We start from the raw sequence: 66,949 nt of genomic DNA on the forward strand, positions 1-66,949 counted from the left end.
CCCAGTCCTTGTAACTGTTGGTTTTCAGCTTTAGAAACTTTATTTGTTTTTATTTTTTATGGTATTTTTGAGACAAGGTCTTTCTGTGTGGCCCTGGCAATTCTAGAACTCACTACAGAGACCAGACTGTCCTCAAACTCACAGAGATTTCCAGCTCCTTAGGAAGTTTAACACCATGTACATCACTATACTCTTATCCTTCACAAGCCTTGAATAATTAACTAAGGCCTTCATAACTTGCATAAGCTTTCTAGTTTTCTTTTCCATTCTAGAAACATCCATCTTAATCTTCATACATAAATCTTTCTTTACTAAAATGGCTTCCATATTTATGTCCTTCTAAAATTTTCTTTAACCAGTTCCCTTCCATAACACCATGCACACAATATCAGCACGTTAATTTTTCATCTATTGTGAGAATGTTCTCCCTGGCCAGGGTGGAGTGGACAAAGCAATGTTTACCCTCTGCTCAGTAAGGTCCCAATGACAAACCAAAGTTCAGTGTCATCCAAGTTCACCCTGAGACACCAATGGGTTCATCTGGCACACTTAGTGAGCATGAGGAAGGGCTCACTCACGGGAATGTGGGTACCAGAAGCGGCCTCACTGGAAAGTCCTCCCCCGGTGTGTGCTGCCTGAGCAGAGCCTTGCCACGCCCTAGTTTCTCCTGGTCAATATGCTCTAGCTCTTCTCTAAAATTACAAGGCCACATGTGATTAGGGCAGGGTTGGACACAACCAGCTGGGAAGGGGCTGGGTGCTCAGGTGAGGGTCCAGTGACCCTCCATATCTGCTCCTTCTCTGAGGGAGTATCAACAAACCTGGTCACTTTATGTAAGCAGACACAACCAGTCTTAGGGAGATGGCAGGGGCTTGGCCTAAGAGAGTGTTGTATAACAGCTATTATCATCATCATTATTATTATTATTGTTGTGAGACAGGCTATCTCTGTGTGGTCCTGGCTGTTCTGGGAACTCACTATATAGACCAAGTTGGCCTTAAACTCATAGATATCTACCTGCCTCTGGCTTCCAAGTGCTGGGATTTAAAGACATACATCACCGTGCCCAGCCAGACCTTTGCAATGATTCTTTCTCTGTCTTACCAGCTCCCAAATAATGACACAGACACTTATTATTATGAAAGTTCAGCCTTAGGTTAGGCTTGCCCTGATGGGAGTTGTTTTTCTGTATGTATGTTTGTCTTATTGGTTGATGAATAAAAACACTGTTCAGTCAATCAGGCAGGAAGATAGGTGGGACTAGGAAACAAGGAGGATTCTGGGAAATGTAGGCAGAGTGGCAGTCGTGATGTTATCCCAGGAGGAGAGGATATAAGTCAAGCCTTCTCCAGTAAGATAAGACCACATGGAAATACATAGGTTAATAGAAATGGGTTAATAATTAAGACAGAGCTAGCAAATAGGAAGCTCTAACCAGTGGCCAACAGTATTATAATTAATATAAGTCTCTACGTGTTCATTTGGGGCTGGCGTGGCTCTGGGACCAGGCTGGTAGGAAAAATATCATAACAAAACATTGCCCCACTAGTTCTTATAACTTAAATTAACCTGTTTCTATTACTCTACATTTTAACATGTGTTTTTTTTTTACATTTCTTTCATTCTGTATGTCTGACTCCCTCCATGTTTTGTCTGCATCTCCATGGCATCCTTTTATTCTCAATTATCCTCTTCCTCTCTCTGCCCAGAAGTTTTGCTTAGCTCTCCTGCCTAGTTATTGGACATTCAGTTTTTTATTACACAATCACAGGAAACCTCTTCGCAGTGTACAAATATCTATAACATTTCCCACTTTTGTCTAAGTAAAAAAGAAAGGTTTTAACTCTTAATACAGTGAAACTATATACAATAAGAATAATTATCAAATAAATACATCCACAATGTCCACTCCATTTGTATTTGGTATTTTTGGAGAAAATACTCTGTTGTCTATCCTATCATAGTGAGTCCAGAGTTTTATACCCAAACCACTTTCTATCATAACTTACATTATCATCCTAAAGTATAGTTTTAGAACTTAAGACATTTTAGATAAACAACGTGAACTTTTATGTTTCTCAACCTTACAAACTTTACAACTCTTCTTTTATGAATTTGGTAACAAGGAAAACTGTAACTATAACTAGCTAAGCTTCAATCCCATCAAAGATCCATGGAGGATATAGTATTACCTGAATAAACAGGAAGTGCAGAACAAACAACTTCCAAAACTATGAGAAATGACAGAAACAGCTGAATGCCTCAACAGTCACCCAAGGTTTCTCTGTAACATTGAAGCATCCATCTTCATACAGGCCTAGAATATCTGGCAGACTCTTCTGTGAAGCAAGAATTTTGAAGGACTGTGCTGCCTTGTCTTGGCAAAATTCAGTGGTCACCTTCTTTTATGTCTGCTGGTCCATTTTGGACAGCATTCCGTCAGCAGAAGAGGCAAGGGAAGCTTCTTGCTCAGATGTCTACCTTTGCCACAATACAAGCAAACTCCCTATGGAGGTTCTTTGATGCCCATCATCTTCTCTGAAGTGGATTGGTGCTGCTGGGAGCAGATGTGTCTCACTGTTATTAAAAGCCTTATGTTATTAAAACATTTTCAATGCCACATTCTGTAGTTCTTTGAAGTGTTTGAAAATCGTCTATCTATTTAAAGTACATTATGTTTGACCTTGAAAACATACCTAACATGACTACAAGTTTCATTGTTATAGATGAGTATTAACCTGTCTTTCTTTATTATCCTAAATGGCTTTCAAAGAGTAAAACTTTACATTACATTTTAAAATGAGCTACATAGATACAATACCTTAAACAAGAGTAGAAACATATATATACACATATATATAGTATAATAAAAGTAACCTTAAATTTGTATCAAAATACAAAAATCCATCCCAATATAAAATATTTGAGAGTAGTGGTTGTTAAAAGGTATACTCAACAATTTATCCTTTAATTTCATCATTTCCATACTATATTCCCCTTCTCCCTTCAGAAAGAGACTCCTGAATCTAATCTCCTTTGTTCAGCTATTTCCATGACCATGACTAATAACTTGTCACCAAACCCCTTAAATAATGACAAACACCCATAACCTACTGAATGACCAAAAGCCACCCATCCCACCTCTTGAGAATGTGGGCATTGTGTTCTCTAGACTGCTTCTTTTTTAAATCATTCATTTGTTATGTATAGTGTTCTGCCTGTATGTCTTCTTGAAGGTCAGAAGAGGGCACCAGATCTCATTATAGATGTTTGTGAGCCACCATGTGGTTGCTGGGAATTGAACTCAGGACTTCTGGAAGAGCAGCCAGTGCTTTTAACCTCTGATTAATCTCTCCAGCCCCTAGACTGTTTCTTGTTGGCATCGTTAGGGGACACTGAGAAAATTGAAATAATGGTCAAGTCCTGGGAAAACACTCTAACATCTGTTGTGCAGTCTCTGGGTAATGGGAAAATGCAGGGCTTATCTGAAGTCCTGGCTGAGTACTCTGGGAGGCTGGACCATCTCAGCTAGCAGCTTTGAAGTTGGACACAAAATTTTGAGGAAAGTGAAGCAGAGACACTCTGAATCACCTGAGCTACTTGTCTTCATTGGTGTCTGGTCCTTTTTTTTTTCTGAAAACAGATAAACTTTTAAAGGTAACATATATATCTGTATTAACACAAGTATGGAATGTGCTTAAACATGATTTTTTGTTTGAGTAGGTTAAAGGCATCTGTCAACTTTAGACATTTGTTTGGACTGTATAACCAAACCTCTATCCGTGCTATATAAAAGGATAGCATGTAATAGTAAGTCATGAGGGCTCTATAGCCAACAAAATTTATAATGTCTCATCCAGTCTCAGAGCTGTTCCCACAGTAGAGGGATCAGCATGAATGCCACCTGTCCTGTAGTCTTTTTGGTTTCTTTTATCATGTCTGTAGCCAAGATTTTCAGGAGGGCTCCCCCAATCAAATTTGATCTTAATAATTTTGAAGAGAACCATAACATTTTGTTTCCTGTGGAAACAAAGGCATAATCTCTCCTCCAAAACAACATATTTTCTGACTTCCATTTTGAAGCTACGACATTCTTAAAATATGTAGGTTGGCTTAATTTAGTAGTTTCCATAATCCAGCGTCTCTCAGCAGCGATTGTTTTTTGTTTACTAGCATTTTAAAAATTCAAAATCAACAAAGCACCACACAGGATCCAGAAATCCTGTGTATTTCCTATCTTTATGTAGCTTATTCTTTTTAAATCACTTTACTCTCTTTAAAGACTTAACTTTATTGTTTTTCTATGACTGCCTATACCCATTTTATTTTCTTTCTTCAGCATCTAAGCACATTTTAAAGCATGCTATATCTGTTTAGAGGTTTTCTAGATCTGGACCTGACTTTACTGTACACTACCTCGGGAGACAAACCTTAAGTGGCTAGGCTACGCCTACAGAGTGGTGCTGGAGGCTGGCTCTATGAGAGCCTAGTCTCATGTCAGCAGGTACCTCCTCAGCTCTGGAAGTTTGCTGAGTCTGAGCAGCAGGCATTTTACCTAGTGAGTCAGCTGCTCAAGTGGTCTATTGCACAGCAGCTCCTCTTTTTTGTTTGTTTGTTTGTTTGTTTTTACAAGACAGGGTTTCTCTGTATTGTTTTGGAGGCTGTCGGTCCAGCCAGGCCTTGAACTCACAGTGCTGGGATTAAAGGCATGCACTACCACCGCCCGGCTCAGCAGGACCTCTTAAAAGAGCCATGCCTCTGTCTGCCATGCCTACCCCAGAGACTGTGGTCATCCGGAAGCCACACCAGGAAGCTGTGTTCCACTCAGTGTTCAGAACTGGTCTTTTTAACTTTTTCAAGCCTTATGTGAATACGTGTGACCTCATGTTGGGTACCATATGTGATGAGTGTTTTTCTGTCCCATCATCCAGCTCCCAAACAACAACATAGAGATTTCTTATTAATCATAAAAACTTGGCCTACAGCTTAGGCTTGTTCCTAACCGGCTCTTATAAGTTAAATCAGCCCATTTCTATGAATCTATGTGCTGTCACAATGCGTTCTCTCTTCCATAGCACCTTGTGTGTCTCCAGGTGGCTCCCCTGCCTTGATTATCTCCTACTTCCGCTCTCTGCCTGGAAGTCCCTTCTTTCTTTTCTGACTAGCTATTTGGCTGTTCAGCTTCTTATCATGCCAGTCACAGCAATACCTCTTCACAGCGTACGAATATCCTACCACAGGCATTTCTTTCTTAAGGCCATTGAAGGAAGGGATCCTAACAGGTAAGGACATGGTGAGAGGGTCTTCATTGACAGTTTCCATCTGCATGACCAAAGAGATCTCTTTTGTCTACCTCTCTAAAACGTCTTCTGGAGAATTCCTAGCTGATCCTTTTCTCCTAGTTACTCATGAGAAAGGAGACACTACTGATTAGTTGCTTCATGGGTAGAAGCTTGGATACCTTGTCTTCTTCTTCATTTGGGACCATGAACAAGCAGACTCTTCAGACGGTCCATTCCTACACATGGGACCCTTTAAAATACATGATATAATTGAAGTCTCTCTGTATTTTTTTAAAGATTTATTTATTTATTATGTATACAGTGTTCTCAATGCATGAATCCTTACAGGCCAGAAGAGGGCGCCAGATCTCATTATGGATGGTTGTGAGCCATCATGTGGTTGCTGGGAATTGAACTCAGGACCTCTGGAAAAGCAACCAGTGCTCTTAACCTCTGAGCCATCTCTCCAGCCCCCGGTCTCTCTGTATTTTATCTGGCTTATTTTAACCTATTTGAACCAGATCCTCATGCCAAAAAACTCCTGGAATAAATATATATGTGTGTGAATATATATGTACATATGTATGCATACATACATACATGTGTGTGTATATGTATTGCATATATATAGTTCATATGTATATTCCATATATATAGTTCATACATATTTCATATATATATTCCACACACACATGTACACATATAACCTTATATATATATTGTTAGTTAGTAAACTTTTTTGTTTTTCGAGACAGGGTTTCTCCATATTGCTTTGGAGCCTGTCCTGGAACTTGCTCTGTAGACCAGGCTGACCTTGAACTCACAGAGATCCACCTGCCTCTGCCTCCCGAGTGTTGGGATCAAAGATGTGCGCCACCAACGCCCGGCTGTAGTAAACTTTTAACAACTGTGAGTTAGGGAGGATTTGGGCTCCCTTGTGGGTGAAGTGTCCAGTATTTCCTATAAACAGTCCCCTGGCCCTGTTCTTCAGACTTATTATCTGTCAACTCCCATTACACTTCTCAGTCTAGATAGGAGGCAACATGATGGCCCTCAGGCTACATTTCCCCCTTTAAAGATGGCTTTCTAGAAGTAAGACTGCCTGGGTTAGAAAAACTGTAGCATTATTTACCACAGAGAATGTCCTTTTTCCTTAGCATGTTTATGTCACAAGAACTAGAAGATGAAAACAAAAGCCCTAGGTTCTCAGGGCAAACTGGGCAGGCAAGAGAATGGACAGCAAAAGCAGAACAGAGGAACCCTGAGTCACTGAGCAGAAAACAGGCTTGGGGATTCCAGGCTGAAGGAGCGGGCATGAGGCCTGCACGCCAGCCTCTACAGTGACGATTCTTCCTTGCCTCCATGCCGCCATCACTGCTCGCTGGCTGCACAGCCTGCACCCCAGCCTCTACAGTGACGATTCCTCCTTGCCTCCACGCCGCCATCACTGCTTGCTGGCTGCACAGCCTGCACGCCAGCCTCTACAGTGACGGATTCCTCCTTGCCTCCACACCGCCATCACTGCTCACTGGCTGCAGCTGGTCTAACACGGTTCTGTGCGGGTTCTGTGCGGGGCTCTGGGCTGATCAAATTCACATGAGTCTTCCAAAGTGTCAGCTACCTCTGCTACGTGGCTAGTGTCACATGACTGAGAACAGTCTTAAGTCCCCTTCAGAGGTCAGTAAGTATATCATCTAGAGCAGCGTATCAAAATTAAAACGAAAGAAAACAAAAAGCCTAAAACAGACACCATGGAAATCTGGTGCTACCTCCTTTGTATAAAAGGGGCAATGCCCTGAAGGCTCAGTGGCACCAGAAAGTTTGTAGGTGCCACCATTTGGGTGTATGCCCTGGGGATACAGTAACCAAGATGGAGATGAAGTCAGGTGGCATTCGCTGTCTTTATGAAGTCATTAGCCAAGAAGGTGACAAAACACATGGTTACTTTCTTTTTTTTTTTTTTGGTTTTTCGAGACAGGGTTTCTCTGTGGCTTTGGAGGCTGTCCTGGAGCTCACTCTGTAGACCAGGCTGGCCTCAAACTCACAGAGATCCGCCTGCCTCTGCCTCCCGAGTGCCCACATGGTTACTTTCTGCTCATGAGCTCAGCTCTGTGGACAGTTTCACCCATTTTTTTCAGGACAGCTTAGTTCAGTTAATAGGAATGTAGGATGAAATGGTACCTGCAGCTCTACGGCTTAGGCAGGTGGGCCCCAAATAGCTAAGGAACAAAGGAAGGAATTCCATGGTTTCAAACCAAAAAAAGTTGAGTCCACAGGTCTTACCATACATTGTAACTGTGGACACAAGCCTTGGGATCTTGTTTTAACCTCTCCTCGGTCCCCAGGCACAAGATGCTGCTGGTGCCTTTTTATCCCGCTCAAGTATGGTGTGGGCTGACATCTGTGGATCTGTGACCCTCCATGTGGTCTGAAATTTAAGTCTTTGGAAAACTTGCTAAAGTGGTTCATCCTGGTTTAAAACCTTAGTAGCTGTCTTAATTAAAGTTTCTATTGCTGTGATGAAACTCGATGACCAAAAGCCACTTGGGCAGGAAAAGATTTATTTCACTCACAGTTCCACATCCCAGTTCATCATCAAAAGCAGGGAGAGCAGGAACTTATGCAGGGCAGAAACCCAGAGGCGGGAGCTGGTGCAGAGGCCACGGAAGGTGCTGCTTACAGGCTACTCCCCATGGCTTGCTCAACCTGCTTTCTTTCTTTTCTTTCTTCCTTCATTCTTTCTTTCCTTCTTTTTTCCTTCCTTTCTTTGTAAGACGTATTTATTTATTATGTATACAGCAGTCTGCCTGTGTGCATGCCTAAATGCCAGAAGAGGGCACGAGATATCATTACAGATGGTTGTGAGCCACCATGTGGTTGCTGGGAATTGAACTCAGGACCTCTGGAAGAGCGGAGAGTGCTCTTAAACTCTGAGACATTACTCCAGCCCCCTCAACCTGCTTTCTTATAGAACTCAGGACCACCAACCCAGGAATGGAACCACCCATCATGGGCTGGGTCCTTCCCCATCAATCACTAATTAAGAAAATGCCTACAGCCTAATCTTATGGAGGTGTTTTCCCAATTGAGGTTCCTTCCTCTCTGATGACTGGCTTGAGTCAAATTGACTTGCCGGCACAGTAGCCTTGTGAGGCCCTTTTACCCAGTTAAAAAGCAGCTGCTGACAGATCTTCTAAATCAGACTTAACCACACCAAGAGACTGCACCTGTAAGCATTGCCGCTCAGATGGAAAGGTATCCTGGCAGTGCAGAGACAAGGAATACCACAAAGTTGTAAGCTTACAGCTCCCCTGCAGGAACAGGTTTTCCCAGTGCTAGTGTAACCACTCTGCTCTGACAGGGAGTCTCCCAGCAAAGCTGTTACAGCTCTGCTCCCACAGGAAAAGTTTCCCCAGCTAAAGCCTTACAGTTCTGCTCTCCTCTGGCAAAAGTTGAACTCTGCTCTGTTCAAAGTGTCACACTGTGCAACAAACATCACTCAAGAGATTTATTAGGAAGGAAGAATCCAGGAGGCTGGCTGCCTCTAGGGTGAGAAAAAGCAGCAAACTAAGTAGGGTACAGAGTAATATATGGCTTCTCGAGAGGGGAGTGGAGCTTTCCAGGGCAACTTAGGTTTGGTGGGTTTATAGCCTGATTATGGGACAAGCTCAGGGATTGGTGGGATTTCAAGTCCTGGTCCTGGGCCAAGTCAGGGGCGGGTGTTTTTCCTTGGCCCTTTCCACCCCACAGCTTCAATCCTATTCTGATCCAAGGTCTCCCAGGTTCTCTGAGGTACCCTGGTAAAGAGGAAAGAGGCAGGAATCCTGTGCCCAGAGAAGGAGATAGGGAGCTGAACTTAAGTTTGGAGGCCTCACATTCAATCTCTCCTTAGCCAGGGCAGGGAGGTAAGGTGGAGGGAGCCTCCCTAGAGGGGCCGGCCCCCTCCATGTCCCAGGGGAGTGTTTTGGTTTCCCCTTTTTAAAGAGCTCTTTTAATCTAGGTTACTTTTCCATCCTGGTTGATCTTGGGTTTGGTGCCCCGTTACGGAGGTCTCTTGAACTCACTTTCACGTTGAGGACATGCCTCAACTCCCAGGATGACCCAACCCCCAAAGGAGCACTTCGTGCTTCTCCACAGTGTTCCTCACCTTTGGTCCTATATTGTGGTAATTTCCTGGGAATGGCCCTCCCTAAGTTGTCCAGAGACTTCCAAGCCCCGTTGCCGACCTGGAGAGTGACAGAGGCCCAGCACACAAGAACTGTAGTCAGAAATTTCTGTCCCACCAAGTCCCACAGCCATTTAGTCCCAAATAAACATACAGAGGCTTTTATTAATTATAAACTGTTTGGCTGATGGCTCGGGCTTCTTGGCTAGCTCTCTCTCTGAATTATTGACCCCTTTCTATTAATCTGTGTATTTCCACATGGTCTTGGTTTACTGGCAATGCCTAGGTCTCTTGTTTCCTTAATAGCTACCCAGCGTCTCCTTGACTCTGCCTACTACCTTTCTTTACCCCTGTTTTGATTTCCTGCCTGACTAAATCCTGCCTGTCCATCAGCTGAAACAGCTTCTTTTTTTGTTGTTTGTTTTTTCAAGACAGGGTTTCTCTACATTGCTTTGGAGGCTGTCCTAGAACTCACTCTGGAGACCAGGCTGGCCTCAGACTGACAGAGATCCGCCTGCCTCTCAAGTGCTGGGATCAAAGGCGTGCACCACCACTACCCAGCAGTTGAAGCATCCTTATTCAACAACCAATAAGAAATTTATTTTAGCTGGGCGTTGGTGGCACACGCCTTTAATCCCAGCACTCGGGAGGCAGAAGCAGGCAGATCTCTGTGAGTTCGAGGCCCCCCTGGTCTACAGAGAGAGTTCCAGGACAGCCTCCAAACAATACAGAGAAACCCTGTCTCAAAAAAAAATAAAAAAAGAGGGTGTGCTCAGAAGGGCCACATAGAGACAGGGAGTGTACTTGGTATTTCTATTTATTTAATTACTTTTAAAGATAGGGCTTCTCTGTGTAGGCCTGGCTGGCCTTGAACTCATAGAGATCCACTTGCCTCTGCCTCCCAAGTGCAGGGATCAAAGGCGTGCGCCACCATGCCTGGCGGCATTATTTCTACCTTATTCTTTGGTGGGCAGCCAGGCTCTAGGTCCCTCCTATCTGTGCCTGCACAGTGCTGAGACTTCCACCCTGTGTCACTGGTGTCCCTAGCTTCTCACATGGTCCCAGAAGTGTGCCACTATGCCACGCTAGGCACACAGATGCAGGTGTACTTGGTATTTCTTTTTCCTTTATTTTAAATGTGTGGGTGTTTGCATGCATGTAGGTCTGTGTACCATTCATGTGCTTGGTGCCTAGGGAGACCAGAAGAAGGCACTGGACTCCTTGGAGCTTAAGTTATGGTTTGGAGCTGCCATGTGGTGCTGGGAATTAAACCTGGGTCCTCTGGAAGAAGAGTCAGTGTTCTTTTGTTTGTTTTTGTTTTGAGACAGGTTTTCTCTGTGTAACAGCTCTGGCTATCCTGGAACTCACTCTGTAGACCAGGCTGACCTTGAACTCATAGAGATCTGCCTGTCTCTGCCTCCCAAGTGCTGGGACTAAAGGCGTGTGCCATCAACACTGGACTGAGTTAGTGTTCTTAACCAGAGCCATCTGTCCAGTCCCCACACTTAGTATTTCCAACTCAGATGGTGACTGTCTTTCCCTCACCCCATGGCTGGGGTCTTAATTGGACTGACTACTCTGAATTTGACTGGCTAGTCTGAAAAGAATTGGTGCACAGCAAAGGCCATCAAATTCCTGGAATAAGGCAGTGGATCTTTGCAAACAGAGTTTTTTACTGGGCAGCCTCCAAAGCCACAGAGAAACCATGTCTCGAAAAACCAAAAAGAAAGAAAGAAAGAAAGAAAGAAAGAAAGAAAGAAAGAAAGAAAGAAAGCAGGCTGAGCATGACATGCAAAGTCAAAGTAGCACCCCTCCATGGCCTCTGCATCATCTCCTGCCCTGCTTGAGTTCCTATCCTAGATCCCTGCAATGATGGGTTACAATGTGGAAGCGAACGCCAGGTAAACCCTTCCCTTCTTAACTTGCTGTTTGGTCGTGGCGTTTCCTTTCAGCAATAGAAACCGGGAGACAAGAGGACAACTTGTATGAACCTGACTTCCACTACGTGGGTTCCCAGAATCAAATTTGGGTCACCAGACTCAGGCAAATACTCACTGAGATATCTTGCCAGCCTACAAAGTGAAACCTAGAGCTGTGGCCTAGCTAGAAACAGCCCCAGGCCTGATGGGGCTCTGTGCGCCACAAAAAAACCAAAAACATTGATTTGCAGTGGAATAAAGTAATATAAGCATGGGACCTCATGATGGCTTCACTTCATCAATTGGAAAGAGTACACATTTTTTCCAGACTGGACACCAGATTTGGGGGATATGAACAGCCAGACCAGAGCTGATTCAGTATTGTTTCAGAATTGCTAGAGGGGAGCCAGAGCAGAATCATTGCCAAGGCCCAGTTTGTAGAGCACTTGCCTAGCATACAGGAAGTCTAGGCTGTATCCTCAGCACTTGTCAAACCGTTTGGTGGTGCAGCCTGTACTTCCACCAGGCAGCAGAGTCAGCTGAGCATAGTGGTGCGCGCCTCTAATTCCAGTACTAGGGAGGCAGAGGCTGGTGCATCTCTGGGAGTTCAAGGCCAGCCTGGTCTAGACAGAGTTCTGGGCCAGCCAGGCTATAGCATGAGACACCTACCCATCCCCAAACAAGAAAACCAAAGACCAAACCTAAAAATCACAGACCATCAAACCATGGCAGCCATGGCCATTTCTCTCTGAAAGGACACATTGTCCGTGGTGGAGAAGACACCCAAGGCCGGCTGCTCAGGACCTCCTCCTGCCACACAGAGGCCTTTGTTCCCAGTCGGTGGAGTTTCTACGAATAAACTCAACAGGCCTCCGTCCCCCTCGGCCATTCGCACAGATGGCAGCCTCTGTTCACTAGAGACCCAATCACCCGCCCTTGGTAAAACCTACTGGAGGAATCAAAAGTTCAAAAAGGGGGCTGGAGAGATGGCTCAGAGGGTAAGAGCACGGCCTGTTCTTCCAGAGGTCCTGAGTTCAATTCTCGGCAACCACACGGTGGCTCACAACCACCTTGAATGAGATCTAGTGTGCTCTGCTGGCATGCAGGCAGAAGGCTGTATACACAATAAATATATTTTAAAAAGTTCAAAAAGGTACAAGTCTTCCTTAACTGGTTGAAGAAACCGTTTTCACATTATTCAGTTTCAAAATTGACTGAGTGTGCACACCCTCATGTGTTAGTCAGGGGATGACTTGAAGGGATCAGTTCTCATACCTCACGGATCCCAGGATCTAACTTAGGTCACCAGGCTTGGCTGGCAGCAAGTGACCTCACCAGATGAACCATCCTGCTGGCCTCATCTCCAGTTGTGTGAAAACCACAGGGCAGCTTCCGCTGCAGCTGCTTGAATAGAACCGAGGAAGCCTCTTATATCTTACAAGCCCAACATCCAGTAAAAGGAAATGTCAGGAACAACCACAGCTAAGGGCAAACTGGCCCGCCACCATGCTGGGCAGTAGCTTAGGAACAATGGACTGTGTGACAGAATCTGACAGGGTCAAGGGTCTTTTTTTTTTTCTGAGACAGTCTCATACAGCTCCAAGCTGGCCTTAGCATCCTAGATGGTAATCTGACCCTCCTGACTCCACTAGGATGGCATCCCTGGATCACATGCTTAGTTTGTGTGCTCCTGGGCCTTAAACCCAGGGCCTTGTGCGACACATTAGGCAAACACCAGCAACTAAGTCCCAGTTCCAGACACTGTTGAATTATTTTTATTATTTTTTTTGTCTTTATTTGTTTGAGACAGGGTCTGTCTCTCTCTTTGGTGTTTTGAGACAGGGTTTTTCTGTGTAACCCTGGCTGACCTGAAACTCGCTCTTTAGACCAGGCTGGTCTCAAACTCAGAGACTACCTGCTTCTGCCTCCCAGTGCTGGGATTAAAAGTGTATGCCACCACACCCAGAAGGTTGTTGACTCTTAAGTTAATTTTAGCGTTTTGACAATTTAATGATGAAGCAACATAAAAAACTTGACTCTTCCCTCCAAGTGTTCAGATGCTCTCCCTTTGCTAGAATGATTTATCCACTCCGTTTCATCCAGATGCCCTAAGGACAGTGGCGGGCAGGGCTACAAGTATGTTGGAGCCTAAGCCAGGCTCATAGCTCATGCGTGCCCCAGTAAGAAACTGAGCTTGGTAAGGCTGCAGAAGTCATTTTGGCTATGGGACTAAAGTACTAGACTCCACCCCTGACATAAAGTCAGGGATGTACAACACAGACCATCTGGGCAGTGTCACCTGAGTCATGGGATCAAATGGTGTTCAGGGGAGTTTGGTTAGTGGGTGGAAGGACCTCCTAGTTGGAGAGAACTGGGATCCTAGGGGTTAAGTCCCAAACGTTGTAGAGACATCAATGACAACCCCACAGCTCATCCCAGTTCACTGAAGTGCCTGCTGCTCCCATGAGCTACTAACAAAAGCATTGGGTGCCCACTGAGGACTTCTCCCTGGTCTTCCCCACAACCCCAAGTGTCCCTGGGCCACTGATGACTGGGATGACACTGAATCTCTACAAGAGTCCTCAGATGGAGAGCCGGACTCCTGTCGTCAGAAACTGACCGCCAAGCGCACACCCTCTGTGGGCTGGTTTCTCCACTTCCTTCTCTACACAGGATGTAAGATGTGCAAAGCTCTTGCTTAAAACACCGCCAGGCGGGCAGACGGGGCCCTGGGCAGGCAGCCTCAACCCCTGGCTCTGAGGTGAACTGATGGAGAACTGGGGAGCGAAAGGTGGGGCACTTCTCAACCTCCATGTGAGGGAGCCTGGATTGGTCCAAAATTTAGCTCTGGATGGGATGGAGTGGGTTAACCCACACTGAGTGGCGTGGATTCAGGGGAAGCTTGGAAGGCACTTTGGAGAGTCACCAATGCCATGGATGGCTCTGACTCTGTCTCTGTATAACCAGAAAACAGGTTTCCAGGTAGATGCCAGGGAAGCAGAGGGTAGAAACTACAGACCTGCCTGTATCCTTGGCTAACAGTTAGTTCACAGGCAGGTTCAAGGCCAAGCCGGTGGGCCTGAGCTGAAGGGGCTGCCAGGGCTAAGTTGTATAGCAACCCACACCAGGGGACGCCTTCGGCCAACAATATGGACAGTAGAGCATCCAGCTGGGAAGTGGTTCTAAGGTAGAGGGCGTGGAGTGTCCCTCCGTCACTCACGGAAGGTGATGCTGCCTAAAGCCACCCCCATCGAAAAGCCTTGGGAAGCAGTAAGCACCTGCATGGGTGCCCCACGCCCTCAGACGGTGCTGAGCAGAGCCTGGTGGTGTAGGCTCTAACCAGGACCGCCTGAGTATATCAACATGGAGAGAAACAGAGACGGGGTCGTGCGAGAAGAAGGGAGAGTAGGCAGGAGGGAAGGAGTGCCCTGAGCTTGGAGGCTGCCCCTGTGGCTCACACCTTGGCTGCAGTCCTTGAAAAGGCAGGAGTGGACAGGTGTGGGGAGGTCAAGGGCCGCCCTTAGCAGCCGCAGCCGCTAGGCTGGGGGGGTGGGGTATCCGCAAGGGCGGGGCCTTTTCCATTGCTGCCAGTGCTAGTGCTGGGCTCCAGCGACTCATTCATCTTCTCACAGATGATGTCCACCAGGCGCTCAAACACCTGCTTCACATTGATGTTCTCCTTGGCGCTGGCCTCAAAGAACTCATAACCTGGATGACAGAAGGTGGGGACGGATGCGACAGTCACGTGAGTCCCAAGGAGCTGGAGTCAGAAAGTGGAACTGTTCAGACCTGCATTCTGAGCTCATTCCTGCCTGACCCAATCCGGTGTGTGTGTGTGTGTGTGTCGCACACATACACTAAGTAAATAATGGGGCTAGAGAGATAGGTCAACCATTGAGAGCACTGGTTGTTCTTCCAGAGGACCTGGGTTCAATTCCCAGAACCCACATAACAGCTCATAACCATCTGTAACTCCAGAGCCAAGGGACCTGATGCCCTCTTCTGACCCCTGCAGGTACTGTAGCACACGATACACTAACACGTGCAGGCAAAGCACCCATACACACTTAAAAAAAGTGAAGGGAAGCCGGGCGTTGGTGGCGCACGCCTTTAATCCCAGCACTCGGGAGGCAGAGGCAGGTGGATCTCTGTGAGTTCGAGGCCGGGCTGGACTGACAGCCTCCAAAACAATACAGAGAAACCCTGTCTCATAAAACCAAAAAAAAAAAAAAAAAAAGAGAGAGAGAGAGAGAGAGAAGGGATGTGTGTGTGTGTGCGTGCACGCGCGCACCATTAATCCTAGAACTTGGGAGGCAGAGGCAGGCAGATTCTGTCTCTAAACCTGCCCCCACTTAAAAAAAAAAATATATATATATATAAATAAAAGTGTAATTTAAAACCGTGTATTGGGGCTATGGAGATGGCCCAGATGGAAAAGAATGAGGACCTGGGTTCAGATTCCCAGCACCTGTTTTTGTTTTGCTTTGTTTTTGTTTTTTCGAGACAGGGGTTCTCTGTGGCTTTGGAGGCTGTCCTGGAACTAGCTCTTATAGACCAGCCTGGCCTCGAACTCACAGAGATCCACCTGCCTCTGCCTCCCAAGTGCTGGGATTAAAGGCGTTCGCCACCAACGCCCAGCTTTGTACCCATTTTTTAAAAACCAGATGTGGTAGAACATGCTTGCAACCCCATTGCTGGGGAAGTGGAGGTGGTGGAGTTGCTGGCCAGCTAGCCTAGCCCAGTGGAAGACCCTGTCCCAGAGAAAGATGACACCTGATGTCTGCTGGCCTCCACATGCACACGCAAATGTAATCTAATTAGGGCACAGTTCAAACCCATGATCCCTGCACTTCAGAGGCCAAGCAGGAAGACCATAGGCTTCAGAGATACAAAGTGAGACCTTCTATCAAAAGAAATATTAAAAATGTAAAGTGTAACCTGCACAAGGCTCTGGGTTTGAGCCCCAGCACTGTTTTAAAGAGAGAGACAGAGAATCAGTGAGCTAGCTCAGCCTGCATAAGCAATTGCCATGCAAACCTGATTGTGACTAGCCTGAGTTCAATCCCTGGGAAAACACAGTGGAAGGCAAAAACCTCTGCCTGAAGTTGTCCTCTGACCTCCGCATGTGCACTGTGGCATATATGTAATTTTTAAAGGGACATGAAAATTTTAAAGTTTGTTTGTTCTTTTCTGTGTAGCCCTGGCTGTCTTGGACCTTGCTCTATAGACCAAGCTGGTCTTGAGCTTACAGAGATCTGCCTGCCTCTGCCTCCCGAGTACTAGGACTAAAGGCGTGCGCCACCACCACCTGGCTGCAAGTAACTTTTTTAGTATGAGGGTTTTCATTTTTGGTGTGTGTGTGTGTTGTGTTAGCTAGGCATGATGGCACACACTCGTAATCCTAGGACTCAGAAGGCTGAGGCAGGAGAACAGTTGAAAGCTCAAAGCCAGCCTGGGCTGCAAATTGAGGCCATCTCTCAACTCCCCGACTCGGGAAGGACGTAATGGGAAGCTAGAGCCGCGGGAAGAAAGATGCTTAGCATGAGGAGGTCCATCTGGTTTCTAGAATTAAGTAATCCTGATTGGACAAGTGAACAATTTCCACTTCATACTCCTCTCTGCTACTACATGGACCAGCCCAAGACGGGCAAGATTCTTCCTGCAGCTCTCAGTCCCTGATACAAAGCCCATGTGAGGAAGACATTGGGGTGTTTTTGGTGCAGGATTGGAAACCAGAGCAAGACAGGGGCTCTACCATTGAGCCATGCACACCCTTGGCCCCTCACTGGGGGATTCTAGGCAGGGGCTCTATTGCTAAGCTTCAGGCCCAGCCCTGAGTAAATGCTTAGAAGCCACAGGCTGAGTGACTCAGTGAACATGGTGGAATGCATGCACGTAGCTCTTTGAAGCCTGGTGAGATTCCGGCTGCTCTACTGTCTTCTTGGGCAAATTTGGTGTTTTATTATCAACACCTCAACTCCCCCAACACATCTGAATCCTTTATGTTTCTTTTGCTTGTTTGGGCTCTTCTCTCTTTTTTATTGTTTTGTGCTTTTGGGTTTTTTGTTTTTGTTTTTGAGATAGACTCTCACTATGTAGCCTTGCCAGATCTAGAACTTGCTATGCAGCCCAGGCTAGTCTTGAACCTCTGCCTTCTAAGTGTCTTTTCTTTGGTTCTAGTAGGGTTATCTTGGGATATATGTGTTGTGTTTGTGTGTATCTGGGTGCAGGTATACGTGAGTGCCCCTGGAGACAGAGGGGAACATCAGAGAACCTGCTTTCTCACACTCAACTTATTCCCTTGAGATAGTGTCTCTCAGTGAACCTAAAGCTAGCCGGGCAACCAATAAACCCCAGTAATCCATGTCTCAGCCCTCCACAGTGCTGGAGTTATAGGCATGAAGGTAGGTGTGTGTGTGTGTGTGTGTGTGTGTTCATGTCTGGCCTTTTAGGTGGTGACTGGGGACCCTACATGAATGAACTGCCTGCATTCTTACTCACCCACCAAGCCATCTCCCCAGCCCCAATACCAGGGTATTTTTCCTTTCTCCCTGACCAGATCCTCAGTTAACCACTGTGGAACTGGGACTCAAGGGTGAAGATGAGGGTGAGGAGCGAGGAGATGTGACCTGTGGCTTGGGTTGGGCACTAACCAAGGTCATCAGCGAGCCTCCGACCATCCTCAGCAGGTACAACACGTTCATCTTCCAGGTCACACTTGTTCCCCACAAGGATGACTTGGGCATTGTCCCAGGAGTAGGTTTTGATCTGTGTAGCCCTGTGGAATCGTGGACATTGAGAGGGAGGTTAAAGGTTTGGGAAGGGGAGAACAAGGCCTGTGACGTGTCAGTGGTTAGCCAGCACTCACCAGTCCTGCACAGCGGTGAAGGACTCCTGGTTGGCAATGTCATACATGAGCAGGAAGCCCATGGCTCCACGGTAGTAGGCTGTGGTGATGGTCCGGTAGCGCTCCTGGCCTGCTGTGTCCTAGGCAAACAGCAGTGAGTCAGTTAGGGGCCATCTGCAAGGCCCAGGAAGGGACACAGGTCTGCCCTCGTAGTCCAATCTGATGGGGAAAGAGTAGTGTGGCCTTCACAGGCCCAGTCTGATGGGGAAGTATGGCCCTGCCCTCATACCTAATCTGAATGGAGGAATACCAGTCTGCACAGTGAGGGAGGCATGACTCTGCCCTCACTGCCCATCCTAATGTGAGACATTACAGGCATGTATCACCGGGCCTATCGTCCCGTCTTGAGATCTGTTAACTGACTCAGCTCTGCCCTGCATGGGCTCTAGTGTGCAGGGAAGTCTCCCGTTGATGACCTTCTCTAACCTTGTTTCCAAGAACCAATGTAACAGACACAGAGAAGAGCCATCTGGGCTTTAGGTGACCATCTTGATCAGCTACCTGGTCTCCTTGTCACCATGATAATATCAACAGCTGGACTGAGGACAGGGTATAGCTCTGAGCCTGGCAGCCTCCATGGGAGTCCCCTAGATGGTCCCCAACTTCTTCCTCACTAGTCACTGGTACTTCCAACATGCACCTTCTGTCCACCTTGTCCCTCCACAGGCCACCCAGGGCAGGACGTGTTCCCACATCCCGATGGGTTTACCTCAGCGATGAAAGACACCTCCCTGCCCTGAGCTGCTACTCTGTCTCCTGGGAACTCTGCTCTGGGTCTGACTCTCCAGTGACTGCCCCCTCAGTTCCCCACATGGCCGCTCAACCCACCCAAATCTGTAGCTTGATCCTCTTGTCATGTCGATAGACTGTCTTGACCTTGAAGTCGATGCCCACTGTGCTGACGAAGGCAGGGGTGAAGGAATCGTCAGCGTAGCGGAACAGGAAGGAGGTCTTGCCCACACTGCTATTCCCGATCAAGAGCAGTTTGAACATGTAGTCAAAGTTCTGGTCGGCTGCATCCCTTGGGCTGGCAGGGGGCTCACTAGCAGACGCCATCTTGGTGGGATCTGCTTGGACGGGAGGCCTGGAACCCTGACGGGAAAGAGTGGAACCTGCAAGGAGGCAGGGGTTCAGGCGTCAGTTCCCCCAACATGTGGATCTGGGATCCGACTCAGGTCATGAGGCAGGGCAGCAAGTGCCTTTACCTGCAAAGCCGCCTCCAAGCCCTGGTTTCTTTCCTCCTCTCTTAGGAAACAAGGTCTCACTCTGGAGCCTAGTCTTAACTCTCAGTCCCCGCCTCTACAGCCAAGTGTCTGGGGGGTGACAGGAATGTGTCTCCACCTTGGGGCTGGAGTCCCAGGCACTTGTGAGCTGTCTGGCCTGGGCTTTAGGAATCTAAATCAGGCCCTCTGAAACAGCAACACCTGCTCTTAACAGGTGAACCATCTCAGCAGTCCTCTTTCTCTTCTTCTACCTTTTACTATTATTATTATTATTATTACTTAGAATTCTTTTAGAAAGGCTATCATGCAGCTCAGGCTGGCCTCAAACTCCCCATGTGGTGGATAATGACGTCAAACATCTGATCCTGCCTCTGGAACTGGGATTACACACAGGTATGTACCCTCAAATGCCTTTCCTAATGATTCTTGTTATTATTCATCCGCAAACTTCTGCCCAGTCCTTCTCTGCACCAGGCAGTGGTCTCTGAAGGGACACAGCTGTGCATAAAACAGAAAACGCTCACTTGTTACGGAAGACGCAGTAGGAGGGCTGTGGTTGCGGTTCAGTCTTTACTCAAAGGTGAAACTGAGGGCTGGGGATGTGCTCGCTCACCTTGGATTTCAGCCCCAGGACCCAGTAAACCAGGTGTGCTGTGCACACCTGTGATTCCACCACTAGGGAGGAAGAGACAGGAGGATCTGCAGTTCAAGATCATCCTGTGCTACATCGGAAGTTTAATATCAAACTGTGCTACATAAGAACCTGTCTCAAAAAAAAAAAAGTAAACTTGAGCCTTTATAGTGGAAGGTTCTGATCTCCTGCCTTAAGGTGCAGAAGTCAGGTAACGGGTGAAAACTCGGGGCCAGTGGTGGTGAGGAAGTCGAACGGGCTGCAGACTGGACTTTGCCCAGTGCAAGCAGCTGGTATGGCAGGTGTGAGCTTGGGGGGGGGTTGAATGCCAACTAGACAGAGCCCACTCCAAGAGGGCCTGGATGTTGACTTAGCAGGCGTCTGCCACTGAGAAGCCTGTCCTTTCCCCTTTAAGTCCACTTTAACCCTTTCCCTGCCCCCAGGGTAAGGAGATTTCTATAAATATAGAGTAGTTTAAAGCCCCAGTTATGCTTCCAAGTGGGTACCTGACATTTTATTTGTCAAAGGGGCCGGGCCTGGCTCCTTCTTGGCCAAAGCTGACTCACCCCTGCTACGGTCCACAGAGACAGGAATGAAAGTCATCAAATCCAAGGAAACTATCCTAGTCACCCACCACGACCCCCCATATCCTGCTGTTTTTATCTGCCCACACTCCAGCATGCTGTTAAATCCGAATCTAGGGTGCTCTTCCAAGCTCCCCGGGCTTCAGTTTCCCCAGCTGTCTAAAGTCGCTCTCCGAAGCCAGAGCAAAAGTATTTCTCAACGGCCTACGGTGTTTTCTGTTTCTCTGCCCCGTGCATTTCCAAAGAGAACGCAGCCAACCCCACCCTGTGTTCCGGGAGAACGGGTTTGAGGAGGGACCGCAAAGCGTCCGCTTGGCAGGGCTTGAGGCTGGCCCCCGCCCCACCGCGGCTCCTCTTCCGGGAGGACTAGGGGTCCCCGGTCCTCAAGGCTGGCATCCAAGCTGTCACTGCACTGCGTGCACCAGCAGGTGCCTCCCCCATCACCATATGGCGCCCTCGCTCGCCCCCGTCTGGGCTTCTCGCCCACCTCGCTGCCGCCGCTCGGAAGCCAGCGGGGCGCGGGGAACCTAGAAGAGCCAGCAGCGCCGCTGGGGGCGCGTGACCCGGCCTCGCGCGGACCCCAGCCCATCCCTGTCATAGCGCACGCGCGAATCGGCGGGCGGGCTGGCGCCCTCCCTCCGGGACTCACCTCGGGTCACGCCTCACACACCAAGATCCGCCCACGAAGTCGCTGCAGCCCGCACACGGCCGCGACCCCCGCCCCGCAGCCACCGCTGCCAGCACTGACACCCGGATCCCGCTCCGGCTCCGCCCAGGTGGAGGGGGCGAGGCTGCCGTGAGAGTAGGAGCCATGCGGGGGTGGGGCCTGTAGGGGCGGGGCTTGAGAGTTGGCGTCTGCGGTGGGCGTGGTCTTGTGGGCGGGGAATCAACAAGAGGAGGAGCCAGGGGTGGGCGTGGCCTGTCGGGGACTGGGACACAGCCAGAGTCCTAGCGGAGCGGAGCAGGCGAAGCCTTGCAGGCGGAGGTGGGTCTGACAGGTGCGGGGCCGCCTCCAAAGGAGCCAACGTGGGCGGGGAATTGAGGGGGTGGGCCTGGTAGTTGCGTGTCCGTGGCGGGAATCGACCGACAGACTGGGCAGAGGAGTTGGCGGGGCATAAACGTGGAGGGGCTTTCTCCGAAGGCTGAGTCTTGCTGTGTAGGCTCCAGAGCCAATCAGATGAGAGCACGCGGTTGGCTGGCCCAAGTTATGTGGGGTGGGGGCTAGATGTGAGGGACCTGACCGGAGCCAAGAAGCCCAGAGGAGCCTGAAAGGGCATCAAGTCCCACCATAGCCCCCCCTAGAAACATACATCTCCTTTCCTCTAACTACAAGGAGAAATGTCTTCTATGCCCTCTATGGTTAAGAGGAAAACTTCAGCAGCTGGGTTCTGGTCCCACCTCAGCTTTCCCATCTGTCAAGTGTGTGACTGTGTTTTTGTTTTTACTTCTCTTTTTAATTTGGGGGCCTGGAGAGATGGCTTAGTGGTTAAAAGCACTGTTCTTGCAGGGGACCAGGGTTTGAGTCCCAGCACTCACATGGTGGCTCACAACCATCCATAACTTCAGTTCCAGGGGACCTGACCCCCCACCCTTCTTACTGCAATAAGGCAGCAAGAACCAACGAGGACAGACATACTCGTAGGCAAAACACTCGTGTAAAATAAAAATTTAAATCTAAACAAGTTTTAATTTTTGTTTTTCAGGCAAGGTCTCATTTAGTCTAGATTTGACTGAAACTCATTATGTAGCCAAGAATAAATAATAAACTGATCCTCCTGCCTCAGCCTCTCAAGGTCTGGGATTGGAGGTGTGCAAAACAATGTGGTTTAGGTGGTGCTGGAAAGGGGCTCAAGCCTTCTTGTATACTAAGCAAGCAGTCTCCATCACCCCCCATATTCCTTTCAGTGCTGAGGGTGAATGTCAGGCACACTCCCTGACCCACATTGCCCTAAGGAGTGCTGGGTTACTCCATTCAATACTCTCGAGGGCTCCTAGAGCTAAAACACTTTTAGAAACGAGGAGACTAAGGATCAAAGAAAGGCAGATATTTGTCTGAGGCCACACAGCGAGATCTGGAATTCAAAATAATGTTGAGAGGCCATCAAAATGGATGAGTGGGCAAAGGCACTTGCCACTAGGAAGACCCAAGGGTTCCAGGGACCCAGAGCAGAGAAGGGAAACCAATTCCCACAAGTTGTCCTCTGACTCCCACATACGTACACATATTTAATAAATACATAAATGTAAAAAAAGAAGCTCAGGCATGGTGGCTTACACCTGTAATCCCAGCATTTGGGAGGTGGAGGAAGGTTAGGGTTGGGAATTCAAGGTCCTACTCAGGTATGTAAGTTTAAGACCAGCCTGGGCTATTCAAGACCCTGTCTCAAAAGTGTGTGTGTATACAGGTGAGATGGTGTGCCCATGTAACCCTAGTACCTGGGAAACGGGGCGGGGACTGCCATAAATTTGGGGCTAGCCTGGGCCACATAGTAAGTTTCAAGTCAGACTTAATTACATAGTGAGAACCTGTTTCAAAACAAAAATATACAGTAATGGGGGAAGTCCTGTGTATATGTCAATAAAGCACTGTTGGCCAATAGGGAAGCAAGATAGGTGGGACTAGGAGTCCAGGAGGACTCTGGGAAGGAGAAACACAGGGAGTCAAGATGTAACCGCCATAGGGATAAGAAGCCCAGAAACTTCTCCGGTAAGAGAAATACTTAGATTAACAATTATGGGATAAATACTTAAGTCAGAGTTAGCCAGTAAGAAACAAGCAAGGCCAACAGCTTCATAATTAATATAGCCTTCTGTGTGTTTATTTGGGACTGATGCGGCTCTGGAACCAGGTTGGCGGGAAGACTTCTCTCTGCAATACAGACTGATGTAGTGACTCACACCTGTCATCTTAGCACATGAGAGGCTGAGGCAGGGGGATTGTCATGAGGTTCAGGCCAACCTGAACTACAGAGACCCTGCCTCAAAACACACACCGTGCCAGGCATACAGCCAGTACTCAATAAATGGTCATCATTAGAGAAGATATGCTGGAGCTGTAATAGCTCACATGCCAAAGCATCATGCTACAGGAACGGGCGTGCTATACTAGTATGCACCACACACACACACACACACACGCACACACACACACACACACACACACACACACACACCTGGCTTCTCTGGGGGTGGAAAAATGACCACGGCCATTTCCAAAGAAGCATTTATTGGCACATGGGGCCCATGTTAGAGGCTCTGGAGTCCCAGAGCAAGGCCAGCAAGGCAGAGCCCATTGCTCAGCAGGCAACCCAGGTTGCAGAGAGAAGATAGGCCATGGTAGTGGAAGAATTTCTGGCGGAGAGCATTGTACTTGGGGTCCTTCTCCCGCAGCTGGCGATAGGGGTCGGGGCCATGGTGGCTGCCTGGAACCTCTGTCCCTAGGCCTCGATCTTTCTCCACAGCCTGCAGGGCCCACATGACGGCCGTGGTGCGGGCTTCCAGCCAACGTGCATTGATGGTGGCCAGCGTAAGGCTCAGGAGCAGTAGAGCAAGCTGAGGACAGTGACGGGGAGGCAAGGTGAGAGGACAGAGGGACCAAGAGAGGGTGTGCCTGCACCCTCACAGCTTACAGAGTCCCTGAAAGTAGCAGTCCTTTAGAAAAAGCCTATGACTTTTTCTCCTCTGCTCCCTGGGCCCAGGGCACAGTCTGCTCTCCTACTGTTCCTTGAACACCAAAACCTCTTCTTCAAAACAAAGTGTGCTTTTTGCAGTACACAGGGTGGATCTTCAGGCCTCAGGCACAATGTAAGTATCCTTCCATCTTTTGGGGGTGAAGCTGTGGTTTCTCACTCCAGCTGTCCTGGAACTCACTCTGTAGACCAGGCTGTCCTTGAACTCAGAGATCTGCCTGCCTCTGCCTCGCAAGTGTGGGATTAAAGACGTGCACCACCACCACTTGGCCCTTTTTCTTAAAAAAAAAATCTATTGCATTTCATTTACTTATTTGTGCGTGCGTGCGTGCGTGCGTGCATGCGTGTGTGTGTGTGTGTGTGTGTGTGTGTGCACGGGCGGGCGCACTCTTCTTCCTCCTTGTATATCCTCAGGAACCCAACTCAGATTGTCACAGGCTTGGTAGCAAAGGCATTTACTGCTAAACCATCCACCTTAGTTTTTGAAATGGTGTCTCTTGTTGATCCCGGAACTCCCTCATTCAGCTGGACTGACTGGTTGGCCAATACGCTTCAGGGATCTGCCTGTCTCTACCCTTGACTCCCACCTCCTCCATATGTTGGGTAATTCCTCTGTGTGAGTGGATGCTGAAGAATCAAACTCAGGTCCCCAGGTTTGTGCAGGAAGCACTTTTCTGCCCAAGTCATCCCCCAGCCTCCGGTCTTTTCACTTTGAGGCAAGGTCTCACTAAGTTGCCTGGGCTGGAGTGGAATTCACTATGTAGCCAGGGCTGGCCTTGAACTTGTGCAATCTACCTGGCTCCTCTTCCTACATCCTGCGGTGAGGAGAGATGATTCTTGATAGACCCATCAAGTCTCACTTGCCCACATCTGAAAACTTCAAGAGCAGAGGGAGGAAAGGGTGAGGAAGTCTGAACTGCAAGAATTGCTCCTTACATTGGCTGAGGGAATGTGTAGATGGGAGTGGGGAAAGCCAAACTCCCAGTCTGGCTACTTTTTACACAGTGAACTCAGGTCAGAACCTCAGCTCAGCTGAGTCACTGCAGTTTGGCAGGAGGCCCAGCTATTGGGCAGAGAGGAAACTGGAGCCAATGGGGGAAGATAAGGCTGTACAGAGAGGGCTGCCAGGGGTAGCTGTGCAGGTTGTGTGCACTGTTCAAGGACACCCAGTGACCAGCTCTGTCTTTACCAGGAATAAGAGGCATTTCATTTCCCTTTTCAAAACAATGTCACTTGAGCTAGTTGTGGTGATACAAACCAGGAGGATATCCTGAAAAGTGGACAGGAGAATCACAAGTTTGAGGCCAGCCTGGGTTACAACTTTGGGGCTGTAGAGATGGCTGGCTTGGCAGTTAAGAGAGCATACTGCTCTTGCAGAGGACTGAGTTCAGTTCCCAGAACCCACTTTGTACAGCTCACAGCTGTCTATAACTACAGTTCTAGGGGGATTTGTCACCTCTGGCTTCTGAGGGTACCCACACATACATGCCCATACTTACGCACAGACAATAAACACATAAATTAAAAATAATAAAAGCTGAGTGGTGTAGGCAGGTGGATTTCTGAGTTCAAGGCCAGCCTGGTCTACAGAGTGAGCTCCAGGACAGCCAGGGCTACACAAAGAAACCCTGTCTCAAAAAACCAAAAATTAAAAATAATTAAAAAAAATGTTTCTGCCAGGCAGTGGTGGCGCACGCCTTTAATCCCAGAACTCGGGAGGCAGAGGCAGGTGAATCTCTGTGAGTTCGAGGCCAGCCTGGTCTACAGAGTGAGTTCCAGGACAACAGGGGCCACACAGTGAGACCCTGTCTCAAAAGAACAAAAATAAGGTAGAAAGAGGAAGACACAACATCGGCCCCTGGTCTCTAATAGATTGTGCACATGTGCACACGAATGTACACACACATAAATAAATAAATGAAGACCCCCCCTAAGTGCTCATAGAGTCTTGGGGATAACTCTGCAGAGAATGGTGGCCCTCAAACCCTCATACCTGACTGGCCTCCCAGAGTGAGAGGTGGATCCAGGCTCGCTGTGGAGCCAAGATGCAGAGGTTGATGAGGGCACAGCCCAAGGAGACGTGGAAGTAGACAGGGAAGAGCTTGCTCTGCACGAGCCCAAAGGTGTGCCGAGGAAGGCTCCGGAAGAGCAGGAAGCCTGGGAGGTAGAGGGCCACAAACACCCATTAGGACACTTCCAGGTCTCCCTCCCATTCAGCCCCCCCAATAACAGATTGGAGGTCCCTACCTGAGGCAAATGTCACCCACATCTGCATGCCCCAGGCACCAGACAAGACCAGCAGGTGGACCACTTTAATCAGGCTTCCTGGATCCTCACCTTCCTCCATCCTGCGGCCCTGGGAAGGAGGCACCAGTGACTCAGCTTAACCTTCAACCCTTGCCCCCTAGCTTTGAGACCTGGCAGAGAATGTTTAGGGCCAGCCTCACACTGGTGCAGAGATGAGGGAAAACAGTCTGGGAACACGGCAGTGGGAAGACCCAGAGCAGTCCTTGGACAGCCTCAGCCCAGCCAGCCCACCAGAGCTCAGTCTTGGCTGGAATTGTGGCTTTGTGGTCGGAGACTTGGTGTTGGCCTCACACTCTCCAACACTTGCAAAATAATAGTGTGTGTGTGTGTAAGATGATAAACAAAATCTCAGCCTATTGTGTGTGTAAGATGATAAACAAAATCTCAGCCTATTGTGGGAGCTCACACTTGTAAATCCCAGCACAGAGGAACTGCCACTCCTCCATTCCAAAAAGCATTTAAAAACATATAAAGACTGGCCTGATGATCACACTTGTGATTCCAACATATGGATGATGCAGAAAAATCACTGAGTTTGAGGACAGCCTGAGATATAGTGAGATTATCTTACAACAAACAAATAGCTTAGGCTTCGGCCGGCCGGGAAAGTGACTCAGCTGGCAGAGCGCTGGCCGCACGTGCAGGAAGCCCTGCGTTCCAGCTCCAGATCTGCATAAGAAAGCACTGGCTCTCTCCTGTCATCCCAGCACTGAAGAGGTGCAGACAGGATCTGGAGCTGGAGGCCAATCTGAGAAACATGAGACCTTGTCTCAAAAACAAACAAAATTCTAGAACAAATGATCTCAGGCTTTCTCTAGACCCCAATATCAAATGCCAAAAGCTTGAGTGCCAGCAGCTCAAGTTCGCATCCCTAGGTCTCCAGGGATCATCCAGTCTCTGCAGACAACCAAAAGCCCTCGCCCAGAAACCCGAGAAATCACAGTAACATCCCAAAGCACCCCCAGGATTCCCACATGACCCCACCGTTGAAGCACCCGAGGCCAGGGGTGGGGACCACGAACACCGGCAGCTCCTGTGCAGCTCTGGTTCGCCAGACTCCTCCCGGGTTTTCTTCCGCACCATAGGCCTCGCCCCACCTCCCAGCAAGCCAGCAGCCAATAAGATCGTACATCTGACACCTCTGGACCCGCCTACTTAGAGATTGCCCAGTCGGCTTGCGTGAATCATCCTACCATCTCCCGCCTCTCCTAATTTCATCCAGTCACACCGAAGATGCTCAGGCGCCAATAAGCCCCACGCCTGACCCTAGTGGGCGGGCGGGGCTTAAGCGCAGACCACGCCCTTCTCTGTGACTCCACCTTCGGCCTCCTTGCGTTTTCCAGCGATGGTGTCCCCATGGGATCAAAACTTCAGCGTCACAGCTGGGGACTGGCTTCGTGGTCCCTGATGGGAGAGCATGAACAGGTGGTATGTGGTAGGTGGGGGATTTAGGAGGGGATTGGGAGACTGGCGGGGTATAAGATTGGCAGGTCAGGGGCGAGGCTAATACCAGTGGTCACGCCCACTCGCTCGAAGAATTCTCTGGAGAAGGGGACGTCGTAAGAATTAATTGAGGTGGGGGTAGGGCAGGTGTGGTTGGAGATCTACCTTCGCTGAAACTCTGAAATACCTCTTTCCTTTCCCCCTCTAACTCTTCTGGGGCAACTGTGGTCCTCAGGTGACATTCTAAAACAGATTGTCTTTACCAGGCAGTGGATCAAATCTGTGTAATCAGGACAGCCCAGTAAAGTAATACGATGATTTTTTTTTTCTAGACAGGTTCTCACTGTGTAACCCTGGATGGCCTGGAACTAGCTTTGTAGACCAGGCTGGCCTGAAACTCAAGGATCCCCACCGAGTGCAGGGATTAACGTGGTGAACCACCACATCTGATCCTTTATGTGGTTTTGTTGTTTTAGATTTTTAAATCTCATTTTACGTGTGTTAACGTTTTGCTTGCCTGTATGTCTGTGCACTACTTTCATGCCTGGTACCTGCAGAAGTGAGAAGAGGGCGTCGAATCCTCTGGGACTGGAGTTACAGAAGGTTGTGGGTCATTATGTGGGTGCTGGGAATTGAACCTGAGAACTGGAAGAGCAGCTACGAACCAATTCTCAAGACCCCCTCTTTCTTTCTTTTCTTTTCTTTTTTTTTTTTTTTTGTGACAAGGTCTCTCTATGTAGCCATGACTGGCCTGAAACTCCCTATGTAGGCCAGGCTGGCCTTGAACTCAGACAGATCTACCTGCCTCTGCCTCCTAAGTGCTGGGATTAAAGGCGTGTGACTACTTTCTTTCTTCTTATTAATAATTTTTTCCCAGCCAGGTCACTGTTTCCCCTCCCTCCATCCTCTCCTCCCAGTCCCGCCCCTAACCTCCCCTACTCTGTTTCTTTGTTAATAGAAAACTTTATTATTCTTAGGGGTGCATGAGGTGTGTGTAAGTGTGCACATGTCATGCACACGTGTGGAGATTGGAAGCCGGTTCTCTCCTTCCACCTTTAAGTTGGGTGCTGGGGATCCAATTCATGTTGTGGGTCTTGGCAGCAAGTCCTTTGCTCAGTGAGTCCCCTCACCAGCCCCTCGAGGCCTTGGTGTCTTCATGTGGGGTGTCTGCGTTCTCACCGCCCACCCCCACCTCTGTGACTGGATTTATCTGTCGTCTGACTTCCACTTCTGCCTACCCTGAGGAGCTTCTGGGCTGAAACATCCTGAGGGGAGACTCTGCAGGGGCTAGGAGGTCAGGGCGAGGTCCATCATGCAGCTGGTCCCATCTCCGGCACTGTATAAAGTGGATGTCGAGACACACACCTGTCATCCCAGCACTGGGGATGTAGACGCTGGAGGATCAGGAGTTGAGGGTCATTCTTGGCTCCATAATGAGTTGGAGGCCAGCCTAGGCTACATAAGACTGTGTCTCAAAACAACAATAAATAACTAAAAATAAAATGGTTGGGAGTGAGAGGCTGGTCTCGAGCCCCTCCCGCCCCCTGTCTGCAGCGACCCTCTTTTGGCCGGCCTACCCCGGGACCCTGACTGCAGTGTATCTCACCTCCGCTCGCCTTCTTCACTCTCCATCACATCTTGGCCTGCCAACGAGAAGAGGGGCAAGTACCTGGAGGGCCTGGTGGGCAGCTAGAGAGCTGGGAGGGCGGAACTGCAAGCTTGCTATCACTTGTCCCTGAAGGAAACCCTCTGCCCCTAGGGTCCTCCTCAGACAGGGGTTCGGATTGTATGACTCGCTGGTCCAGGACCTTGGAGCCTGAGGTCGTGAACGCTGTTTCACAACAAGCATCAAGGTCTGTGGCCTGGGGACCAGAGTGGGACTTAACGCCTCAGCCTAATGAGAGTACCTCCTGTTCCAACTCAGACCTGCACAAGGAACATTGCCATGACCAGGACCTTGTGAAGAGGAACCACAGCACAACCAAGGTCACCTCCCCACAACCCCCCCTCCCGTTACCTAGGAGTGCCCCTGCTGTGCACCCCTGTGGGCCGTAGGGAAGGGGTTGCACAGCAGGGACCTGCATGCAGTTTTCAGCACCCAGAACAGCACCTCCAGAGGGAGGAAAAAGGAGCAGAAGGAAACCTATTTGCGTGTCTTGTTTATTTTGAGACAGTGTCTCTTGTAGACCAAGCTGACCCTGAACTTGCTCTGTAGCCAAAGCTGGATGGAGACAATATGTCTGACTTTCATATTTTGAAGGTTTTGAAGGTGTGTGTGTGTGTGTGTGTGTGTGTGTGTGTGTGTGTTCTCTCAATTGCAATTCCCGTCAAGTCCAGAAGAGGGCATCAGGTCCCTGGAGCTGAAGTTCAGGTAGTTGTGAGCCTTCCAACCTGGCTACTTGGTACTTCAAAAGCATTATGCTCTTTAAACAGAACAAAACAAACAAACAAACAAACAAACAGTGTAGCCTTTAGCTGGTCTAGAACTCACTCTGTAGATCAGACTGGTCTCAAGCTCACAGAGATCCGCCTGCCTCTGCCTCCCGAGTGCTGGGATTAAAGGTGTGCACCACCAACGCCCGGCCCCAAGCACTGGGTTTAAGGATAACCAGAACTCAAGAGAACCACTTTTGTCCTTCCCTCAAACCTGCATCAAGGTAAGCTATCTGGGAATACACCGTCACTCTCCTCTTCTCCTCTTTCCCAGAAGTCCCTGGAGCCCGGCTCTTCCAAAGTAAAAGGTGAACACCCTCTTCCTAGTGAGACTGGAGGGCAGGCATTTGGGTTTCTAGCCCCTCTAAAATTTTCCTTTTATTTATTTACTTCCTGTATTTGAGGGTGTGTGTGTCATGGCACACATTTACCAGAGTTGGTTCTCTCCCACCCTGTGGGGCATGGGTGCAAACTCAGGCCATCTGTTTTGGTGGCAAGTGCCTTCACCCACAGAGCCGTGTTGCAGGCCCCCTACTCCCCCTTTCTTCTGCAGTGTCAAGGCCCAAGGGGGTCCCCTGCTCTATACATGCTCCTCTCCCTCCTCTGACCCCCCTCTCTGCCCTGATCTTACCTCAGCCATGGCTCCCCCTTGCCACTGCCCACAGTTAAGAACACCATGCTCATCCCCGACTCCCACAAGCTCTTGCGATGTGAACTAGAGTCCCTCAGGACCCAGCTGCAGGCTCAGACCAAGGTGAGCCCCTCTACCGCCTCTGCACCCCTGTTCTCCCCCCCCCACACCAGGCCCTCACATCCTGCTCTTGCCCCTCAGGCTTTCGAGTTCCTGAACCACTCTGTGACCATGCTGGAGAAGGAGAGCTGCCTACAGCAGATCAAAATCCAGCAGCTTGAAGGTAAGGACTGGATGGAAACCCAGGTCTGAGTAAGTCTGAAGTAAAAGTAAGTCCTAGGTCAAGGTCAGACAAGGTCAGGGAGAGCTAGAGTCAAGACTCGCCTCGGACCCACATCCGGTTCCCACTTTTTTGGGCAAGGCTGAGCCTCAGTTGGTAGAACACACTTGGTTAACATGCATGAAGTCCTGGCTCCCACCTCCAGCGTGGAATAAAACTGGACCTATCGGGGCATGCCTGTGACATCAGCACCGGGAGATGGAAGGAGGAGGATTAGGAGTTCAAGACTATCCTCATCTGATCAGAGAGTGAATGTCAGCCTTCGACAGAGATCTGTCTGGAAAACAAAAAACAGACAGAGCCCTGGGCCTGGTGGATGGCTTGCCAGTTAAGAGCACCAGCTGCTTTTGCAGAGACCCAGGTTGTGTTCCCAGAATCATTTGGTGGCTCACAACTCCCTGTATTGTCAGTTCCAGGGGGTAGGACACACTCTTCTAGCCAACGTGGGCACCAGGTGAAATACGTAATCTTTTGTTTGTTTGTTTGTTTGATTTTTTGCTTTTTGAGACAGGGTTTCTCTGTATTGTTTTGAAGCCTAACCTGAAAATCGCTTGGTAGACCAGGCTGGTCTCGAACTCAGAGATCTGCCTGCCTCTGCCTCCCTAGTGCTGGGATTAAAGGCGTGCGCCACCAACGCCCGGCTTTTTATTTTTTTTAACTTAAATTCTGGAGATGAACTCAGGTCCTCATGCCTGCATGGCAAGCATTTTAGTCTCAAAACCCCCCAAAAACAAACAAACAAACAAAAAGCCGGGCTGGGCTGGGCTTAGTGGGACACACTTGGAATGCCAGTTCTGCGGAGATAGGGAGGAACCCTGGGGTTCCCTGGACAGACAGTCTACCCCAAATTTCCTCCTCCGGGTTCAGTGAGAGGCCCAGTCTCAAAAGATAAGGTGGAGAAGAATTGACCTGGGACCTCCCTTCCTTCACAGGCATCCACCTGTCTGTGTACCTGTGCACACACCTGTGCACACCTGTGAACATGTACATGCATGTGCTGCCGCACACAAAAAATAAAGTCAAGGGTCTCCCACCCTCTCTACAGAAGTGTTGAGCCCCACAAGCCGCCAAGGAGAGAAGGAAGGCCGTAAGTGGGGTGCGGACCAGACTCAGCAGGAGCTGTATGGGGCCCTGGCCCAAGGCCTGCAGGGATTGCAGAAGACATTGAAGGACAGTGAGGAGCACCAACAGGCCCGTACCACACGCTGCCTGCAGCTCTTGGCCCAGGAGATCCGGGACAGGTGGGTATGGACAGGCGGGCAGCGTGCAGGCCACCATTGGGGGGACTTAATGGAGCAGGGAGTGGAAGGCTTGGGGGACACACGACACAGAGGACATTGCTAGCGAGGTAGAGGGTGTTGAGTCTAAGGGAGGGAGACTGCAAACTGGAGATGGGTCGGGGAAGGAAGCGGGGCATCAGCAGAGTGAGGGAGGTGGAGAGGCTGGAGAGTGGAAATCGGGACAGAACAAGGCTGGGAAGATCCAGGTAGGAAGGAGGAAGTAGACTGGGAGGAGAGGGCTTGGACCCCAGGGCTGTGGGCGGAGCCTGGGGCTGTGGGCGGAGCCTGGGCTGGGTGGAGCCTCGGACTGTGGACAGCTTCTGAGGCTGTAGACGAGCCTCAGGGGTGTGGGTGGAGCCTGATGCCCTGGAAGGAGCTAGGGCGGGGGGAGGAGCCTGTGGCTGTAAGTGGGCTGGGCAGATGGGGGCGTGGGCGGCCTGGGCAATGGGCTGGCAATGTGGGTCTAGGCTCCTCTCTCCTCCCCTCAGCAAGAAGTTCCTGTGGGAGGAACTGGAGCTGGTGCGGGAAGAAGTGACTTTCATCTATCAGAAGCTCCGTGAGTGCCGGAAAGCCCGCGGCCTGGAAGGGGTGGGGCTCCTCGATTTCCTCTGTCCTCTGAGCTCTCTCCCCAACAGAGGCCCAGGAGGATGAGATCTCAGAGAACCTCTTGAATATCCAGAAGATGCAGAAAACACAGGTGAAGTGCCGAAAGGTAAGCGGAGAAAATGAGGGCTGCGGGACCTGGGGCAGAGGGGAGGTTCCTCATGCTTCCACCATTGGACTGGTTCTAGGAGGCAGAATTCAAATCCCAGTGCTGTTACTATGGGTAAATCACTTTCTTTCCGGGCCTCAATTAGCCTCTCCATATAATAGGTGTAATAGCTGCGACCACTCCCCCATCAGAAAGTTGTGTTCATTGAGCGTTCCGTGCTCTCAATACAGCCAACAACAAAAGTGCTACATCATAATCACCTTTCTCTTGCACCATCACTACTCGTGTGTCTAACTAATTGCTTGCTCCCCCAACCCCCCTCCCGAACCTCAGGTTCTGACCAAGATGAAGCAGCAGGCTTATGAGCCTCCTTCGTGGCCAGAAGGTGAGGAGGTGCCCGCGGAAGGCAGTGGCTGCTGGAAGGACGACTTGCAGAAGGAGCTGAGTGACATATGGTGAGGCCAGCCTCCAGTCTGACCTCTGACCCCTGGCCCTCCTCTACCCCCCACTGCTTCTGGAACACGATTGGTTCTAGTCCTACCTACTTTTCCTAGGAATCACCGTCTCTGCAGCCTCCCTTGCCCTGGCTCTGATCTGGGGTACCCGGGATACCCCAGTGTCTCTTGAGGCCCCTGTCTCTCTGTCTCCCCACAGGTCTGCTGTGCACAGCCTGCAGAGCTCCATCGACTGTCTTGCCTTGTCTGTGGGCACCAAGCCCAGGGCCTCCAGTCTCAGCGGTGAGCGGTTGAGAGTAACGGAGATGTGGTGGGGAGGCCATCCCCTGCGGAGGCCTTCTGAGGGTCATGCCTGTAATCCCAGAAAAGAACCTGAAATTCAAGGTCCACCTGAGCTACATAGACCCTGTTTCATGAAGAACCTGATTGGGGTCACATTTAGGATCTGTGAGATTTTTTTTAGTCCCTTGGTATTTTTAAATATGGTCTCACAGTAGCCCAGACTAACTTAAACTCACTATGTAGCTGAGGATGGTCTTGAACTCCTGATCCTCCTGTTTTCAGCTTCCCAGAGATTACAGATATATGCTACAATTTCTAGCTCTATGGGATTTTTTAGAGATGTATTTTATTAACAGGTGGTGGTGCACACATTTAATTGCAGCACATGGGAGGCAAAGGCAGGCGGATCTCTGTGAGTTTGAGACCAGCCTGGTCTACAAGAGCTAGTTCCAGGACAGACTCCAAAGCTACACAGAGAAACCCTGCCTCAAAAAAAACCAAAAAAAAAAAAAAAAAAAACCAAAAAAACAAACAAGCAACCAAAAAAACCCCCCACAAAAGATGTATTTTATTTTATTTATGTGTATGGGTGTCTTGAATATATTTATTCACTGCCTGAGTGCCTGGTGCCCTCAGGGGCCACAAGAAGGCATCCCATCCTCTGGAACTAGAGTTACAGAGAGTTGTGAGCCACCAAGTAGGTACTGGGAATTGAACCTGTTTTCTCTGGAAGAGCAGCTAATAGTACTTTTAACTACTGAGACATCTCTCTGGCCCCTTATGGGATCTTTTTTAAGGGAACATTTCAAGGATCATTGATATAATTTGGTATTATTTTGGGTCATACAAGGGATGTGGGTGTCTGGGTCATGAATTGTTATTTGGTGTGGTTTCATCTCAAGGAATACAGCGTCCATATTCTGAAGTTGTTAGTGGGCCATGTACAGGGTCTGAAGAGCCAAGATGGCATGTCTTTCCCACAGGCCACAAGGGACACCGGTGCCTGAGTTCTCAGTACCCCTCCTGGGACTCCGATTCTGACTGGGAGACACCTTTCAGCAAGAGTGGATCCTATCCTCCTGGTACAGACCCTCCTCAGCCCCTCTCCATCCCTTAGCATCCCCCTGTGATTCCCACAGTGTAGGCCGTGCGGCTGGCACTCTGTCCGAGCATCTGGTCCTTGGCTGGCAACCCTGAGTTCTCCTGGTTAAAGCCAGACCATGACCTACCTTCTCTCCCCATAGCTTGAGCAGCTGGGACTGCTTGCCCTGAAGACCCCTCCAGAGAGAAAATAAACTAGCTGAGACCTTCCTCCATCCTGGACTTTTGCATCTGCTGGTTCAAGCATACCGGGTCCTCCCCATGCCACCCCCAGCTAACTCCTTGGTGTCTCAGAAGAGCAGAGACTAGAGCCCTTTTATGGATGTGTGGGTCTAGTTAGGACAGTGAGGGCATGTAATCCTGTGTTTGGAAGGTAGATGGATGTAGGCTTATCTATTCAAAGATATCACAGCGTGTATGAGACCAGCCTGGGCTAGAAGAGACTGTCTCAAAAACACAGAAGTGAGTCGGCCAAATAGCTCAATGGGTAAGGCACTTGCCACCAAGTCTGAAGACCTGAGTTTGATCCTAAGGACCCTCACAATGACAGGAGAGAACCTACTTATGCAAGTTGACCTCCAATCTCTAAATGCACACAAAACATGGCACACACCCCAATAAATAAATGTAATTTTAAAAGTTTTAAAAACACAAAATCAGGACAGCGCTTGCTTGGCATATAGGAAGCCTTGGGTTCCAACTATACAAGCCAGATGTGGTGGAACAGGCCTAACATTTCAGCACTCAAGGAGGATCCAAAGCTCAAGGCCAGCCTTGACCACAAAGAGAATTGGAAATCAGTTTGAGCTGCATGAGACCCTGTCACAAACAAACACAAAAATGGACCTCGTTATCCAAATACAGTCTTCTTTCGGGATCTAGATGCCCAAATGGGGAGAGGCGTGGCATAGGGTGCCCTTTGAAGAGGCTGAGCTCTTCTCTTCCCTCAGCCAATCCCACCCATCTCTATCTCCATTCTTTTCCCTTCCAATCTCTCTGCCTGCTTCATTGAGGTATGCAAATAAGCGTTCTATAGCTCCGCCCTACACAGTAGCAACTCCAGGTCCATATTGTTATGCAAATGAGGGAACCATTGTCCCGCCCATCTGGCTAACTAGGCGCTTTGGGCCCGCCCTGTTGGGTTATGCAAATAATATTCCGTTTCTCCGCCCCACTGGATTATGCAAATAAGACCCACTGTGGTCCCGCCCCTGCCTCGACTACGGAGTCTGCGCGGAGCTGCAAGCCCGGCTGTCAAGACTTCTCCATCTCCGCGTCCGCCTGCCTGACCAGTGGTCTCTCTGACTGTCCTGCGGTGCCGGGACCGTCTAGACGGAGCGGGGGCTCAGGCGGCGGCAGCCTAGACAGGGTGAGGGAGGAGCGTGGGCGCCTCTTCTTCCCGAGCCGGAGGCTGCCCGACCCGGGCACGCAGGTCCTGACCCGGAACGTGGGTCCTTCCGATATGTTCCCTGCGGGTCCATTTTGGGGGGAGGGTAACTGGGGGAGGGGAGGCGGAGATCTCGGGCTTTGGATGGGGTTGGGGGAGGGGAACCTGGCGAGGGGACCCCCAGGGGCCTCTGTAGCCAGGTCACACTGCTGCGAGGGTGGCTGTGTGTGAATGATGGTGTGTCTGCCCCGTGTTGGTGTGTGGTTGTGTAACTGGTTGTGTGGCTCTCTGACTGTGATGGATTCGGGTGTGTCCGCTGATTGTGTGTGTGTGTGTGTGTGTGTGTGTGAGAGAGAGAGAGAGAGAGAGAGAGAGAGAGAGAGAGAGAGGGAGGGAGGGAGGGAGGGAGGGAGGGAGGGAGGGAGGGAGGGAGAGAGAGAGACCAAGTGCACTAGGTTCCTTGGGGTGTCTGTGTGACTGCTTGTGTGTGTGTGTGTGTGTGTGTCTAGGTGCCTAGTTGTGTGATCTGGCTGTCATTTTGTGGTCCCTGTTATGTCCCTTCTGATGGTGTGCGTGGCTGTTTTGCAATCTGGCAGGTGTCTGATCTTATGTGCCTTTTGTATGTGTGTGACTGCAGGTCCATGTCCCATATCCCTGCCTGACCTGCCTGACCATGTGGCTGAGGTTGTGGATGTCAGGCACACTGTCTCTATGACTGGAGAGAGTGTTCATGTGTATGACTGCCACGAGTGCCTTGTGACTGGGGGTGTGACTCTGTGACCCATCTGTGACTCTCATTGTGTGGAGTGACTCTTACGTGTGTTGGCAACCTTGAGTCTGTGGTGGTGACTATCGTGGTAAGGGCTTGTAGGGGGCTGGGATGTCTCTCTGACTGTGGATTTGAGGGGGTATGTTCCATCCATGTGGGTGTCTATGACAGGCCATATGCAAACTCGTGTGTGTGTGTGTGTGTGTGTGTATGTGTGTGTGTGTGTGTGTGTGTGTGTGTGTGTTTAGGAGTACCGAGGACTTGTGTGACTGAGAAAACTGTGGGGTGACTGTTTCATGCTGGGCAAACCAGGTTTTCTCAATCTGGAACCTGTGGTGACCCTCACTCCAATATGTCACTCTGTGAAGCAGGCCTCAATGGAGCCCTGGACACATAGTGCCTACCCTCGCCTGCCTGGGCCTCAGTTTCCACATCCGTGCAATGGAGATGAGTGTCCTTGCCCTGCTAGCCTCCAGGAGTAGCTGTGAGTTGGTGGTGGCCGAGGTGGAAGCCTGCGGGAAGCCCTAGGGTGCTTTCACAGGTGAGAGCTGGTGTTACTGAGTTATAAGCTGGCTTGACTCTATACTGGAGCCTTGCGGGTTGAAGTTGAGTTATAAGCTGGCTTGACTCTATACTGGAGCCTTGCGGGTTGAAGTTGTATGTGGGGGTTGGTGAGAGGAGACTGGGGAGGCAGCTGGGCTTAGAGGATGGGGGGTGGAGGGAGAAGCAGCTGGGAGAGAGGGAGAGTCTGGCTATCAGCCCGTACCAGATACCATAGCCCATGGGGGTGGGGTGGGGGCCGGCATGTGGAGGCCATGGCGGAAGGGAATAGGAAAAAGACCCTAGTGGGAGTGAGAGGGCGGGAAGCATGGGATCTCCAGGGAAAAGACTGTGAAGTTCCCTAAAGTGTGTTAAAGAAAAGGGCTCCCTTCTCCAGAGCCAGAGGCGTCTCCACTGCAGACTGGTTAGGGGTCCCCCTAAAAGGTATGGGGTCTGCTTAGAATTCTATAGAAAGCTAAGAGAAGAGACAACTATAGGATCTTTTGGGTCACAGGAAAGAACCGACTCCTTCAGGCTGCCCTCTGACCCCCACACAAAGGAAGCGGCACATGTGTACACACACACAATCGTAACTGTAGCCTAAGAAACAGTCTTAGGTCTCTGGTAGAAGTTAAAAGCCTGGTGTTAGAAGAGGCAGGGATTCCAGTGGGCGGGGCGGGGCGGGGCGGGGGCGGGGCGGGAACCGGATTAAAGAGCATACTCAGAACTCCTGGAGGCCTCATGCACTCGTGGCCCCGGAGTTCCACTCCCTCCCCCCACAGGCCCAGCCTTCACCATGGCTGGAGGGAGACCTCACCTGAAGCGCAGTTTCTCCATCATCCCCTGCTTTGTCTTCGTGGAGGTGAGGACCTCAGAGCCACTCTGGGAAAGGGTACCCGATTCCTGTCCAGTCCCTTTATCCTTGCCCAGCTGTCTCCCAAATCCCTGACTCCAGTCCAGTCCAACCATCTCCCCCGCTGTGCCCTCTCACACCGGTACCCTGGGACTTTGGCTGTTCTCCCTTTCTCTTGAGATGCTGTGACAGGGTTGGGATCAGAAGCCTTTCTCCCTGGGATTTATCGCCATTCTGCCCTAATCCAGTCACACTTTAGCCTCAGCCTCAGTTTCTTCATCTCTCAAATGGGCATAATTAAAAGGGCATGGTGGCATATATGTGGCACATGCACCTCAACATTGGCAGGCTGAAGGAGAAGGATTTCAGGGAAGTCAAGGCCAGCCTGGGCTACATGGGATTCTGTCTCAAAAAATAAAAAAAATAAAAACAGAAAGAGAAAAGAAATTGCAAGGTGCAGTCACTGTATGCATACTTGTAATCCTAACATTCAGGAGGCAGAGGCAGGAGAATGCCTACAAATTCAAGGCTATTCCATAGATGTGAAGTTCCAGGCCAGCCAGATCTATGAAATGAGATCCCATCTCAAAGTAAGCAAGCTCAATGTGGTGGCACACCTTTAATCCCAGCACTCAGGAGGCAGAGGCAGATGGATCTCTGTGAGTTCCAGTCCAACCTGGCCCACAGAGTGAGTTCCAGGACACCAGAGCTACATAGTAAGACCCTGCCTGAAAACAACAACAACAAAAGTTTATGATTTCCATGCCAGCTTGAGATACATAATGAGACCATCTAGAAAATAGTAAGTAAATTAAAAATGGGTTGAGGATGTAGCTCAGTTGGTAGAGACTTGCCTTGCCTACACAGAGCCCTGGGCTCCATCCCCAACCCTGGATAAATAAGGTGTACTGGCCCACCAGTATATACAACTATAACCCCATTACTAGGGAGGTGGAAGATAGTGAGTTCTAAGCCATCCTAGATTACATGAGACCTTGCCTCAAAAAACAAAACAAACAAACAAAACAACAACAACAAACCCACAAGACAAAACAAAAATGCACCAGAAAAAAGAAAATGGAATCATAGCTACAGTTGTTGGGAAGGTAAAAATATATTACTTCCCTCCTCCCCTTCTCCCTCCTCCCCTCTTCCCTCCTCCCCTCCTCCCTCCTCCCTCCCCTCCTCCCCTCCTCTCCTTTTGTCTCTATTTCCCTCTGTCTCTCTCCATGGCCTCATGTCTGACCTCCTGCTTTGCCTCTCTCTGGCCCTGACCGGCTGCAGTCTGTGTTGCTGGGCATTGTGATCCTGCTGGCATACCGCCTGGAGTTCACGGACACCTTCCCTGTGCACACCCAGGGCTTCTTCTGCTATGACAGCACTTATGCCAAGCCGTACCCCGGGCCTGAGGCTGCCAGCCGAGCACCTCCGGCCCTCATCTATGCCCTGGTCACTGCTGGGCCCACCTTCACGGTGAGATGGTGTGGGTCACCCAGGGTGGATGGATGCCAGGAAGTGGAAACTCCCGGAAGGCAGGAAGGACAGGTGGGGGCTGGGGACTCCCTGGTCTTGAAGGCCAGGAGACCCCATCTCAGTCTCGTCCACAGATCCTCCTGGGGGAGCTGGCACGTGCCTTCTTCCCTGCGCCACCCTCTGCCAGCCCTGTCAGTGGGGAGAGCACCATTGTGTCCGGGGCCTGCTGCCGCTTCAGCCCCCCTCTTCGGAGGCTAGTCCGTTTCCTGGGTGAGAGATGCAGCCTGGGGTTAGTCCAATGGCCTTGGGGAGGGAGGTGATTTCAGGAACAAAGGGACAATCTCACCTGATGGCTCAGTGGGTACAGGCACTTGTCACCAAGCTTGACTGATTATCCAGACCCACGTGGTCAAAGGAGAGAAGCGATTCCTGAGTTGTCCTCTGACTCAAGATGTGGCACACACATGCATGCACACACATGCAAACTCATACATAAATGCAGGTGTTCACACAGACACACATACAAGCATGCACACATAAATAGATTCATTCACATAAACACACACACACATACATGCATGTACCCACACATAGATACAGGCATACATATATAGACATACATTATACATAGACACAGACATGCACGCACATACACATAGGTACATGAATGCACACACACATACATGCATACACATACATGAATAAAAATCATATATATATGTATATATGTTTAAAATTGAGGCAGGGTTTCTTTGTGCAGCCCTGACTGTCCTGGAACTTACTTTGTAGGCCAGGTTGACCTCAAATTCATAGAGATCTGTCTGCCTTTGCCTCCTGAGTGCTGGCATTAAAGGTGTGTGCCACCACCACCCTGCTTATTTTTTTATAACTTACTATTTTATATATATATATATGTGTTTTGCCTGCATATATGTCTGTGTGAGGGTGTTGGATTCCCTGGAACTGGAGTTGCAGACAGTTGGGAGCTGCTATGTTGGGGCTAGGAATGGAACCCCGTCCTCTGGAAGAGCAGCCTGTGCTCTTAATTACTAAACCATCTCTCCAGCTCAAGAAAATCTTTTAGGAGCCAGGGGTGGCACACATTTGTTGTCCCAGAGACGGTAAGATGGGAGATGGAGACAAGCGGAGCCCTGGAAGCTTTGGGTCACCCATTCTGGCCTATTTGGCAAAGTTTTAAGTCTGTGAAAATCTCTGTCTCCAAATGTGAAGGTGTCAGGGGATTGTCACCTGAACTGTCCTTTGACCCACACAACAAGCATATACACTTGCTCACATGAAGAATGCAAGCCTGTATGCTGGTCACAGTGAAACCCTAGGACTTGGGAGGCTATGCTAGGAAGATCTCAATTCTGGGAGCTATCCTGGGTTACAAAGTGAGTCACTGTCTTAAAAAAAAAAAAGCAAACTCGCTGTGGGTTGGCATATATTCCTATAATCTGAAATCTCAAAAGTTCTGGTCAGGGTCTGGGGAGATGGCTCGGTGGTTGACAGTGCTTGTTGCTCTTGCAGAGGACCAGGGTTGGTCCCAGCACCCACATCAGGCAGCCCACAGCTGCCTGTGACTCTAGTTCCAGGGGATATGACACTCTCTGGCCTCCACGGGTACCTGCATCCATGTGGTACACATACACTCATGAAGGCACACATACATACACAAAAATAAAAGTAATAAATAAAAAGTTCAGGCTAGACTGACAGTTCCCAGCCAGCCTGGTCTATATATCAAGCTTAAGACCAGTCAGGGTTACAGAGCTAGACTCTGCCTGGGGTGCGAAGGGGGAAGGGGGGCATGCTGGTCAGAGGATTCATGGGTAAAAGCTCTTTCTGTCTGCTGCCAAGCCTGACAACTTGGGTTCAATCCCTAGGACCTATATACTAGAAGGACAGACATATATATATATGTCTGTCACAAGCTGTCCTCTGACCTCCATGCACAAAAGCATACAAAAAAACCAATGTAGGTAGCATTTAAAAAAGTTGTGTTTTGGTTTTTCGAGATAGGGTTTCTCTGTACTACTTTGGAGGTTGTTCTGGAACTCGCTCTGTAGACCAGGCTGGCCTCGAACTCAGAGATCTGACTGCCTCTGCCTCTGCCTCCCGAGTGCTGGGATTAAAGGCGTGTGCCACCACCTCCCAGCTAACATTTAAATTTTTAAAGGATTTATTTATTTATTTATTTATTTATTTTTGCCTGCATGGATGTCTATGAGGGTGTTAGACCCCTGGAACTGGATTTACAGGCAGTTGTGAGCAGCCATGTGGGTGCTGGGAACTGAACCTGAGTCCTCTGGAAGAGCAGCCAGTGCTCTTAACCACTGAGCCATCTCTCCAACCCCCCCCATGTAATTCTTTTTTTTTTTTTTTTTGAGACAGGGTTTCTCTGTGGCTTTGGAGGCTGTCCTGGAACTCACTTGGTAGTCCAGGCTGGTCTCGAACTCACAGAGATCCGCCTGCCTCTGCCTCCCGAGTGCTGGGATTAAAGGCGTGCGCCACCAACGCCCGGCCCCCCCCATGTAATTCTTAACAAATATAAGAGGAAGAGAAGAGAAAAGAGAGGAGGAATCCCAGAAACTTAAATGGGGTCTTCCTAGGAGATCGCAAACTCCTGATGCCATGGTGTTGAGGAGTCCCCGGATGGTTGTGATGGAGTCAGGGAGGGCTTGCCCTTGAGACACAGTTTATCTCTTAGGGACAGACTACAGATAGACACTACAGTGAGGGACCCATGGTGGCACCAAAGGTTAAGGGACTTCAGTCCTGTTATCATAGGGTCCCAGATTGACTTCAGTGGCCATCCTAAGAATAGCAAGACAATTGAGAGCATGGATCGCCAGAGGGCAAAGGATCTTGCTGCCAAACGTGAGTTCCAGAACCTATGTGGTAGGAGAACCAAATGCCTCAGGCTGTCCTCTGACCTCCACACACAGCATAACTGTCTACACAAGTAGAGAAAACCCGAATAAGTAAATGTGAAAAAGAAAAAGAAAAGAAAAAGAAATCTCTTATTTTTTTTCAAGAGATGATTACTGTGTGTAGCCCTGGAACTCACTTTGTAGACCAGGCCTGTCTCGAACTCAAGAGATCCACCTGTCTCTGCCTCTGGAGTGCTGGGGTCAAAGGTGGGCGCCACCACTGCCTGGCCTAAAAATTAATTTTAGACCTAGACGAGGGGCTTAGTGGAACTGTGTGTGTCACCCATTTTAAGGGACATGACCTCTTTTCTCCCCATCGCCAGGAGTGTACTCTTTTGGCCTATTCACCACGACCATCTTTGCAAATGCGGGACAGGTGGTGACCGGCAACCCCACGCCTCATTTCCTGTCTGTCTGTCGCCCCAACTACACGGCCCTGGGCTGCCCACCTCCGTCTCCTGACCGGCCAGGGCCTGACCGCTTCGTCACGGACCAGAGCGCCTGTGCAGGCAGCCCCAGCCTGGTGGCTGCTGCACGCCGCGCCTTCCCCTGCAAGGACGCGGCCCTGTGCGCCTACGCGGTCACCTACACTGCGGTGAGGCCCTGGGGGAGATGCCAGGGCTCTGGAAATTGGACGGGAGCTTGCTGGGAGGGGAGGAGCTCTGGGAAGAGGCCACGCCCACTCAACTGGGGTCTTCATGAGGCCACACCCCCTCGTAGTGCATCCCAGCTCTCACTACTGTCCAGTTGTCCTGGACTCTGCCTTTTGGGACTCTGCCCCTTGGAGTTGCTAAGAGGCTGCAGGCCGGGGATGGTGGCTAGGAACCTAAATTTATGGGCTTTGACTCCGCCTCCTGGAGTCCTCGCCCCTCCCCTTTGTTGCTTTGGTGATGCCCCTAATTCTGTCGGTTGCCTTTCTCTATTCCCACGTTCTGTTGCTTTGACTTCTTTCCTTTTTCTGACCTCGGGAATGACTGATATTCCTTCCTGACCACTTCTGTGGCCCACGAGGCTCCAAGGTTACCTCTGGAGCTCCCAGACCCGCCCCTTAGGCCCTGATTCTACTCCTTGGTTCTGTGCGCATGCTTTAATGCAGTGAGCTTCTTTCCCTATCACAGGGAAGCCTGTTCCGTAGACCCTCACCTGTCCTTTTCGGCGCTCTGGCCACACCACCTGCATGCAGAACCCCTGCGACCCGTGGAGTCCCTCCCCTGCCATCTCAATCCCGGGAACCCGGCTCTCCATTCTTGTGTGGTCACATCTCCACCCCTATGGAGCCCCGCTTGGGATCCACTGCCCCATTCCTGGAGGCCCCTGGCCTCCCTCAAGCCTCCATTACTCTGACCCGAAAGGCGTGGGTTCATCCTCTGACCAGTTCGGGTCCCACAGATGTACGTGACCCTAGTGTTCCGCGTGAAGGGCTCCCGCCTGGTAAAGCCTTCTCTCTGCCTGGCCCTGCTGTGCCCCGCCTTCCTGGTGGGCGTGGTCCGCGTGGCAGAGTATCGCAATCACTGGTCGGACGTGCTGGCTGGCTTTCTGACCGGGGCGGCCATCGCCACCTTTCTGGTGAGTTTCCCTCCCACCCGTCTCTATATGGAAGACTTCACATTAGGCCCTTGACCCAAGAGACAGAATTGCTCAGAGATGCTAAAGGGTTTATAGATTCTGCTTGACCTGGGGAGGGCAGTTACCCTTTACTTTCACACTGACTGCTTGCTTGTTCTCATCTGTGAAATGGGTTGACAGGGTCATGCTGTGTGGTAAGCAAAATTTAAGGGATGCCACAACACTCTGCAACGGAAATAAATACTATTTTACGGGGGAAACATGGCTCAGTTGGTAAAGTGCTTGTCTTGCAAACATACGGATTTGAGATCAGATCTCTGGCTCCCATGTAAAATCCAGAAGTGGTGTGTTTGCCATCCAGCGCCAGGCGGGCAGAGGCAGGAGGATTCTTGGGGCTCACTGGCCAGCCTGTCTAGCCTAATCTGGGAGCTCCAGGCCTTGAGAGGCTCTGTCTCAAGAAGCAAGGTGGCCCAGCACTCGGGAGGCAGAGGCAGGCGGACCTCTGTGAGTTCGAGGCCAGCCTGGTCTACAGAGTGAGTTCCAGGACAGCCTGCAAAACAATACAGAGAAACCCTGTCTCGAAAAACCAAAAATTTTGGCCAGACATGGTGTCTCATCCCTCTAACCCCAGCACTTGGGTGGCAAAAGCAGACACGTTTCTTGAGTTTGAGGCAGGCTTAGTCTGCATTGTGAGTTCCAGGCCCAGCCAGGGCTAGTTAGTAAACTAATGAAACCTCTTTTTTTCTTTTATTTTTTAGAGAGGGTCTTACTATGCAACCCTGGCTGGCTTGGAATGCACCTTGTAGACCAGCTGGCCTTGAACTCACAGAGATCTGACTATCTCTGCCACCCAAGTGCTGGGACTAAAGTAGGCCACCACTCCCAGCAGGACTTTTTTTTAGACAGGCTCTCATGTGACTATCTAGCCAAACATAACCTTGTACTTCTGATCCTCCTGCCTCATCTTCCTAGTGCTGGGATTCCAGACATGCCCACTAATGGCCTGCTTTTTTGCGGTGTTGGGGTGAAACCCATGCATCCGAGGCAAGCATTATACGGAGTGAGCCAGCCCTTCCTCGGACATTTGGGGAAAGGCTAGTGAGAAGAAAGCTCATTGGGTAAAGGCAATTGTGTAATTGCCTTGGCGTAAATTCCATCCTGGGTCTCACCGGGTGAAAAGACCTAACTAACTCCTGAAAGTTTTCCTTTGGCCTTCCATGAATGCAGTGTGTTGTAAGTAATCCCCACAAAGTGAGTAGTTATAGTAAAAGTGATAGTATTTTTGAAACATTGAAATATCTATATTCAGGGATACAAAGATGTCTCAGAATGTAAGAGCACTGGCCCTTTTGCAGAGTACCTGGGTTCAGTTCCCAGCACCCACAACCATCTGTAACTCCAGTTCTATGGAATCCAATGCCCTCTTCTGAGTTCCATGGACACCAAGCATGCAGGTGTATGTCTATAGAGGCAAAACACTCATAGACAGAATGTAAAAATAAATCACAAAAATTAAAAAAACAATATTCATGCCAAATAATTGCAATATACCAAATATCAAGCATGTAAAAGCAGCCAGGTATGGTAGTTCACTCCTGGTGCCAGCGCTTGGGAGGAGATGCAGGTGGATCTCTGTTGAGCTCACGTCCAGCTGGGTCTACACAGAGTTCTAAGACAGCCATAGAGAGATCCTTTCTGAAAAAAAAAATCAACCAATGAGGAAAAAGAAAAATAGTAAAGAAAGATTTTATGCGTTTGGAAATCCTAGCCTCAGTTTCTATTGGAAAAATGGAGAGGGTATTCTCATAATTCTTGTGTTGTTGGGCTCAGGCCTCAACACACTCCTATCTCTCTGGCATAGGTCACCTGTGTTGTACACAATTTCCAGAGTCGCCCCCCCTCTGGTCGAAGGCTCTCCCCCTGGGAGGACCTGAGCCAGGCCCCCACTATGGACAGCCCCCTCGAAAAGTTAAGTGTGGCCCAGGTAAGGGGGCCCGGGAGCTGCTCCGGGCTGGTGGTGGGTGGAGCAGGCAGGCCCAGGGAGGTAGGAGATCAGGCGGCGAGGGCCCTTGTCTGGGGGAGAGGGGGGCCATCCAACTCTGGGTGTGAAGTCCTAGGAAGAAAGCCCGCCTTTCACTCCCAAAGTTACATAGTTCGTTCGGAGGTCTCTGATGCGTTTTCCATGGGGCGTCTGGTTGATGAACCCTTTTTGACTGTGAGTTGCGGGGTCCTGGGATCCTCTAGCCCCTTCCCTCTTCTTTTTTTTTTAACTCAGGAAGCCGAGACCTGCAGGCCGCATTCGACACCGGCACGGCTCACCCCATCCAGTAAGCGTTAGGACGTGGGGGGAGGAGCGGGCTCTCCCGGCTGTGCTCGGTCTCGCCTGGGCTTCTGTGCAGTGCACTCACTCCTCCAGTCTCGCTAACCTCTTCGTCTCCGAATGTCATCTCTAGAGCCGCAGAACTGTGCCCGCCGTGGCCACCTGATTCCCAGCTGTGTGTCCTCCAGGACCCCAGCGATGTGCTCCTCGCCCCGTGTGCCCCGCCCTCGCCTGAGGTCTGAGCCAACGCCCCTGCCGCTGCCTCTGCCCCTGCCCGCACCGACTCCCAGCCAGGGTCCCTCGCCTTCCTCCCCTGGACCCGGGGGTCCCGGTGGGGGAGGGGGTCGCGGCCGGAAGCTGCTGCTGCCCACGCCCCTGCTACGGGACCTGTACACCCTCAGTGGACTCCATCCCTCCCCCTTCCACCGCGACAACTTCAGCCCTTATCTGTTTGCCAGCCGCGACCACCTGCTGTGAGACCCACACCTAAAATTTACCCAGTGTCCCCTGTTTCTTCCCTGCCACGCGTGCGTGTGCCACGTGAGTGCTAAAGGACCCTGCCCTCCAAAACAGCCAGGCTCGGCGTCAGAAGGTGGCTGGAAGAACACTTCTGGGGGCGGGAAGGATCTCCTGGCTGCTCTTTTTTTGGCCTTCTTAAACATCCGGGTAGGCAAAAATAAGCAGGTGGGCCCGTGTCCCTAAGACTGCCCTTTTAACGGCTGATGCTTGACCCAACTGGTCATTGTCACGCCAGTGAGAGCTCCTAGTTCTCAGAATTTAATCTAAAAGTTTACTCCAGCCGATGGGAACCTCTCACTTCTTAGATTCCTCAAGCAAGAGGGCAATTCCGGCCAGTGTTCAGTGTCTAAACCGCCAATAGGAGCCCTTGGCTTTCAGAATTGCTGAGAGTGGGTGGGAATGATTCCAGTCAATGGGGGACCGCCCGTGTCAAAGCCAAGTCAAAGCCAAGAAGGGCTATCCAGACTCTCCCTAGAATCACGGAGTCCAGCTGGAGGGTGGGGGCAGGCTCCCCCATGGCAGGGTCCTGCAGCACCCCATCTTTCTAGCTCCTCCCCCCAGGTGCACCATCTCATACCCTCCAGCTCCCGACTTAAGTAGGGCTTGCCCCAGCTCGCAGGTTTTGGAGTTCCGGGTGCTGTCTCCCCTTGGCTGTGCCCAGGGCACCCCCAACCCTTCTATTACTTATTAGGGCTGTGGAAAAATATCTTCTTGGGACCCACCCTTCTTCACACTGCCCCCTTTGCCTCAGCCTCATGCAGATTGCCATCTTGGGGGGCATGGGTGAAGCAGAAGGGGGTTCCCCTACCCGAATAGCCAAAGGCAGTGGGCAGATGAGACACTGATCCCCTTCCCTGCCCCCTCCTCATCTTTAATAAAGACCTGTTTGTAACAGAAGTTTGGCCTGTTGCCTGCCTCCCCCGAGTACGGGGAGGTGGGGGAGACAGTAACACTGGATCTCGATGGCTGTGAAGCTCTCACAGTGTATCTAAGGACAAATGTGGAGAGACGTGTGGCCATGGGGCCAGGGACATGGGTCACAGTCCTGGGTCAAGGCTAGGAGCGTGGGGCAGAGTGCTTGCCTAGCTGGTGCCCACCCCCAGCCCATCACAGATAGACACTGGGGAGGTGCAGGCAGGGAATCTGGAGTTCAAGGTCATCTTTGGCTACACAGCAAGTTGGAGGTCAGTTTGGGTTACCTGAGACCCTGTCACACACATCCCAAAAGCCTCAAATCTGAAACCCTATGGATTCCAAACTCTAGGCTCAAGGATTTAAGTAAGGGCTTGAGATTTCTGGGTGTCATTGTGCAGCCCATGACCAACCTCCCTCAGCTTCCAAAGAGCTGGGATTGCACGTGTACCCCAATACCTGGACTTTAGATCTCTGGGATGTTAGCTATTGATATTTGATCAATAGAAAACTCAAGTCAGGGAAGTCGATGTGAGCATTGTGGTGTGAGAACCAGTGAGATAGCTCAGGAGTGGAAACACTTTTCTTGTAGCCTGACAACCTGAGTTCCATCCCTAGACCCCACGGTGGGAGGAGAGACACACTGTGGAGAGCTTCCCACGCACCGTGGCACATCTTCTCTGTGCCTCTCTCTCAAATAACAATAACAACTGTTATATTATTATAATTTGCAAAAGAGAACCTGGAGATATGACTGAGTGAAGTTCTGTTTCCATCACTCTTTTAGTGTGGCTCAAAATGGGTCTGATGCTGCCTTCTGCCTCTGAGAGCACCCACACTCACATGGTGCGTGTGTGTGTGTGTGTGTGTGTGTGTGTGTGACAGTAAGAGCCATGTGAACATCTAGAGCATGTGTGTGGATGTGTGGCAGTAAGAGTCACGTGAACATCTGGAGAGTGTGTGTGTGGATGTGTGACAGTAAGAGCCATGCGAACATCTGGAGAGTGTGTGTCTGGATGTGTGGCAGTAAGTCATGTGAACATCTGGAGAGTGTGGATGTGTGACAATAAGTCACGTGAACATCGGGAGTGTGTGTGGATGTGTGGCAGTAAGTCACATGAACATCTGGAGTGTGTGTGGATGTGTGGCAGTAAGAGTCACGTGAACATCTGGAGAGTGTGTGTGTGTGGATGTGTGGCAGTAAGAGCCATGTGAACATCTGGAGTGTGTGTGGATGTGTGACAATAAGTCACGTGAACATCTGGAGAGTGTGTGTGTATGTGTGACAGTAAGTCATGTGAACATCGGGAGAGTGTGTGTGTGGATGTGTGATAGTAAGTCACGTGAACATCTGGAGAGTGTGTGTGTGGATGTGTGACAGAAAGTCATGTGAACATCTGGAGAGTGTGTGGATGTGTGGCAGTAAGTCATGTGAACATCTGGAGTGTGTGGATGTGTGACAGTAAGTCACGTGAACATCTGGAGTGTGTGTGGATGTGTGGCAGTAAGTCACATGAACATCTGGAGTGTGTGTGTGGATGTGTGGCAGTAAGAGTCACGTGAACATCTGGAGAGTGTGTGGATGTGTGGCAGTAAGTCACATGAACATCTGGAGTGTGTGTGGATGTGTGACAGGAAGTCACGTGAACATCGGGAGAGTGTGTGTGTGTGGATGTGTGACAGTAAGTCATGTGAACATCTGGAGTGTGTGTGTGGATGTGTGACAGTAAGTCATGTGAACATCGGGAGAGTGTGTGGATGTGTGGCAGTAAGTCATGTGAACATCTGGAGAGTGTGGATGTGTGGCAGTAAGAGTCAGGTGAACATCTGGAGTGTGTGTGTGTGCATGTGTGACAGTAAGTCATGTGAACATCTGGAGAGTGTGTGTGGATGTGTGGCAGTAATAATCCCAGGTAACTGGACCGACAGCCTCCAAAACAATACAGAGAAACCCGTAACCAGAAAAAGAATAATAATAATAATCCCAGGTAAACAAGACAGCAAATACAAATGTCCTAGCCTATGCCTGACATCTCCAGTAAAAAACAAACAAACAACAAAACAAAACAAGGATGCCTGTGTGGCTGGGACTCAGGGACTCAGTGAATGAATAGCAAACAGAAGGAGGAGACAGTCTAGGAGGCAGAGGGGCTGCACCAGGAGATCAGCCATGATAAGGCTCACTTAATCGTAGAGCCTCTATCTTGACTGACTAGGGCTGCTTGCAAAACTCGCAGACATCATCTGTGGGACCTGCGGCCTTGAAACTCCCTGGCCTGTCAGGGAGGGAGCCGTTTCAGGACCGCGGACAGCGCCCGACTGACCTTGTCCTTGGTGCTGGCTTGGAGGGAGGACAATGAAAGGCCTTAAAGGAGGGAACGGGCTGGCCTCTGAGGAGGGTGGCCGCATTCTCTTATTCAGACATACATCACGAATGGATAACTTCAGGTAGAAGCTATAGATTAAGCTTTTCCAAAGCTATCCAGGGCTGGAAATTAAGCTCAGTGGTAGATCACTTGCCTAGTGTGAGAGGCTGTGTTCCATCCCCAGTGTATAAAAATCTTTGTGGCCAGGCATGATGATATGTGCTGCTAACCCACATGCCTAGGAGATGAAAGCAGTAAGATTCGAAACTCAACGTGGTTTTCAGCAATACAGCGAGTTGGGGTCCAGCCTGGGCTGCCTGAGACAAGAAGACAAAGCTGGGCAGGTGGCATGGCTCAGCAGCTACAGGTGTTTGGTTTTCGCAAAACCTGTTAACCCGAGTTTCATCTCCAGAACCTAGGTAAAGGTGGAACTAGAGAAGCAGATAGATAAGGTTGTTCCCTGACCTCCACATGCTTGCCATGGGATTGCGCCCCAATTATGTGTGCACATGGGCACACGCTCGCGCATGCCCACACAGACACACACACACACACACACACACACACACACACACAGATGATGATGATGATGATGAAAAGTTTTAAAAGCAATGGAGAGGCTGCTTTTCCAGAAGTAATGGATTTGATCCCCAGCACCTATATAGCAGCTCACAACCATCTGCAAGTCCATTTTGGGGATTTGATGCCCTCTTCTGGCTTTTTGGGGCACCAGGCACACACATTGATTGCATACATGTAGGCAAAACTCCACACACACACACACACACACACACACACACACACACACACACACACTTATTTGTTTATTCCAGACAGGGATTCTTTGTGCAGCCTTGGCTGTCCTAGAACTTGCTCTATAGACCAGGTGGCCTTGAACTCACAGAGATCCTCCTGCCTCTGCCTCCCGAGTGCTGGGATTAAAGGTGTGCGCCACCACCGGGCTACACTTAAATTTTTAAGAGAAATAAATCTTTTAAAGAATGAAGGGGGTGGACTAGGTTTGGACACCTGCTCAAGCAAAGCCTCTCCAGGCAGGTGATGTTCAGCCAGAGACAAGCTAATGAAACGAGTGGGGTAGACAGAGAAGCCTGTCACCACGCATGAGAATGTGGGTTCAAACCTCGCGGCTCCCACACTGGAAGGAGCGCACTGACGTCCACTCCCACAGGTCATCCTCTGTTCCCACTTGTGCACCACGGCAGCACCCGCAGCCACACTTAGGCACACACAAAAATGAGTAAATAAAGATGCTGGCGATGTGGCCGGGCGTTGGTGGCGCATGCCTTTAATCCCAGCACTCGGGAGGCAGAGGCAGGCGGATCTCTGTGATTTTGAGGCCAACCTGGTCTACAAAGTGAGTTCCAGGACAGCTTCCAAGATAATACAGAGAAATCCTGTCTCGGAAAAAAAAAAAGACAGCTGTGAGCTTCTCTGTGGGTACTGGAATGAAACCTGGGTTCTCTGCAAAAGCAGCAATTGCTTTTGATCCCTGAGCCATCGCCAGCATTTTTGTTTGTTTGTTTGTTTTTCGAGACAGGGTTTCTCTGTGGCTTTGGAGGCTGTCCTGGAACTCACTTTGTAGACCAGGCTGGCCTCGAACTCACAGAGATCCACCTGCCTCTGCCTCCCGAGTGCTGGGATTGAAGGCGTGCGCCACCAACGCCCGGTTGCTCACAACTGTCTTAATTCCACTTCCAGGGAATCAAACTCTTTTGACTTCTGCAGGTACCAGGCATACATGCATGCACAGACATACATGCAGGAAAAACAGCCATATACATGAAATATAGATGAACAAATCTTTAAAAAAGAAGAATTTAAGGACCTGGGGAGCTGTCCCCTCAGAAATGAAGAATGCTTGTTGCTCTTCCAGAGGACCCAGGTTTGATTTCCAGCACTCGCATGGTGGCTCACAGCCATCTGTAACTCCAATTCTAGGGGATCTGATGCCCCTTTTTTGGCTTGCATGAACACTAAACATATGTGCTGTACAAACATGCATGCAGACCACACGCACGCGCACACACACACACACACACACGCATGCGCACACGCACACACACCCCAAGTGGCAGCCGGGCCTAGTGCTGCAGCCCATAACCCCAGTACTTAAGGTACTGAGACAGAAGGCTCATGAGTTCAAGGCTTGCTTCAGTAAGTTCAAGACCAGCCTAGGCAATGTAAGAAGTTGAGTGTCTCGCCAGGCGTTGGTGGCACACGCCTTTAATCCCAGCACTCAGGAGGCAGAGGCAGGCGGATCACTGTGAGTTCAAGGCCAGCCTGGTTTCAGGACAGCCAGGGCTATTACAGAGAAACTTTGCCTCAAAAAAATAAAAATAAAAGATAAATACAATAGAATGTGAGGGAAGACTGGAGACGTAGCTCAGTAATTAACAGCGAATACTGGTCTTGCAGAGGAGCTGGGTGTAGTTCTCAGAACTCACATGGTAGCCCCAGTCCCTGGGGTTCTGGTACCCTCTTCTGACTTCTGAGGGCACCACACTCATATGGTATGCATAATAAATGCAGGCAAACACTTATAGGCATAAAAAATAAATAAATAAAACATTTTAAGTGAGGGGGAAAAAAGAGGGCCAGGTCTGTATGTAGATCAGGGTTAAAATGGTTACTTAGCCTTAGCAGGTGTGGGGCTCTATGTTCAATCCCCAGTGCTGAAGGCAAGAAAGGAAGAAAAAAAGACGAAACCAACCAAACAAGCAAAAACAGAGCTAGAGAGAGCTCTTTGAAACAACTCTTCCGGGCAAGGAGCAAGAAGGGCCTGTGCTCCGCGTGCTCCTGTGACCTGGGGCTGTGCCCTTTATGCTTTCTAGTGTTGGGCTGTGACTCTGGGATGGGGGTGGGAGGCTGAAGCAGCATACTTTACAGAGCAGCGTTAACAGTGTGCCAAGGACGTGTGCATGTTTGTGTACAGAATGCCAATCACATCGCCACCTCAGTGTGTTCGCGTGTGTGTGCACGCGTGTGCGCGCGCTCGTGTAAGAATACAGTATGAAAATGGGGATACTGTATGGGATTCTTTATGTGACAGTTGAGCTGTGAGTGTGTATTTGGGGGCGGGTAATGAAAGTCTGAAAAGGAAATATATGCAAAGTGCCATGGTGTGTGTGGGTGTGTGTGTGCGCGCGTGCAGGGTGTAGGGGTGCCCAGCTGTGTGTGTGGGTGTACTGGGGGATGTTGTGGAGCTGTTTTCTGTCCCCAGAAGGAAAGAGTAAACCCAGGAAATCACAGTTCTGCCCTGTTCCTGGGTTTCCAGGCAACCATACCACTTTGAAGTTACTAGGAGACAAGGTTTCCAGGGAAACACAGGCTTGAGTGACAGTTCTAGAGGCAAGTCTGGGTGAAGAGACTGGCTGAGCAATGGGATCTTGGTTCTCATTAATTCTTTCTTCCTTCATTCGGTGATTTAACAAGAATTGCAGTTCTCTCAGGGCCAGAGAGATGGTTCCGTGGTTAAGAGCACTGACTGTTCTTCCAGGAGCCGGGTTCAATTCCCAGCACCCATGTGGCATCTAACAACTTTCTGTAACTCCAAGATCTGACGCCCTCACACAGACATGCATGCAGGCAAACACCAATGCACAGAAAATGAAAATGAATGAACGAATTGCAATTCTACAGTGTGGTCAGCAGACTCTCATGAAGAAGCATCCATGGCCCTCGTTTCTTAGCATAACTTGTCCTCTCCAGTGTCTCTCTCTCTCAATAGGTGCGATGTTCTCTCTCCCATCAACACAAGCATTAAGAAGGTCCCAGGCCAGCCGGGCGTTGGTGGCGCATGCCTTTAATCCCAGCACTTGGGAGGCGGATCTCTGTGAGTTCGAGGCCAGCCTGGTCTACAAGAGCTAGTTCCAGGACAGCCTCCAAAGCCACAGAGAAACCCTGTCTCGAAAAAACAAAAAACAAAAAAAAAAACAAAAACAAACAAACAAACAAACAAAAGAAGGTCCCAGGCCAAGGAGAAAGTCGGAAACGCACCTTTAAGAGCCCGCATAGAGGGAGCCTGGGAGACAGCCCGGTTCGCAAAATGCTGACAGTGCAGGCTTGAGCACCATGCAAACAGACACAGCATCAGTAGCATGGCGGGGCTATGATGAGCTGGGGGGGTGGAGACAGGCGGATCCCCAGGAGCTCTCGGGCCAGCCCGTCGGACCTACACAGCAGTGAGCAACACACACTGACTGCCTCAAATGAGATGGAAGGCAAGGACTGACCTCCACACGCTCGCGGTGACACAGCCTGACTGCACACACCCACACACACAAAGATTTCTAAAAATTAAAACAGAAATCAGGGCCAGTGAGATGGGTGAGGGTTTTCCCCACTAATCCTGAAGATCTTTCATCCTGGGAACCCACACAGGAGGAAAGACCTGCATCTCATCCTGCAAGTTGTCCTCTGAACACGCGCGCCGTGTCATGGGAGTACAAACACACACACCATTGAGGGCTAGTGACGAGGCAGCGTGTAGAGTGCTTGCTTAACACAAAACCCTGGGCTTGATCCCCAGCCCCGCATTAACTCGGCAATGGAGCAGAAGTCATCCTCAGAGTTCCAGGAAGTGTAAATCTGAGTCCCAACTCTGTAGCCCATATACGCATATTCCCATATCCCAACATGCAGAGACAAGTGAACAGCTGTCCCTTTCCATCTGTGAACTGTCCTTCGGCGATATTAGTGAATATTCACACCAACACATTGCAGCGATCACAAGGAATCATAATACTCGTTTTGCTGGTGGGCAAGCTGAGGTTAGGTTTTTATTATTATTTATTTTAAGACAGGTGCTCATGTCGCCCAGGCTGGCCGAAAACTTCAATATGTAGCTGAGGGTGACGTACATTGTTTTTAATATTTATTTTGCGTGCGTGTGTGTATGCGCACACGGGTGTCTAGGTGAGCCTCGTGCCCGCGGAGGCCAGAGGGCGTCGGATCCCCCGGAACGGGCGTTAAGGTGGTGGGAACCGAACCCAAGTCTTTGGGAAGAGCAGCCGGTGCTCCTAACGGCTGAGCCATCCTCTCCGGCTCCGACCTAGAGGCTGGGCGTCTCTGGGGAGCGCGTTCGTACCCTCGACCTTGCTTTTAACCTGACCACGCGGCTTCCGGCAGCAGACTCCTTCAAGCACCACTTCCCTCCTCGTTCCGTGTTTTGCCCAAGGACCACAGCTCCAGAGACCCAGAGGCAAGCTGTGAACGACAGCCAATGAGGCATCGGCGTGGGCGGGCCCGGGATGAGAACGCATCTCTGATTGGTCAGCGGTACTCGGCAAATGGCGGAGGCGCTGAGGCGGGTGCTGAATGAAGGCCGCGCTGCAGGGCCCGGGGGGGATGGAGCTGCCGGGCCGCCATTGCTGCTGCTAGGCGCCCCGCGCTCCGCGCAGACGTCGCTGCTGTTTGCGGCCGCCCTTGAGGCAGCAGGGGAAGGCCGCGGGCCTGTCCTCTTCCTGACACGAAGGCCGCTTCAGAGCCTGCCGCTCAACACCCCCGCCGCGCGGAACCCCTGGCGGCTCCAGGTAACGGAGTCACCCAATGGCAAGAGAGGTTGTGCATGAGTGACAGGTGGGCAGGCCAATGGCACGTCACAAGGTCTGCGTGGAAGAGGTGGGCGGGGTAGCCACGTGGGGCGGAGCAGTGGGGTTAGTTACGATCGATTGAAGGAGCATCCTGTGATCGGTCGGCGTTAGCGAGCGTGGGCGCCAAGCAGGTGGAGTCAGGGTAGAACCTGGGGCTACAGTTGAGTTGGTTTCCCTTGGGAACGCGCGCTTTCTTTCCCAACAACAACCACTTAGCTAACCCGCGAGAAGCCCTGGGCTCCATTCCTGTGAGCAGGCGTGGGAATGCACGCCTGTGACTCAGCTCTCAGGAGCTTTCAGTAGTGTCAAGCCATCCGGCTACATAACGAGCGTTTTCAGTCACCCTGGGTTACATGAGACCCTGTATCAAAAGAAAAGGAAAAAGAAAAGACTATTTCCTTAAATAAACTTGGGCAGTGATACACGCTGGAATGGGGCAGGTGACAAGGAACGACAAAGGATATCTGAGTTGGTGTTTCATCTTTACATATGGGGCTCGAGAGCCGCAACATGGCAGCCGTGGTCGGGAGTCTTGACCTCCTTTGTTAAATCTTGCCTTTTCCTGTCTTCTAGAAGGTTCGATTCCAGTACCCATCCTCAGTTCCAGAGCTCCTCCAACTGCTGGCCTCTGCCCATGAGGCCCCCGGGCCTGCCCCGTCCCTTCTACTGCTGGACGGCCTGGAAGAATATCTAGCCGAGGACTCCGAGGTCCAGGACGTCGCCTACTTAGCTGCATTGCTTTTGGATACTGCTGCCCACTTCAGCCACCGCCTTGGAGCCAATGGCAGCTGCGGGCTTGTGGTGGCCCTGGAGACCCAAAAAGGAGCAGACGGTGATGTCCCACATCTGACAACGCTTCGACGGTATTTCCCTGCACAGTGCTGGCTGCAGCCAGATGCCCTGGGCTTGGGACAGCACCACTGCCTTCGAGCCAGCCTGGAGTCGGGCAAGCTGAGCCCCAGGATGGAGTGGTCAGTGACCTTCTTACCCAACGGAGAGATGAAGGTCATCCCGTGGCCTACCCAGGCTTCTAAGCCCGGCCCAGAGAAGAAGTGTTCAAGTGCCGAGAGCCAGTCATTAACTCTGGAATGTGACAACCTCTCTGGCTCAGTTTCCATTGGATAGAATACTTCCTTCGGGGGCAGCTGCAGATTCACAGACCTGGAAAATGTAGCCTTGTTGGGGCCGGCAAGATGGCTCAGTAGGTTGGGGGCCTTGCCAGCAAGCGTGATCACCTGGCTTTGATCCCCGGCATCCATATGGTAGAAAACTAGAACTGACTCCTACAAGTTGTCTTCTGACCCCCACATTTGGGTAGAGGCACACACGTGCCCTCCACACTAGTAGTAATAAAATAAAACCTTTAAATAAATGAATACAGTCATCTGAGGCTTCCTTTGCCCACTTGCCATTGTTAGAGATTCAGCCACGTCTCCTAGTTCATTTCTTTTTACTTGTTGCATTCTTTCCCCACAGGATCACGTGTAGCTCAGGTTAGTGAACTCCTGACCCTCCAGGCTTCCGTACGGCCCCTCCTGCACACTCTATGGGTGGCATGCGAGTTACCTCTGTGTCTTGGCTTGTGTACTGTTAGGGAGTCTATCACGCACACACGTGACCGTGCACCTGTGCTTAGGCCGAACAGTCGGAAGTGGAATCACTGGACAGAGCGTTCACATGTTCAGCTTTCTCAGGACATACATTTCTAAAGCCACTAACTGAGTTTGAGCATGGTGCTCTGCAAAATTTCAAGCCCAGCTTTGGGATGCAGAGATAGGAGGTCACAGTGCAAGGTTGTCCTTGGCTACTTAGGGTAAGGTTGGAAGCCACTCTGGCCTACACTAGACCCTGTCTGGAAAGAACAGAATGGGCCAGGCCTTTAATCCTAGCATGGGCAGGCAGATCTGTCTGTGTTTAAGGTCAGCCTGGTCTATACAGAATGTCCCAGGTCAACCAGGGCTGCATAGTGAGACCCTGTCTCAAAGGCAAACACTGGGAGCTGGAGAGAGGGCGCAGTGGTTAAGAAGTATCTCATAGAACCTGGGTTCAGTTCCCGCATCCACGTCAGACACAACCATTTGTAATTACAGCTCCAGGGGATCTGACGCTCTCTTTTGGTCTCCTTGGGCACCAGACATGAAGTGGTGAACATACATACATAGAAGCAGAACACTCATAACATGAAATAAAAGTACATAAATCTTTTAAAAAATCCATCTTGGAGGTAAGCCCAAGACCAGGGTATTATAAAGTCATCCTGCAATGGGAGCTCCTTAAGCTCAGGAAGCGAACAACTCAAAGGTGTCAGGAAGTCCCTGAAACTCAGATGAGCTGAGCTGCTCGGAAAGGATGCTCTCCAACCTGTGAGCTGTCTGCAGGCTGTGCAGTGAGCTCCAGGTTCCCAGCTTTGGTGAGATGTCACCCACGCTGGGGTGGGCTTTGGTGCTGCGGCCGTCTGAGCAGTTTCCACTTCTGTAAGTAACCCCTCACCCATAATCCTGCACATAACCCCAGATTGGTTCATCAAATGGGACTTTGGTGCCACTCATTCTTTGGTCTGTCGTAGAATTTCTACTCAGAGTGAGTGGATGTTACTTCATGTCCCCAGAAGCAGTGTCACAAAGCATCGGATAAGGCACTAAGTTTCAGGTGGGTGTGTTGGCACTAGTCCAACGTACTCTGACTGTTGTGTCCCAACTTTCATTGCCAGATCCAAACTTTCAGTCTTAGCTCAATGACTTCAGCTGTGTTTTCCCATAGTTTAGGTTCATGAAAGATGGGAATTGAGGGTGTTTACTGAGGCCCTGGCCGAGGGCAGAGTCCTGCCTACCGTGTATGAAGCTTGAGTTCAATCCCCAGCACCACATTAGCTCAGTGTGGCAGAACAAGCCTGGAGTCCCAGCACTTGGGAGGTAGAGGCAGAAGCATCATGAGTTCAAGGTCACCTTCAACTACCATGTGTCAAATAACTAAAATATGGACTAGCACGAGAACGCAGAGTAAAGACATTTCCCATGCAAGCCTAAGGACATGAGTTTCACATCGCTGAACTCATGCGAGAAACAAACAAAAAAGCCTGGCTGTGGTGTGTGGTCTGATCCAGAATCCAAAGGCAAGATGTACAGAGATCAGAGAAACAACCAGAAGCATAGACAGCTGGCCTTGGACACAAAGTATGGCAGGAGCAAAGCTCTCTGTCGTACATGAGTTGAGGCTACATGCACCCACATATATGTACACACACAAGTAAGACAAAGTCATGGTAGAAAAACCGATATGTATTAAACTTCTATATACAGACAGCTAACGGTCCATCTTAACATTGCAAGGCTGTCACTTCCTGGGCGGGATGGGCTAAGCAGAGGGCCAAGGTCAGCTGTATCTTTAAGTATGGCCTCGACAGGTGGTGGTGGCTCATGCCTTTAATCCCAGCACTCGGGAGGAAGAGGCAGGCGGATCTCTGTGAGTTTGAGACCAACCTGTTCTTCAAAGAGAGTTCTAGGACAGCCTCCAAAGCCACAGAGAAACTCTGTCTCAAACAAACAAAACAAAACAAAACAAAAAAGGCCTCACAAACCCTGCTCAAGAAACTGTGGGCTTGGAATCCTGTAGCTTGGAGTCCTAGGAGCAGGCCACATAGCTGGGGTGCAGACGCTCTGGGTCTGGGACAAGGCTATTCTCATAGGGGTGGGAGTAGGGCCCGCCAGATGAGTCCCCATGGACTCCCTGGGAGCCCCCCGAACTGTAATCTGCTGAGATGCCCGAATCCGACACCACAAGGTACAGGCACTTCAGGTGAGGTGGGGTGGGAGGGAGCTCAGGAGGCCGTACCCTCGGGCATAGGCGCTGCGAGTTGGGGTCCAGGATGGTGTACTCAAAGCTGGAAGGGGAGGTGCCCTCCGGCCGGGGCTTTGAGGCCAAGTCCGAGGGGCAGGAAGATGCTTCTGAGCCTGCATCCATAGTCCCTGGGTCCACACTGTCTCCAGATCCAGAGAGGTCTTCACTGCATGGGCTCCGGGGCAGCAGCCACCCATCCAATACCAGGTAGGTGTCCTGGGCATGTTCACTGCCCACTGGCTCCAGTAAGGGCCCCTTATCATCCGCCCCTGGCTCCCCTGCCTGTGGCACCCCCCAGCAGCGCTCTGAGAGGACTTCAAGGTGGGCAGGTGGATCCTCGAGGAAGGAGTTGCTTGGGCTCCACCACAGACAGCCATCATGCTGTAGCAGCCACAGCTGGGAAGAGAGCACCCTCCTGCTCAGAGGCCCGGGCTTCTGTGTTCGTCAGAAGGCAGCCCCAGGAGCGCAGAGAACAAGCAGGTCACCTACCTGGAAGTTACCCTTGTGGGTGGTGAACAGACCCTCGAACTCACTCTCTGGGCTTGGGATGCCAGGCCAGATCTTCTGCTTCAGGGTCCTGTGAAAGTTGTCAGAAACGAGTCCATGGATGTGTGATGCTGGACACTCACCCACACCCTCTCAGACTCCCATCCACAGTGACACCAATGTTCCTGCCGGGGTGGGAAACAGCCTGTGGAGGAGGCATCATGGGGCCCTACAGAAGGTTAGCTAGGATCGTTTAGTCCCTGCTTCTTCACACTCTTCATCACTCTTTTCCATGGGCTGGGGGTGGGATCCCCAGAACCGCCAGAACGTGTGTGTGTGTGTGTGTGTTAGCGCGCGTGTGCGCGTGCTTCAACGAAGTAAATACACAGGCCCACGAAAGGCAAACAGGATGTGAGCTTTCTGGAAAAGTAGGAAAGGCAAAGCTTTGAGTGCACCGAGAATTATAAACACCTCAGGTCATTAAAGCCACTGGGCTTAAATATCTCCCATTAACTAGCTGGTGATTTGACAAAGTTGACTACATTGGGAAACGGAACCCACAAAGGACTGCAGGAAGAAGTCATCGCCAAAATCAACGAACTACAGTAGGTGTCCCAGAACAAAGAATTCAAGAGTCTGGGGTGTCGTCTGACTTGCATTCTATCACAGGCGACTTCGTGACTCTGGGCAAGAGCCTCAGCCTTGCTTTCTCTAGAGGAAGATGTAAGTTAGAGCTTAGCTCGGGTTGGGGGCTCACCGGCGGTGGGACAGCAGGGCCAGCACTGCCAGCAGCAGCGAGATGAGAACGAGGATGAGAGACAGCGTCAGGATGAGAGGGTCCAGGTCTGGGAGACAGGAAGGAGGTCAGGGAGGTTTGCCCGGTGTTTGGCACGCCTCATCCTTCACTCTGGGGAATTGGGGCCTCACCGCTAGCGGTCAGCAGCGACGCGGGCTCAGACCAGGCGCTCCAGAAGCCGCTGAAGCTCGGCTCGGCCATGCGCGCTCGAACAGCGAAGGTGTAGCGCGTTCCGCCCCGCAGGTTGCTCAGAACACACTCGGTGCGCCCTTCCAGGACCTCCACCTAGGGGCGGGTGAAGCCAGGAGAGATCTAACCAACTAGCACCCAGTGAGAAGAGGATGTGCGAGCTTGCGCGGAGTCATCTAGCCAGCACCCCAATAAGGAGAAGGGTACTTCTCAAGTAACCGTATCAACAGGCAAGGCAATCACAGCAAGGACCCCCACCCCCACCCCAAGTCAAGGGCTGGCTCTGGGTTAAAGGCAGAGCCAGACCCCTCACAGAGAGCGCCTCCTTGCGGTCTGAGGATAAGAACCAGGTTGTGAGAGGGGTTGAGGCTCTGATGGGTTGCCCGGGAAGCCTGAGCAAAGTGGGAGTGGGGGAAGTGGGCGTGACTAATGTGAGCTAGCTCAGTGGACCCAAGCGGTGAAGGCTCGCTAAAGTTGTTCGCTGGCCTCTACAAGTGCACCCAACACACACATACATAAATGCTATCTTTTAAAAACGTTTAAATGTCGGAAAAGAGAGCAACTGAAAAAGAGCGGTGGGATGTTGGGCACTGGGGGCGGGCCCTGAAGGAGTGGGACTTTGGGCTTGGGCTGTTGGAGGCGGCTGTCCGCTCCGGCTCTCACCCTTTGCGTGCCCCCCGCCCGGTTGCCTGCAGACACGTCCACTTCGTAGCGGATGTGGGTGGTCATAGGTGCTCCGGGAGGTGGCAGCCAGCGCAGCAGCACGTGGCTGCCCTCCTCTGCCCGACGCGCCAGCAGCCCCGCGGGGGCGTCCAGGAGCACTGCGGAAAGTGAAGTGGGTCGTGTAGGCGGGGACCCGGCCCTGGCTCCGCCCCGACGGATGCCGCTCCCATCCCCTCTCACCTACCAACTTCATTGATGTGGATGATGCGGTGGTAGCGAGGAGATCCGGAGGCTGCCGTCACGCGCAGCTCCAGCGGCACGAAGCTCGACGTGTCGGCGGTCGGCAGAGAACACCAGAAACGCACGGAGCCGCGGACTGTGGGCGCCTGGTGCAGGCGACATGACTTTCGTGACTCACCCCTGTGCAACCAGGGAAACCGAGAAGAAGTTGAACTAGCAGGGAGGGTAGGAGGCGACTGGAGAGTTTCTGCTATCTTTTGCTCAGATAGTGGAAACCAGAGCATTTTGATCACGGAGTGCCCCACCTCCAACGTGACACCGGAGCCCAATTATTCCAGCCCCGGTCACCAGGGGGCAACCTCCACCCCCCAACTTGCCACCCTTAACCCTGACTCCAGACGGAGAGGGGGGATGGGGGAACGGACATTCCAGTCTATCCAGGAAGCCCCGCTGCCCGCACTCCAGCCTTAGGTCACCCAGTCCTGGGGGACTCACTCGAGTTGGTAAGAGAAGCTGTAGTTGAAGCCCATCCCGGAGCTCGCCGCTTCCTCCCAGAAACACACCAAGTCCTCCAACCGCTGGGTGAAACACAGAAGCTCTTCGGAGCCCCGGGATGCCAGCAGGGCCGCTAGGGAGGGGGTTGCCATGGCGTGGGTAGGTGGGTGGTGGTCAGGGAAGTCGAGGCCTGTCCTCCACAGTCCCCTTACCCTCCCTCCTGTCGCCTGTGCAGACCCGATAATTTTAGTGCCCCGCCCTCATCTCCATAAGGGCCTTCGAGGGGTCTTGCAGAAGTGGCCTAGAGCTCCTAAGCGTAGTGACCCAGCCTGCCTTGTCCCACCCCCATGCACACGCCCTCTATCCTGCAAGTTGAGCGGTGCTCGCCCCGCCCTAGCGCGCGTGTGTGCAGCGAACTGACCTCCTATCGGTCCCGGCAGGCACCCGGTTGCCCGCCGATAGCGCCAACCGTGTCCCCCGCCCTCCTTCCTCCTCCTAGCAAGCGGTGCAAGAGATCTAGCACCATCCGCCCGCCAAACCGTGTTTACTTGCATGCAGCCAGGTCCTGCACTCCAAACCGTGTTTACAGTCGCATGCAGCCAGGTCCTGCAGATCCTCTTCACAGGGCCACTGTGAGCTTGATCGCCCCCAGCCAGGAGCTTTGACCTACCCTGCCCTTGCGATTTCTAGTCCCGTCCCAGACTCCCTCAAAACACAAAACAGAGCCAAATGTGTTGGCTAACACCACCCCGGCAACTGGGAGGTGGAGGCAGGAGGATCAGGAGTTGAAGCCCAACCTCTGTTACATTGTGAGTTTGAGGGCAGCCTGAGCTACATGAGACCCTGCCTCAGAAATAAAAACAAAAACAAAACCAGTACAGGCATGGTGACACTTGCCTTTAATCCTAGCAGCTGAAGGCCAGCCTTGTCTACCTAGTGAGATCTTGTTCAAACAAACAGCTAAAACGAGCTTAAGCCCTTCTAAGACTTCTCCGCCTGGCATCACTCCAGGGTCAGACATCGACAGACACCAGTTTGGCCCCTAGAAACCCATCTGGGGGTTCAGAGGACCTATAGTCCTGGGACCAGACTGGAAATTCAGGTCATAGAATTGCCCTCTATGACTAATGAGGAGGTAACCCATGTGCAGCTCTTACCTTTGCTCTCAAACTTGGGGTCCGGGAGGCTGGGTGAGGGAGCCCAGGCTGCTCCAGCAAGTAGGAGCCAGAGGGGGCCAACCCGAGGCCAGAGGGGTGCCCTGAGGTGGTCCATGGTGCAGCCCCAGCTTCAGGAAGCCCAGGGCTGCAGCCCCTCTGTGTCCCCCCCGCCTCCCCTCCCCGTTGCTCTCCTCCCTTTCCCCTAGTCCACAGCTGGGTCAGCAGCAGCTGCCGGACACAGCTGGCCAGGAGCTTCCAAGTGGCAGCTCCCTCCAGGGGGCGGGGCCAGCACGCAGTCGGGGACAGATAAGCCACAAGCCTCCGGAGGGAACAGGGGCCCTCTTGGGCACAGCAGCTGCCTAAACCAATGTAGGGAGTGGGGCAGGGTTTTGGGGGGGCGTTGTGTGTGGGTTGCTAACGTGGTCATGGACAGGTGACTTAACCTTCTTTACGTTTAGTCAGGGCGTCTGTAAATGTAGCCTGCTGCGCAGCCCCTCGGGAAGCTATGCTAATGCTCCAGGCAGGATCTCTTTCTTAACGCGGTTTGAAATAAGAATCCTAGACTACCAACTGGCGCGTGAGCAGGACCCGCCGTGCTTTTGACAAACAACATACTATGGTGTTTTTTGTTTGTGGATTACACAGATTTTGGAACATATCATTTATGTTTTTAAAAATAGTAAACATTTGTGTGTGTGCGCGCGCGTGTATGCAGGAAACACGGCTCAGAACAACTTGGGAGCCAGCTCTCTCCTGCCGTGGGTTCCCAGCACTGATGAGCTTAGGTCTTCAAGCTTAGCAGACGGGACCTTTTCCTGCTGAACCGTCTCACCAGCCCTGGTCTCTTTTTCCCACAGGGTCTGGAAAAGCTATACAGATCCACTGTCTGACTAAGGGTGGTCTTGACCCTCCGTCCTCCGCCTCCACTCCCTTTGTGTTGGAATGGCAGGCAAGCACCACCATCTCCAGTCTGTGTGGTGCTGACTGGGCCTCAAGCATGCTGGGCAAGTGCTCTACCAACTAAGCTACAGCCCCAGGATGGGTTTTTTATTTTCTTTTTGCCACAGTCCAGACTGTCCTGGAATTGTGGCAATCCTCCTGTCTCAGGTTCCTGATTGCTGGGATCACAGACCTGTGCCACCACAGGGTCAGGGTCAAAGTTGAATGGAGTATATAGCTCAGTGGTGAGGCACTTGCCTAGCAGGTGGCAAGCCTTGGGTTTATTTCCAGCACCACCAAGATAGACAGGTGGATACATACATGTATACATGGGTAGGCATGTATGGATACATACAAACATGGATATAAACATAGGATACATGTATGGATATGGACATAGATACATACATGGATAGATAGGTAGACAGATAGATAAATACATAAGCACATAAGAGCACCCGCTGCTCTTGCAGAGAACCTGGTTTCAATTCCCAGCACTCACACAGTGTCTCACAACTGTCTGTAACTCCAGTTCCAGGGGATCCAACACCCTCTCCTGGTCTCCATGGACATGGTACACATGTGCACATATGTAAATACAGGCAAAAGGCTCAAACATACGAAACAACAGCAAAAGACAGCTACCAATGTGACCCTATTCCTCAAGAAATGGGCTTTTGGGGCACTTGTATATGTCTTTTTTTTTATGTATACAATCTTCTGCCTGCAGGCCAGCAGAGGGCATCAGAGCTAGTTCAAGGTGGTTGTGAGCCACCATGTGGTTGCTGGGAATTGAACTCAAGACCTTTTGGAAGAACAGTCAGTGCTCTTAACCGCTGAGCCATCTCTCCAGCCCATCTTATTATGTCTTAAAAAACTCTTTGGAGACAGTTTGGTTATGTGTCAAAGGCTCTTCCTACCTGCTCCTCTTTCCCCACCCAAGCTGTGATTACAGATGTGTGCCACCAGGCCTGGCCTGGAGATGGGTGTGGGATGGGGAGAACACACTCAAGCTAGTTCAAATGGACTTTATTATTATTTTTATTCTTAAATCTGCCTGTATACCACAAGAGGGCACCAGATCCAACTATAGATAGTTGTTAGCCATGTAACTCAGGACCTCTGGAAGAGCAGGCAGTGCTCTTAACCTCCGAGCCTTCTCTACAGTCTGATACAAATTGTCTTTTTTTTTTTTTTTTTGGTTTTTCGAGACAGGGTTTCTCTGTATTGTTTTGGAAGCTGTCCTGGAACTCGCTCTGTAGACCAGGCTGGCCTCGAACTCACAGAGATCCGCCTGCCTCTGCTTCCTGAGTGCTGGGATTAAAGGCATGAGCCACCAACGCCCAGCTACAAACTGTCTTGACAAGTTAACATCAGTGAAAGAAAGACACCTGGGCTGGAGAGACGCTCAGCAGTTAAAAGCACCCAGGTTTGATTCCTGAACCCACTTAGTGACCCGCAACTAACTGTCTGCAACCCCAGTTCTATCCTCGAACATAAAGTAGATAAAAAT

The 66,949-nt window shown here is 50.6% G+C and overlaps 6 protein-coding genes across 18 annotated transcripts; 3 read left to right on the plus strand and 3 right to left on the minus strand.

The window, feature by feature from the left end:
* Positions 1-13,351: 13,351 nt before the first annotated feature.
* Positions 13,352-21,516, minus strand: Rab3d (RAB3D, member RAS oncogene family). 2 transcript variants are annotated; one of them, XM_040729980.1, is made up of 5 exons: positions 21,361-21,516; positions 19,102-19,365; positions 18,235-18,353; positions 18,020-18,144; positions 13,352-15,074 (listed from the first exon to the last, which is right to left on the minus strand). In XM_040729980.1, exons 2-5 carry the CDS (start codon positions 19,327-19,329, stop codon positions 14,887-14,889), a joined length of 660 nt encoding a protein of 219 aa, XP_040585914.1. In that variant the 5' UTR covers positions 19,330-19,365; positions 21,361-21,516; the 3' UTR covers positions 13,352-14,886. The 2 variants fall into 2 exon arrangements, with proteins under 2 accessions (XP_040585914.1, XP_005078587.1); XM_005078530.4 differs by having other exon boundaries at positions 19,102-19,385.
* A 2,404-nt stretch (positions 21,517-23,920) lies between these two features.
* Positions 23,921-27,996, minus strand: Tmem205 (transmembrane protein 205). Of its 2 annotated transcripts, none has more exons than XM_040729745.1 (4): positions 27,901-27,996; positions 26,648-26,756; positions 26,394-26,557; positions 23,921-24,263 (listed from the first exon to the last, which is right to left on the minus strand). In XM_040729745.1, the coding sequence occupies exons 1-4, from the start codon at positions 27,901-27,903 to the stop codon at positions 23,958-23,960; spliced, it is 582 nt and encodes a 193-aa protein (XP_040585679.1). In that variant the 5' UTR covers positions 27,904-27,996; the 3' UTR covers positions 23,921-23,957. The 2 variants fall into 2 exon arrangements, with proteins under 2 accessions (XP_040585679.1, XP_040585678.1); XM_040729744.1 differs by lacking the exon at positions 27,901-27,996 and adding an exon at positions 27,692-27,874.
* Positions 27,991-35,599, plus strand: Ccdc159 (coiled-coil domain containing 159). 6 transcript variants are annotated; one of them, XM_013119416.3, is made up of 13 exons: positions 27,991-28,135; positions 29,705-29,811; positions 29,910-30,136; positions 30,858-30,891; positions 31,249-31,337; positions 31,416-31,497; positions 32,600-32,795; positions 33,323-33,390; positions 33,470-33,546; positions 33,880-34,001; positions 34,201-34,283; positions 35,267-35,365; positions 35,528-35,599. In XM_013119416.3, the coding sequence occupies exons 1-13, from the start codon at positions 28,125-28,127 to the stop codon at positions 35,530-35,532; spliced, it is 1,200 nt and encodes a 399-aa protein (XP_012974870.1). In that variant the 5' UTR covers positions 27,991-28,124; the 3' UTR covers positions 35,533-35,599. The 6 variants fall into 6 exon arrangements, with proteins under 6 accessions (XP_012974870.1, XP_012974867.1, XP_040585676.1 ...); XM_013119413.3 differs by having other exon boundaries at positions 35,267-35,599; XM_040729742.1 differs by lacking the exons at positions 35,267-35,365; positions 35,528-35,599 and adding an exon at positions 34,640-34,696.
* A 141-nt stretch (positions 35,600-35,740) lies between these two features.
* Positions 35,741-48,641, plus strand: Plppr2 (phospholipid phosphatase related 2). Of its 5 annotated transcripts, none has more exons than XM_040729741.1 (10): positions 35,741-36,816; positions 37,912-38,081; positions 38,863-38,942; positions 40,218-40,406; positions 40,529-40,676; positions 43,663-43,934; positions 44,729-44,905; positions 46,767-46,889; positions 47,181-47,232; positions 47,359-48,641. In XM_040729741.1, the coding sequence occupies exons 3-10, from the start codon at positions 38,877-38,879 to the stop codon at positions 47,700-47,702; spliced, it is 1,371 nt and encodes a 456-aa protein (XP_040585675.1). In that variant the 5' UTR covers positions 35,741-36,816; positions 37,912-38,081; positions 38,863-38,876; the 3' UTR covers positions 47,703-48,641. The 5 variants fall into 5 exon arrangements, with proteins under 5 accessions (XP_040585675.1, XP_040585674.1, XP_040585673.1 ...); XM_040729740.1 differs by having other exon boundaries at positions 35,741-36,753; positions 37,909-38,081; XM_040729739.1 differs by having other exon boundaries at positions 35,741-36,753.
* A 7,288-nt stretch (positions 48,642-55,929) lies between these two features.
* Swsap1 (SWIM-type zinc finger 7 associated protein 1) lies at positions 55,930-58,010 on the plus strand. The gene is made up of 2 exons (XM_005078585.4): positions 55,930-56,574; positions 57,208-58,010. Exons 1-2 carry the CDS (start codon positions 56,332-56,334, stop codon positions 57,757-57,759), a joined length of 795 nt encoding a protein of 264 aa, XP_005078642.2. The 5' UTR covers positions 55,930-56,331; the 3' UTR covers positions 57,760-58,010.
* A 1,884-nt stretch (positions 58,011-59,894) lies between these two features.
* On the minus strand, positions 59,895-64,753 carry Epor (erythropoietin receptor). 2 transcript variants are annotated; one of them, XM_013119371.3, is made up of 8 exons: positions 64,498-64,753; positions 63,341-63,473; positions 62,850-63,025; positions 62,606-62,763; positions 61,885-62,038; positions 61,715-61,802; positions 60,961-61,048; positions 59,895-60,867 (listed from the first exon to the last, which is right to left on the minus strand). In XM_013119371.3, exons 1-8 carry the CDS (start codon positions 64,610-64,612, stop codon positions 60,256-60,258), a joined length of 1,524 nt encoding a protein of 507 aa, XP_012974825.1. In that variant the 5' UTR covers positions 64,613-64,753; the 3' UTR covers positions 59,895-60,255. The 2 variants fall into 2 exon arrangements, with proteins under 2 accessions (XP_012974825.1, XP_040586132.1); XM_040730198.1 differs by lacking the exon at positions 64,498-64,753 and adding an exon at positions 63,889-64,482.
* Between the last annotated feature and the right edge of the window lie 2,196 nt (positions 64,754-66,949).

This window comes from Mesocricetus auratus, unplaced genomic scaffold, assembly GCF_017639785.1.
Source record: "Mesocricetus auratus isolate SY011 unplaced genomic scaffold, BCM_Maur_2.0 Super-Scaffold_100022, whole genome shotgun sequence".
NCBI classification, from domain to species: Eukaryota; Metazoa; Chordata; class Mammalia; order Rodentia; family Cricetidae; genus Mesocricetus; species Mesocricetus auratus.

What these genes read in the sequence shown, in the direction of transcription:
- Rab3d (XM_040729980.1), bottom strand. Translation starts at nt 19,329, where the DNA reads ATGGCGTCTGCTAGTGAGCCCCCTGCCAGCCCAAGGGATGCAGCCGAC. An exon ending in TTCACCGCTGTGCAGGACTG is followed by an intron (nt 18,145 to 18,234) that starts GTGAGTGCTGGC and finishes ACGATTCCACAG; the next exon opens with GGCTACACAGATCAAAACCT. An exon ending in GAGGCTCGCTGATGACCTTG is followed by an intron (nt 15,075 to 18,019) that starts GTTAGTGCCCAA and finishes TCTGTCATCCAG; the next exon opens with GTTATGAGTTCTTTGAGGCC.
- Tmem205 (XM_040729744.1), bottom strand. Translation starts at nt 27,790, where the DNA reads ATGGTGCGGAAGAAAACCCGGGAGGAGTCTGGCGAACCAGAGCTGCAC. An exon ending in TGGCCTCGGGTGCTTCAACG is followed by an intron (nt 26,757 to 27,691) that starts GTGGGGTCATGT and finishes CCTCCTTCCCAG; the next exon opens with GGCCGCAGGATGGAGGAAGG. An exon ending in CACTCTGGGAGGCCAGTCAG is followed by an intron (nt 24,264 to 26,393) that starts GTATGAGGGTTT and finishes CACTGTCCTCAG; the next exon opens with CTTGCTCTACTGCTCCTGAG.
- Ccdc159 (XM_013119413.3), top strand. An exon ending in CGGCTCTTCCAAAGTAAAAG is followed by an intron (nt 30,892 to 31,248) that starts GTGAACACCCTC and finishes CACTGCCCACAG; the next exon opens with TTAAGAACACCATGCTCATC. An exon ending in AAGGAGCTGAGTGACATATG is followed by an intron (nt 34,002 to 34,200) that starts GTGAGGCCAGCC and finishes GTCTCCCCACAG; the next exon opens with GTCTGCTGTGCACAGCCTGC.
- Plppr2 (XM_040729741.1), top strand. Translation starts at nt 38,877, where the DNA reads ATGGCTGGAGGGAGACCTCACCTGAAGCGCAGTTTCTCCATCATCCCC. An exon ending in AAAAGTTAAGTGTGGCCCAG is followed by an intron (nt 46,890 to 47,180) that starts GTAAGGGGGCCC and finishes TTTTTAACTCAG; the next exon opens with GAAGCCGAGACCTGCAGGCC. An exon ending in GGCACGGCTCACCCCATCCA is followed by an intron (nt 47,233 to 47,358) that starts GTAAGCGTTAGG and finishes TGTCATCTCTAG; the next exon opens with AGCCGCAGAACTGTGCCCGC.
- Swsap1 (XM_005078585.4), top strand. Translation starts at nt 56,332, where the DNA reads ATGGCGGAGGCGCTGAGGCGGGTGCTGAATGAAGGCCGCGCTGCAGGG. An exon ending in GGAACCCCTGGCGGCTCCAG is followed by an intron (nt 56,575 to 57,207) that starts GTAACGGAGTCA and finishes CCTGTCTTCTAG; the next exon opens with AAGGTTCGATTCCAGTACCC.
- Epor (XM_013119371.3), bottom strand. Translation starts at nt 64,612, where the DNA reads ATGGACCACCTCAGGGCACCCCTCTGGCCTCGGGTTGGCCCCCTCTGG. An exon ending in CCCCAAGTTTGAGAGCAAAG is followed by an intron (nt 63,474 to 64,497) that starts GTAAGAGCTGCA and finishes CCCCCTCCCTAG; the next exon opens with CGGCCCTGCTGGCATCCCGG. An exon ending in GTCGCTGCTGACCGCTAGCG is followed by an intron (nt 61,803 to 61,884) that starts GTGAGGCCCCAA and finishes CCTGTCTCCCAG; the next exon opens with ACCTGGACCCTCTCATCCTG.